Source organism: Magnolia sinica, chromosome 12 (genome assembly GCF_029962835.1).
Source record: "Magnolia sinica isolate HGM2019 chromosome 12, MsV1, whole genome shotgun sequence".
Taxonomy (NCBI): domain Eukaryota; kingdom Viridiplantae; phylum Streptophyta; class Magnoliopsida; order Magnoliales; family Magnoliaceae; genus Magnolia; species Magnolia sinica.
The window spans coordinates 14,405,253-14,467,119 of record NC_080584.1 but is presented as its reverse complement, the minus strand read 5'-3'; the positions used below and the strand labels follow the sequence as shown (position 1 = coordinate 14,467,119).

The window sequence follows — 61,867 nt, the reverse complement described above, 5'->3', positions numbered from 1 at the left end:
ATTCCAGGATCCACTGAGGTGGGTGGATCCCGTGTGGTGGGGCCCATCATAATGTATGTGCCTTAAATACTCACCAGCCATCCTCTTTACAATTTATTTTACAGCATGATCCAAAAAATGAAGCATATCCAAATCTTAGGTGGACCACACCACAGGAAACAGTGGTGATTGAATACCCACCATTAAAATCATCTTGGTGCCACCAGAATATTTATTTACCATCCAACCTGTTGATAATAAGGTCACAAAGACCTGGATGAAGGGACCACACAAATATAAGCTTGATTCAAACTTTTGTGGCCCACAACAAGTTTTTAATGGTGTGTACATACGAGATTTGGATCTTCTTTATTTTTTGGTTCATTCCCTAAAATGAGTCATAACAATGGATGGATGGCATGGATGTCAGTCACACAGATCACATAGGGCCCCATAGGGATCCACCCACCTCGGTAGATCCAGGGATCCATCAAAGCCATGCCCACCCAAAGGCCTAGGGACCAAACCCCATCCTTAAATTGGCCCATTGTTGTTCCTAGGGATAGTTGGACAGCCCAGATAGTTGAACAGGCTGTCCATTCGGTACAACACACATTTTGTGATCTCCAATGCAAAATTCACACCAATATAAAGATTCTAACTGTCCAATGCTCCATCGGTAGACTCTCAGGAGTTTCAACACCCGGTCAAGGGTTCGACTACCCATAGGTGGTGAAATCCCACTAAGGCGTGAGTGTGTCGGAGTGTGTGCATGTGTTAAAAAAAAAAAAAAAGTAAAAAAAAAAAATTTACTTTTAAAACTTGATGGGGATGACCTAAGAAAGCCTTCGGCCGGAACTTGCAGCGGGAAGCTAAGAGCCGACCGTAATGTTTGTGACAAATCCATCCCATCCAGCCATTTTTCCACGTAAGCTTATCTAAAACTAAAGTAAGTCGCATGACAGGAAAAAGTAGGTAGAGAAATTCTTACCATTGAAACTTTCCTAAGGTAACCGTCATGTTTATACGTCATCCATATCATTCGTAAGCTCGTTCTCATTAGGATGAATTGAAAACACAGAAATATCAACCTATCCAAATCTTCTATTGCCCCGTGTATGTTTCAACTGCCAACGTTCAATCTTTACTTTTTCCCATCATGTAACCCACTTGAGTTTTGGATCTGCCTCATTTTTCAGCCCACATCCTAACATGATTTGGCAAACAAAAAAATTATGGGTGAGGTGGATTTCTCACAAACATCACGTTGGGCCCCACCTAGCTTCCCATCACATGAAGCTCCTGCGCAAGTTGCGGGCAATTCATGTCTTATAAAATTAGACAATTTAAGCTCTAGCCATGACCGAGGAGTGTAGGGCCAAGGCTCCTCCTTCAATTTGAAATGGGCCTTCTCATGGATGGCTGAATCTTGTGGTTGGTATAATCATTGCAAATGGAATATAATGTTGACCTATTGGACTGTTTAAATCAAACTTTTAGGTTATCCAAGTACATTGACGTAGCTAGGAGCATCATAACCGGTAGTACTAAGTCATTATTTTATATAAGACTAATTAAATCAATCATCACATGGAGGGTCAAGATCAAGTGAAATAAGATTGCATGGATCCATGAGAGATTTTTTTTTAAAAAGGCATAACTTGCATTATAATTTGTAAAGTAATTATCAATGAGCTTTACGTCCTGGCCATAAGAAATTAGTCCTTGAATGTTTTTTTTTAATAGGTCATTTTATGATTAAAATTTGACTTTTGGGTGAAATTTTGTTATTTTTAGTAAATTATGATTTTTGCTATTTTTAATGTATTTTTTAGTTCGAAGAAGTTTAATCATTTTAAAAATCCTTGCTTGGGTTATTTGAAGAGTTTGAGCTATTTTAAAAGTCTTCTAAAATTATCAATTTAGAGCTTATATAAATCATCTAATTGCTTTGTAGGGAGACTTCATTCAATCTTTATTTATACTTTCTCAAAAATATTTTCTCTTATACAAACCTTTTACCATGTGGTTTAAGGTTTCAAGGTTTCTTGTAGATTCATTGTCTATGAAAGAGGAAGAATATTGTCTTTCCTACATCATTCTCTTTAAGTAGAAATGTTGAGAAATGCTCACCTACATCCTTATTTACTTTTTAACCAGTTGTCAATCTTTACCCTCTCATGTGATTGTGAAATCTGTTTGCCCCACTAAGAGAGTTACCTTATGTAAAGATAACCTCAATCCACCAATTAGATGGTCGAAGACCTATACTTCTCTATTTCATTGGCAGAGATCAATTTTCTATGGTATGGCCTACTTGGTAACTAAATACTTGTGTTTTGTACTAAGTGTAGGGTTGTACACAAGCAGAGTTAGCTCGGTTAGCTCGCCCGACTCGACTCGAAAAAGCTTGATTCAACTCGGTTTGAAGCTAAGTGCGAGCTGAGTTGAGCTGATTTTTTGAGCTCGAACAAATTTTGAACCAAGCTTGAGCTTGGCCGAGTTCGAGTTAACTCGAATCGAACCCAACTCGAATCGGACTCGGATCGAACCAGTTCGGTGACTCGGCTACTTTGGTATTGATGTTGCTCACCAACTGTTTGATGAAATGACCCAACCAAGTGTCGGTTGGTGGCAAGGAAGGTATGTATGTGAAACAAATAGCCTTTTATCTTGATTTTAATGTTGCATACGAGGTGTTTGATGAAATACCCATAAAAATTGCTGCTGCTGCCATTTTACAAATAGTGAGAATTTGAGATGCAGTCCATGTGTTTGTGAAAATGCCGCAGAGGCGAACTCGGCTCGAACTGACCCGAGCTACTAACCAAACCAAGACTAGCTGGCTAGTCAGGATCGAGGACCGAGATGAGCCGAGTTCGAGCTGGGGTCGGCAAGTGGCCGAGCCAAGCCGAGTCGAGCCACAGAGGCGAACTCGGCTCGAACTGACCCGAGCTACTAACCAAACTGAGCCTAGCTGGCTAGTCAGGCTCGAGGATCGAGATGAGCCAAGTTCGAACTGGGGTCAGCAAGTGGCCTAGCCAAGCCGAGTCGAGTTGCACCAAGCTCGACTCAGTTCAACTCGTGTACACCTCTAACCAAGTGCTGGGGCCTATTGGATAGAGGAGCTAATGCTCACATCATTTGGTAGAATTTATATGCTAGTTGGAAAGTAATTTATCATTTAACCTATTAGAAATTGGGCCAAAATGGTGTGGGTGTTTTTGTGTATTTCGATGTAACATCCAACCCATCCAATGGGCTTGCCCCACCATGAAAATGGCGCGGATTCATCCATTAATGTGCTACACCATATACTTAAAAAAATCACAAAATGCCTCAAAACTAACAAATTCAATTAAAGGGCTGGGCTTTTACACTAGATTGGGCTTATTTTGGGGGTTTCTATCATCATGGTGGGGCTCACTTAATGCACTGATTGGATGTTGGATGAAATATACACACCATGGTGGGTCTCATGGTATAGAAAACATAGTAAAAACACATATTTTCAAATAGTGGTGCACACCTATGGTCATATTGGGCTGATTTTTGTTGTCCCATCATCATGGTAGCCGCACTTAATTTAGGGTTGTAAGTTCAAAAAAAAAAAAATGCAAAAAGATATTTGAGAAAATCTTAAAGTATTAAAAAATTGATTTTACAATTGTATATATTTTGAGTATATTTAGAATGAGGTAGTTAAGGAGTTATAAAGAGAGTGGAGGTGAAAAGTAGAGTAGTTGAGATAGCTTTCAAAATTATTGTGAGATAACATTGGATGTATTGTAGGGGGGCAAAGAGAATGGAGATAGTTTCCAAAACTACCATGACATGAATGTAGTTTTCAAAATTACCATGACATGACCTTTTATGTCGCTATAAGCCATGTTCTCTATTGCTCTCCTTTAAACATGGTCGCAGAAGAAGACCAAGTTTGATTAAGATATCATGAAAAGCATTTCGAAACAGAGGCTTTTTGTAAATATCAACTAACTCTGACAAGATGTAACAAAACGAGTAACAAGCAGGCCCATGACAATTTTCTCTCTTACAAAGTGGTAGTCCAATTCAATATATATGCATAGTGCAAGCATGAAATACTAAATTAATTGACATGTAAAGAGTGTGGAGGTTGTCACACAACAAAATAGAAGTATATTGAAGAAAAATTCAATATTTTGAAAAATAAATGTTAGCCATGTAAGCTTTGTAGTAGTAGATGCCATGGCATGTATCTAGCTTTTGCACTTGGATGAGCCACCATTAGCTATTTTTTGGCACATGAGGAAATTAACTTGGTACCCAAAAAAGTACAATATTTAGTTTTAAATGCCCCGTGAAAGAGAAACTAACCCAATCAGCATTGGAGAAATAGTTAATGGTGATTTCATATGTTGACAAACAAAATTAACTAAGTAGGATAGATTGAGAGAATGTGAAAACTGGCATCAATAACCCTAGATAAATATTACAAAATTCACTTGACTACCTGAGAATGAGCAACTATAGGTGACTTCATATGTTGACAAACAACATTAACTAAGTAGGATAAATCAAGTTGGGTCGTGGTCAAATACTGTAAAGTATGGACAATGCTATGATAAAACTTTAGATCAAGAAAAGAGTCGGATAGATTAATAAAATAGAATTGCATAATTCGACTAGAAAAGAAAATACCACCATCAAAATAGTTGACCTCAATATTAAGAAAATAATGTAAGAGACGTAAATCTTTCATAATAAATTTTCGGCCTAATTAATCAATAAATCAATCCAAGTAACGAGATGAATCACCAGTAACAATAATGTCATCAACATATAATGATGATGATGATGATGCGCCAATACCAAAACAATAGATAAAAAGAGAAGAATCAACCATACTATAGAAAAATCCAATGGAGAGTAAATAATTGTTGAATCTACCGAATCAGGATTGTGATGCTTGCTTAAGACCATATAGAGACTTATGAAGTTGGCATATTTCAATAGGATATTTATCATTAATGAAACTAAGAGGTTTATCTATAAGTACATGTTCTTTAAGAAAACTATGCAAGAATGCATTCTTGACACCCAACTATTTAATAAGTCAACCATAAATAATGGAAACAATTAGAATGGTCTGAATTGTAGCTAGCTTAATCATATGACTAGATGTATTATTGATTAAGGTGCCTTCAATCTGGTGAAATTTAGGGTCTTCAATTAATTGACAACCTGGTTGATCGATCAAGAAAATCTTGAATAAATCACTTTAGTCTCTGGACAGTTTTGGACATTGTTTGATTAATCAAGTATCATGGCTCAATCGATCAAGATAATTCTAAAAACCAAGTCAGTTCTCTAGACACTTTTGAGCATTATTGATCGATCGAAAGAATCGAGTCGATTCGATCAAGGGTCCATCGTTCAGACTCGATCTATAGAAGGTTCAATCGATGGTGTGCGCAACTTTGCGTAAGTGTGCGAGTTTTGTTTCTAATTTTATAACTAGGCTATACAAAATTTTATTTTTGCGAAATTAGGGTTAAGCAAAACGTTGTGCTCGAGAAAAGTAGAGTTTTGAGAAGGAGAATTCATCTTGAGAAATGAGGGTTTCGAATATATAAGTTGTCCATCTCTTGTAATTCTCTTTTCATAGTGGATTATTTATCGCTTGATACCATAGTTTTTTTCTTACAAGAGTTTTTTCACGAAAAATCATTGAGTTCTCTATGTTTGCTTGAATTTTCATTTCTTTATTACGTATTTGATTTATTCTAAGGTTGCTTCCGCATATAACATGTGGTGAATGCGCATAACAAGTAGTATCAGAGCACGGGCTTTACGTTGGGAGTTTAGATTGAATCTAAGATATGGGTTCAAAGGGATCGAATGTAAAGCTCAAGATAGAGAAGTTTATGGGAAAAAAATAACTCCAAATTATAGAGATTGAAGATGAAAGCCCTCCTAATTCAGCAAGGAATGTCACGGGCTCTCATTGGTTGAATAAGACGTCCCGAAACTATTAAAGAAGGGGATTGGTATGACCTATATCAGAGGGCGATTAGCGCAATTCAATTGTACTTGACCGATGATGCCTTGTATAATGTTATTAGTGAAATGACTACCACAGACCTATGAATGAGGTTGGAGAGCATCTATATGATGAAGTCATTCTCTAATCACCTATATATGAAGAGACGGTTGTACACTCTGAAGATGGCGGAATGGTCAAATCTTTCTTAACATATCAGTATCTCTAACAAATTAGTTTGCAAACTGACAAGTATGGAGGTAAAGATCAATAAAAAAAGACAATGCCCTAGTATTATTAACATCATTTTGGATTCCTATGAGAATCTAATGGATACTCTATGACATGGTAAGGATACATTCGACCTCGATATTATTATCCTTGCTCTTTAGTTGAAGCAACAAAGAAGGACTAAGGTAGGGAAAGTACTTCTACAGAGGCACTAGTTGCAAGAGGGAGATCGTCTGAACGAGATAAGGAGAAGTTGCCATTGAGGTCTAAGTCGAAAGACAAAATGAATGTTAAAGTGTTGGAATTGTAGTTGGACATGACATATGAAGAATGACTGTACAAATCCCATCACTTAGAAATTTGAGAATTCAAATAATTCACCAAAAGAGGCTAATTTAGCAAAATCCAGCGAGGAGACAAGTGGCTGCGGTGTATTGTTTGTGTCCAAGGTTGGACACTTGTATAGCAAGTATATTTTGGATACGAGGGCATCATATCACATTCACAAGTGTTCTCATTAGAGTTTATTCACCACGTACAACAAGTATGATGGTGGCCTGGTTCTTATGGGCAACGATCATACCTGTAAGATAATTGGAATTAGATCAGTTCATATTCGAATGGTTGATGGGGTGAAGTGTATTATGACGGATGTTAGGCATGTTCCTGATGTAAAGAATAATCTAATATCTTTAGGAGCTCTTAAGAAACTCAAATGTAAATTTGTCGGCTATAAATGTGTCTTAAAAGTTTCGAAGGGGACACTCATAATTATAAAGACACAAAGAAGTAGAAACCTTTATAGGTTAATCGGAAGCACTGTATCAGGTGGAGTTGCAACATCTATAGCGGAATCCATGTCTACATGTATATGGCATGCGCAGCTAGGCCACATAAGTGAACACAATATGAAGGTACTACTCGATTGTGGTTTAATTCATACTTTTAAAATTTTGATTTAGATGAGTATGAGCATTACATATACGGTAAACAATTGAGATTGTCATTTAAAATTAGAAAACATGTAAGTGAAGGACAACATGACTATGTGTATTTTGATGTATAAGGGTCGTTGTCCGTTGTTTTTAAAGGAGAATCGTCATTCTTTGTAACATTTATTAACGAATACTCTAGAAAGGCGTGAGCCTTATTTTCTAAAACGCAAAGCCGATGTGTTTGCCTCTTTCAAGTCATAAAAGGTTATGGTTGAAAAACTATCAGGGCGGAAACTAAAAGTACTAAGGACCGATAACAACAAATAGTTTACTTCAAAAGAATTTAATTAATTTCATAAGAATGAGTGGATCGTGACACAGTTAACCATACATTAGATCAGAATGGTGTAGCGAAACATATGAATTAGACTTTTTTGGAAATATTCTAAAGTATACTAAGTAAGAGCTATGTGCTGAGGCCGTTAACACGACTTACTATTTAGTGAATCATTCCTTGTTTACACCAATTAATTGTAAATTTTCAAAAGAAATATGGAGTGGTCATAAAGTAGAATACTTATGGCTGTAGATATTTAGTTGTAATGCTTACTCTTATGTACCATCAGTTGAGAGAGATAAGCTAGACCAAAGGGTAAAAAAGTGTACCTTTTGTCGGCTATGGTGATGAAGTAAAAGGGTATAGATTGTATGACTGGGATTCACGAAAAAATATATTTTATCATGACATCAAACTCAATGAAGGTTCCTTGTATCGGAAGGATGAGCACAAAGAAACTAAAAATTGGTTATTGATGTTAAAATAGACAGATATGAAACACCTAAAGAAGATGAGCAGCGAGAATAGGTGCATAAAGAGGTGGTGACACCATCTGTTGAGAGAAATCCACTGAGAATTTATAAATTACTAATGAAATACATGGATGACTCAAATGTTACGTTTGCCCTCATTACGGATGAGGGAGATTCATCCACCTTTCAGGAAGTATTAAATGACTGAGATGCTGAGAAGTAAATGGCGACGATGCATAATGAGATGAAGTCTATATATAAGAATGAAACGTGGGAGTTGATGGAGCTTCCCATTGGGCAAAAAATGATTGAGTGCAAGTGGATCTTTCGGAAGAAACTGAATAGGTATAAGGTGAGACTAATTATGAAAGGATATGCTAAGAAAGAAGACGTCGACTTCAGTGAGATATTCATGGTAGTTGTGAAGCTGATATATATCAGATTCGTATTGGCGTTAGTTGCTCAATACAATATATAATTGGAACAGTTGAATGTGAAGATAATTTTTCTACATAGGGAACTAGAAGAGCAAATTTACATGAAGTGACTTGAAGGGTTCAAGGTACAGGGAGCATAAATAAAGTTTGTAGATTAAAGAGGTCGTTATATGACCTAAAACAGTCACCTAGGTGGTGGTATAAAAAGTTTGATTATTTCATGATGAGTCAGCGGTTTACTAGAAGTGAATTCGATCATTGTGTCTACTTCAGATCATTAAGTGATGAAGAATTTATAATTTAGGTATTGTATGTTGATGATATGCTTATCACCAGTCATAACATGCTTGAAATCAACATGTTGAAGGCTTACTTATCCAAGATATTTGAGATGAAAGATCTAGGGGCTGTAAAGAGAATTCTCAATATTGATATACACAGGGCTAGGGAAAGGAGCAGGTTATGATTGTCTCAAGATGAGTATCTTGAAAAGGTATTGGTCAAGTTCAGATTTGATGTGGCTAAACTAGTTAGTGCACCCAACGCTAATCACTTTCAGCTTTCTTTGAAACAAGGTCACATGCCCGATGAATAAAAACAATATATATCTCATGTGTCCTACTCAAGAGTGGTTGGTAGTCTGATGTATCTCATGGTTTGTACGAGACCTGATATTTCAAATTAGTGGATGTGGTGGATAGATACATGTTAAACCCAGTAAGTAACACTAGGAGACTGTGAAATGGCTACTTTGTTACATCTAAAGTATGACTGAATACATCTTATCATTCAAAAAATCTGAGGAGAAACCGATAGGCAATGTAAACACCGATTATGTTGGTAATGCAGATAACAGAATGTCAACTTTTGGTTACTCATTTGTGTTAGTGAGTGAAGGAATCAGTTAAATGTCAAAGCCTCAATCTATGGTTGCTTTTTTTACAACCGAAGTTGAGTATATGGCAGTGAAAAAAGTATTCAAGGAAGCGATTTGATTGAGAGGAATGGTGAATGAGCTAGGGCTTCAGCAGGAAGTCGTGCCTGTGCATTGTGACAGTGAAAGCGTGATAAATTTAGTAAAGAACTCGGTGTATCACTCCCGAACTAAACATATTGATGTGCATCATCACTTTATTTGATAGATACTAGAGGAAGGTGATGTTACTATTAAGAAGATTAACACTAGTGTAAATCCAGTCGACATGCTTACAAAGGTGGTTCCCATAGAGAAGTTTAGGTTTTGTTCAACTTCTCTGAGCTTGACAAAGGATGAATGAAGATAGAGTATGCATGTGAATCGATTGTGAAGCTATGTTGAAGATTAAAGATGGGGATAATAGCTTGGATTAGTGAATACTTTAGATTGAAGCTAGATAGAGATTGTCAATCAGGGTGCCTTCAATATGGTGAAATTTAGGGTCTTCGATTGATCAACAGCGTGGTCAATCGATTGAGAAAATTCTGAATAAATCAATTTAATCTACCGACAGTTTTGGACATGTTTGATTGATCGAACATCAGGGCTTGATTGATCGAGATAACTCGGAAAAACTAAGTTACGTCTTTAGACACTTTTGATCATTATTGATCAATCAATATAATCGAGTTGATTTGATCGAGGGTCCATCGATCAGACTTGATCAATCGAAGGTTTGATCGACAATGCGCACAACTTTGCGTAAGTGTGTGAGTTTTCTTTGTAATTCTGTAACTGAGCAATATAATATCTTGTTATTATAGGGTTAAGATTAAGAAAAATGTTGTGCTTGGGAGAACTAGGGTTTTAAGAAGGAAAATTCGTTTTCAAAGATGAGGGTTTCGAATATGTAAGTTAACCATCTCTTGTAATTCTCGTTTTATAGTGGATCGTTTGTCGTTGGGTACCGTGATTTTTTTTCGTAAGAGTTTTTCTACATAAAATTATTGTGTTATCTATGTTTGCTTGAATTTTTATTTCTTTGTTGCATGTTTGACTCATTCTAAGGTTGTTTCTGCGCTATCCTGTAAGGGCTACACACAACATGTATACAAAAATCTACACCTATAACTTATTAATATCCTTTTGCAATTGGATGAGACTTGAGTCATTCCAAATTTTCATATTATTTAAGTTTAGTTTTAAACAACCAACGACATCCAATCACATTCGTAGAGGGTTCATGTGGCACCATTTATCGAGTTTTATTAGTATCTAAAGCAAAAATCTCTTCTTGCATTACTCGAAACAACCCAGGGTGTGATTAGGCTGCCTTGGTTGATCCAACTCAGATAATTGCGGTGAAATTAACAAAATAAAGAAGGGGCGATCTAAGACTTTAGAATGCCTGATTAAATATTATATTGTACTAATGACCGAGTAGTGAAAATTTTAAATTCTTCACTACTGCATCAAATATAATACCATCTATAGAGCTTAGATGATACAATTCTTGTGGGTAGTGATTAGAATGGACTAATGTGGTTGGAGGTAAAGTTAGTATGACATCTGAATTAGATGTAGTTGACTGGGTTAAATTAATTTTGTTCAAGTGCTAAGAGGAAGCTTGTGGCTTAGATGTGTCGAACGGAACATTCAGAAGTGATCTAGACTGATTTAAAGTAGTTAAAATCTCAATATTTAGAGACACTATAGGATCTAAGGTTTAGTCGACTAAATACATATCTGTCCAATCTGAAAAGACAGAGAGCTCCCTATGTACCTATAAACCTCTAAAGAGTATATCAACTTAAGTAAATGAAAAAACTATTTCATAAAAAACTACGTGCTTAGAAATATCAACTCAATTAGTACTAGAATGTAAACAATGATAATCTTTATGATATAGATTGTAGCCCAAAAATACACAAGATAGAGATTTCATACTAAATTTATTAACACCATCATATTTTAACGAAGACAAACATAAAGATCTAAAAATTCGAAGGGTAGATAATTAGGGACTTGATTACAAAGTAACTCATAAGGTGATTTCATCCCAATGTTTGATAATACCTTAAAAAAAAAAAAAATAAATAAATAAATAAGAAGAAGAAGATTTCATTCAATTGGGAAGATGTACAAGTATCAGGAGGGCCACACAAAAAGCAGAAGGTCACCCCTATCCCGAAGGGGTCCTAAGTATCCCAAAAAAAAAAATCTACAAGCAAAACACGCCCAACCAGCATGCAGACGGGGAAGAGCTCAACTCGACGAAGCTGCACCGAAACAGAAATGGAAAGCTAAGGCTCCCTCAGGTAGCCTAAACCCACCCTATCCAAGAATAGAAGACCTTTGGTGGTGGGGGGAAGCAAGGCTACAGAGGGGTAGGACACGCTGTCCTAAGCTGCGCTGGCCCACCTGGCCAGGTTGTTTGCTACTGCGTTGGCCTCTCTGGGGGTGTAGGCGAAGGATATGTCCAAACGGTCCCTCAATGCCCTCACTCGCACAAACCAATAGTGTAAGGACCAAGAATGACACGCGTTATTAGAGAGGATCTGCACAATTGACTTGGAGTCGCACATCACTTCCACCTTAGAGAATCTCATCTTGACACATATGGTCATGCCCTCATAGATTAGTCGAAACTCGGCACGGGAGCTGAAGCCCGAGCCATAGCCAGAAGAGAAACCAAAGAGAACAAGCCCTCGGAGTCTCGCCCGACACCCCCACCCCCGGAACGGCCCGGGTTTCCCAAGGCCGAGTCATTGACGTTTAATTTGATCCACCCCATCTGGGGCCTCACCCATTTCACCACCAAGGGGTGTTTTGGTCTAGAGGCCGGACTGGTAATGCGGAGTTCAGCCAGCATGGAAGCAAGACAGCGAGACATCACCCTCGGAAAGGGAAGACGGTCTAACCCTCTCAATCCAGCGGTGGACCTAGAGGATAACCCTATAAGAGCTGAAGATTGATTATCATAGCAGGCTCTGTTTCTCTCTGCCCAGATTTTTCAGAAAATGAATGCGGGCATGAGGGCACTTAGGGTACGCAAACTGCTCCCCGAGTGTTACGTGGCCCACCAAAGAGTGGCCCTGGCAATAGCGGAAGATTGGGCCGAAGAGTGCACGATAAAAAATGGGTGGAAATGCTCCCAAATGTGAACCACGGAGTGGCCTGCTGAGAATAGATGGTCGATAGATTCTGAATCTGGCTGAAGAGGAGTAGGGCAGCACCAACACTTGGACGACACTGAACACCCTTCGATTGGGTTCTCTCATCCACCGGAACCACTTTATGGATAATCTTCTAAGAGAAGAGCGCCGGCTTTTCCAAAATCTCTGGATGCCACTCCCAATTAGCCCACCACACCTTTGGGCCTGCTGGACACAATAAATTCCAAGCCAAGCTAACCTGGAACTCGCCAGAAGAGGAGGGGACCCAAACACATTTGTCCACATCGGAAGAAGTGCAGAAGCCCTCATCAGCCACGTGGTCCATGACCACTTGGGGAAGCAAGGCATGGGCATCATCTTGATCAATCCAGCCGAGCGGGCCGATGAAGTCGCAGACCCTGAAGGGATGATGAGGAGGCGAGGCTTGGGACCATTCAGAAAGCGGACCAAGCCCTGACTAAAGATTGATCCAAAAATTTAGCTCACCCAGGCCCATGATCCAATGCGAGCTAGATAACACTTCTGGAAGGTAACCGCAAATCCGTTTCCAAGCAGGGGACACGTGAGGGGATCAGCTGGTCCCGCTAGGCTCAATGAGATCGTCTTGGTATTTAGCTTTGATGAAGTTTGCCCAGCCACTGTGATCTCCCCTGCAACCAACAATCCAGGCTAGCTTCATTTTGAAAGCACCCATGACACAGGCCAGATTCTTAATGCCAAGGCTACCTTCGTCCTTGGGACGAGACACGCGATCCCAACGAAACCAGTGGCATCGTCTGCGGTCCCCATCTTAGCCCCAAAAGAAGTTAGCGCATGTCCTGTCAAGGTCCTCGAGAAGCGATAGGGGGATGTCAGCAGTGACCATGATGTGGGTTGGGATACTCTGCAGCACGTGATGGATGAGGGTAGCTCGACCAGCCTGGGATAGAATCTTGGCCTTATAACCTGAAATACACTGTTGGAATTTTTTAACTAGTGGTTTGAAGTACCTCCTCAAGGATCGCCATTTGAAGATCGGGAGGCTTAGGCAAGTGAAAGGAACTGCACCCCGAGTGAAGCCGAAAGTGGAATGGGCAGCTTTGGCCATGGCTTCTAATTGGGATGAAGAGAGAATGAAGAAACTTTTTGTGGAGCTGATCTTCTGCCCAGAAGTAGACTAAAAAAGCTGGAGGAATGAGGCGATTTTCCTTTAGGTGGCCCTCTCACCATTAGCCAGTAGGAGCGTGTCATCAGCAAACAGTTGGTGGGAAATGAGCAGGCAGGATCGGTGCATGGAGAATGGGATGCAGTCGCCATTGATGAAAAGTTGCTGATAACCTCTACTTAGAACCTCTGATGCCACAATAAACAACCCCGGAGAGATCAGGTCACCCTACCGAAGACCTCTAGAAGAATGGAAGAAGCCTCTGAGTTCACCATTGATTAGAATTAAGAACCAAGAGTTGGCCCAGCGTTTCTCGACCAAATTTATCCAGCTAGGCCCGAAACCGAACCGATGAAGGACTGATTTGAGGAAATGCTAGCCTAATCTGTCATAAACTTTCTCCATATCAAGCTTGATGAGAATGTTGCCCCCTCTGACTTTCCTGTCGATATCCCTGAAAATCTCTTGTGCTAGAGCACAACTTTTAGCGATGGATCTCCCTTGTATGAAAGCTCCCTGCTCAGGAGAAATGATTTTTGGGAGGACTTTACTCAGCCTATCTGCAAGCAACTTAGAGAAAATTTTGTAAACACAGTTACATAAGCTAATGGGGCGAAAATCAGAAAAATTTTTTGGGTTAACAGCCTTAGGGATGAGGCAAATCAGAGTGACAGAAAAAACCCTAGGAAGGGGGGTCCCTCTAAAGAACGATAGGGCCGCCTGGACAATATCCTGCCCAATGATATCCCGACAACCTTGGAAGAAGGCACCGATGAAACCGTCTGAGCCCGGAGCATTGTCAGGCGGAAAGCTCCTGACAGCCGAGAGGACCTCATCAATGGATGGCTCACAGAGAAGCTCCCTATTATCATCAGTAGAGATAAGCGATGGGATGCAGCTGAGTAGATCCTCATGCGCAACAGTGGGTTCAACCCTCAAGAGAGAGGAGTAAAAATCAGTAGCAGCCCTTTTGATTGAATCATTGTCAGCTGCTTCCGAGCCATCTTCTAGCTCGATGCGATGAATCATAGATTTCCTAGCTCGGTCCGAAGCCAAATTGTGGAAGAAACGCGTGTTCTGGTCACCCTCTTTCAGCCAGTTACATTTGGATTTCTGTTTCTAGTAGATCTCCTCGCATAATTCCAGGAAGGCGAGGTTATCCTTGGCTGCATTTAGATGCTGCAGGTTCTCCTGGGAAGCTGAAACAAGGACTCATCCTCAGCCCTAGCAAGCACAGTCTCAACAACCTTAATTTTCTCGAAAATATTCCCGAAAACCTCTTTGTTCCACGTCCTTAACGCTGATTTCACGTTCTTCAGCTTGTTGTGCAGGGTGAAGAGCGGATCCCCCACTATATTTGCTTTCCATGAGGATGCAATAAGGTCGAGAAAAGAATCATGTTTCACCCGCATCGTTTGGAACCTGAAAGACCTCGGAGTTGGAGAGGAAGAGGCCGGGAAAGATATTAGCATCGGGGTGTGATCTGAATTCAGCCTGGGTAAGAGCTTGAGAGCTTGACCTGCAAAGCTGGGAACAAGTCTATCCAAGAAGAATTGCAACAGGCCCTGTCTAGCCTAGCTCCTAGCTCCTAGCTTGACTGCTCTGGTTGTTACACTAAGTGTATAAATTCCCCATGAAGTCGGCATTCGTCAGATTCGTCTTTTCCAGGCCCTCAGCAAATTCAGCAACGCTCTTAGAGTCGAAAGGGCCTGATCCTCTTCGCTCAGCTGAAGAAAGGACTGCATTGAAATCACCTGCAACTAGCCATGGCAAAGTGGAGCTCGATGCAATGCTAGTCAGCTGATCCCAGAGGAGTTGCGCGTCACTCTTGAGCACTTGGCGTAGATAACAGTTGATAGTATCTTGTTAATTAAATGATTGTCGTATGAAATGCCTCAACCCAATATTTTTTTGACACTGAAGATTGAAACAACATTGACAAATCAAATTCAACAATGTTCCTATGCTTCTTTTTGGCCACTCCATTTTGTTTAGGAGTATTGGGACAAGAAATCAATTTTATAATTCATTCATTACTTAAGTAAGTTAAAAATTTAGAACTATAAAACTCTCCATCTCTACTCTAAAAATTTTTAATATTTAAATCAAATCTTCAATCTACTATTTTTTAAAAAAAAAAATTAAATACAAAATAAAATTCATATTTTTTCTGTAAAAGATATATTAAGAAGAAACGATAGTAATCGTCAATAAAAACAACACAATAAGCAAACTGTTGGTTAAATAAAATTAATGAAGGGCCCTATAAATCGCAATGTACTTTAAAAAGTGGTTGAAGAAAAATATTATTATTGTTAATAAAAAAAAGGTTTACATCCTCTATCCAATCGACAACTATAATACAATGAACTGATTTATACCAGACATCAACATCAATCAATTCTTGAAAAAAAATAAAATTTTAACTACTTTGAGGTAGTGATGAACAAGCACTGGTATCGAAATAAAATTTTAACTACTTTGAGGTAGTGATGAACAAGCATTGGTATCGGATCTCCACTAATGTAGTCCGATTCTTAGTATAAAATGTGCCACTTTTTTATTCTTCATATTTTAAATACCTCATCTCTTATTCTTACTTTCCTATGTTCTCCATGCACTATTCTTTTCAATAACAAAGCCATTAGATGAGAAAGTAAAGTAGGAAAGGAAATCCTTTGTAAAATTACACATGGATAATAAAATTCTTTTCATTGTAGGGATTATATATATATATATATATATATTAATGTCTGCATCCCCCACATATGAAATAGGTAAATGTGACCTATCCTTAATCATAATATTGTTATTACCACAATGAGGCTACATACTATGAAGAGTTGCAGTGTTATTAGTCATATACGAAGAAGCACCTAAGTCAGCAAGCCATTTAGTATCATGTGGATATGTAATGATTACTAGAGCAAGAGCCTCAAGATGATAGACACCATCAATATGGTGCTAGTATCTTGGAGCAGTATGATTCTTATTTTCACAAATTTAGCATTTTTCTATATTGATCCTGTTGTAGTTACGACCAAATTACTGCTGTTGTCGGTTATGGTCATGCGATTAATAATCTTGCAGTTGTCTTTGGGGATTTAGGTTTTGTGCATGTTGATTGACTTGAATTTTTTGAATAAATCCATGCTTAGTAGAATTGAATTGGCTTTTTATTGTTGTCAATTTTCTAATTGTTTTGATCGAATCTATTGTTCATGTTGCCTCTCTGCTACACTACAAAGACCCACATTCTAATTTGGAAAAGAAAAATGATAAAGCTTATTTTTTATTTCATGACTTTGAAAATGATGAATAATATAAGCATATCATGAAATTAGGGGCTTCGACATTGAAGTGGTAAAACTCTCACATTACGGTTCTAAACCTTACAAAAGCTAAAAAACTTTAATATGAATTGTAACTAATTTTCCTATTGCACCCTGATTATAACATATGCACAATATTTGAAATATTGGTATCACTACAAGTATTGTTGTTAAGGATAAAAAAATAATATTGATATGGACAATAATATCCTCGATCTAGGAAAACACGCGGAAAATAATAAAATTTTTCAGTGGAACTTTAAAAGATGCCAATATATATATATATATATATATATATATATATATATAGAAATAAAAATTATAAAAAAAACATATATAATAAGTTTTCAACCAACGAGCCTAAAGCATGCCTTGTCATAAAACATCGTGGCAATCAACCTTATTCATCCATGCAACTATCACATGTATCTATTTAATAAGGACTTAGAAGTTGCGGTGATTGAACAACCATGATCGTCCAATTTGTTTTGAATTTATCCGGTTGATTAGTGACCGTTCTTTTTATTGGCTGCTAATCAATATATAGCCACGTGGCTTTGATCCTTTTGCTATTTGCCACATGACGTGACCTATCTACATGATAGCCCACTAGAACAACACTCTAGATCATAAAACCTATTACTCAATCGTAAACATGTCAGGGATGTCTTTATTCCCACTCAACTAAGAGTGCATAAATAAATCTGACCTTTGTCCATTTACACACGTGGGAATATGAAATACATGCACTTGTTTAGATCTTCTATCAGTTTAATAAACTCACATGGCCCGCATATTACAAAAGAAATGGACAGCTATAAGAAATGCTTTTAATCTAAACGGTATTCCCACGCAGTAAATTCTGTTACTTTATATTAAAGGGGGTGTTGATTAGCATCATTGTTATTTGATACTTTAATAAAGCATGACACTGTATACGTAGACACTCAAAAGTTTGTAACATCACCTTTAAATTTTCATGGGGCCCACATTGAAGTATGTATTACGTATCTACTCCGTCCATCCAATTTTTCAAATCATTTTAGGGCATTATTCAATAAATAAAACGGATCCAATTATCAAGTGGACCCTACCATAATAAACAGTGATGATTGACTGTCCTACTATTAAAAACTTCTTAGGGCCCACCGTAATGTTTACTTAGTGTTTATTTACCATCCAATCTGCTGAAAGGTCACGTAGCTTGGATGGAGGTAAAAAACAAGTATAAGCTTGATTTAAAACTTTTGACGCCCAATAATAGTCAATCACCACGGTTTCTTATGGTATGGTCCTCCTGATAATTGGATCTTCTTATTTTTTAGAATAATACCTTAAAATAATCTGAAAAACCGGATGGACGGACTAGATATATAATAAATACATCAAGGTGGGCCCACGGTAAGGTCCGCCCTGTCATGGGATCCTCCTCGCTTTCAAAGCTGTCCAATCATTTTGAAAGCTGATTTTAGTGCATGATAATTGGATCTTCTTAGTTTTTGAAATAATGCCTAGAATAATACGAAAAAACAGATGGACGGTGTAGGTACATAATACATACATCAAGGTGGGCCCACGGTAACCCCACGGTAAGGGCCGCACTGCAGTGGGATCCGCTCTCTCTGAAAGCTGTCTACTTCACGGCGGATAAGTATTTTTAAAATGGCGGTGAAGGGTCATCTGATTCTCGTCAGAGGGATAATATTATTTGAAAAGGTCTTAAGTACAAGCTCTTAGACCACAGGTAATGGTCCATCCAGTTGATAAATTTCAATATTTAATTTAAATACGATATCAAATCCGTCCAATTTATTAGTCCCGTCAAAATAATATTTTTGAAGAAAATCATCAAAATATATTTATGTAATGGACTAATATTTTATTTTTTATTTATCAATGGATGAAAATTATTTTCTATGGTGTGGTCCAGATAATGATTTCATGAGATTATTTAATTATAAAATGATTTCCATTTTTGGGAAAGTCTATTATTAGGGTTGGATTTTTCATTAAATTAATTATTTGGAAGTTATACGCTGGATGGACCATAACGTGAGGTCCAACCGGTTGAGCTTATACCTTCTCGTATCATTAATATCTCAATTTGATCTGACTGACAGATTCTCTTCCTTAAACCGTACAGTATGCTTCTCATGTCGGCTCCCGCAAAAATTGTATATACCTTTCATCAATCTGGCGATCAGGACCGTTCATATAGTGGAGCCCATGACGGATCGTAATCGTATAAGAAAACTCAGCCATTGATGAATTGAATTTCTCAATTTAAACTAAGATCCTTGCTGTTATTCCGTTATTAACCATCATTAAAAGGTCACTTTCAGTAAGCTAAAATCATCCAATTTGCAAAAGCTTTGCTATATGGCCCATCCACTGTGCCATGTGGGCCCACCAGGTGAACGGTCTGGATCGTCTAATTGACATGCCACGTGTTCAATTTTGAACGGTCTATAAGTTGCACAGTGCAGTTGCACCTATGATGTCTGTAGTGGGTCCCACCCTATGTATGATGGAAGTTACAAACGAAAAGTGGGGCGCTCCACTAGTCAGGTATCCCAAGCACGTACATTGAATGTGGACGATTGGCAAAAAGTTCTCGGTGGCTGAGACTTCTCTGACATCATGCCATCATTTCTACGAATGGATTTGACCCTTTGACCGTTGCATCCAGTTTTAGGGCAATCCATACCGTCCAAATCGTTGGCCCAAACGTGGATGGACTATATAAAAAGATCGAGCTGAGAAGATGATGGCAATGGCGTGATTTGACTTCAAGCTTGGTTTTAGCCATCCATTCATTATCCATTAATTTAATGGTTAGGATTTCTTAGTCTGTGTGATATTAGAGGCATGGTTCATCGATGATGTGTTACACAATCTGGACGGTCTGGATAGCCCTACATTAGTGCAGACGAGGCAGACATGGGATGATTTTGACGACCGATTGTGAATTGGACATGATTCGACCCCAACGAGCAAAGTAGATTGGATGGTGACCCGAACACCACCTAGCTAGGTGGTGTTGTGCGCTGTGGGCCCATAGTGATGTATATGTTTTATCTACGCCGTACATCCGTTTTGAAGGACCATTTTAGAGCTTGAATCTAAAAATGAAGAAGATCAAAATGATAAGTGGACCACACCACAGGAAAGAGTGTTGATTGAATGCCCACCGTTAAAAACTTCTCTGGGCAAAAGTTTTGGATCTAGCTGATGTTTGTGTTTTCTGTTCATCTAGGCCTACTTGACCTTATCAACGGATTAGATGGCAGATGAAAATTATTGTGGGCCTACGAAGGTTTCAACGGTAGATTCTTATCCCCACTGTTTTCAGTGGTGTGGTCCGCTTGAGCTGAATATCAGCTTTGTTTTTTTGTTTCATGCCCTAAAGTGATATGGAAAACATATGGACGGCGTGGATATAAAAAAAATATATCACAGTCGGCCCTGCAGCACCCAACACTACCTAGCTGGGTGGTGCTGGGTTCACCACCCAATCAGCTTCTCCAAACAAGACCCAACCGGGCCCAGCGTCTCCTCTATCTCTGGGCCAGGCTATGTATGTAGTGAGGCCCACTCGGATGACCCACCTGACACGTGTGGCCGACTATAGAGGCGCGTATGAGCTTTTGGCATTCTGCTGCAGTCAGCGTTCTTTGATTGCCGGCGTAGATCTCGTGATTCAATGAAGGCCCGGGCGGAAACACGTGTCAGAGATCTGGGTTCATGGCAGACGTGGCATTGATCTCGACCATTCATCAGGTAGTTTGCACTATGAACATGCGACACACCAGAAATCAGGGCAGTATTACTTATCATCTGAGCCACACATTTAAGTTAAACATGGACGGTTGTAGTCTTTTCTAACCGCCCATCTTTATATTTAAAAATTGACCCTCCTCATTAGCAGATCAATAATATTTTTTTCAGTTGGGATTTCCACTATGCATACTTCCTAATGAATGGGCTCGATCTCTGACACGTGCACCCCCAGCCAGGATCTCTACACGTGTTCTGCCCCCGCACATGAGGGCGTTTCTATGGAGTCACCACCCTATCTGATATATACACTGGAAGAGTACATAACAGTCATATCCATGCACTTACCCATGTCACATGTGTCACACATATAACAAAATCCAAGTCATCCATATAGTAGGACCCACCGTAGATTGAAGACATTCCTAAAATCATAGCAATTGGACAATCCTAGCCACTGATCAACTTGAATCCATTCAGAAACATCAGAAATTTTTTTCTTATGGACCATCGGAGTAATTTTGGTCATGACCCATCTAAACTAAGGCCCACGTTTTGCCGGGTGCGGATTAGTTAACCCATATCCACCGAGGTGGGTGGGAACCCTGATTGTGGGACCCACAGTGATGTATATGCCTTAAATCCACAGCGTCCAACCATTTCGAAAGCTCGTTTTAGTGCATGATCCAAAAAATGAAGCTGACTCAATTCTTAGGTGGACCACACCACATTAAACAGTATGATTAAATCCCCAGCATTAAAAACTTCAAGGAATCCACCGGAATGTTTACATGCCATCCAACTGTTGATAAGGTCACAAAAACCCAGATGAAGAGACCACACAAATATCATCTTGATCCAAAATTTTTGTAGCCCACAAGAAGTTTTTAATGGTCAATCACCACTGTTTCCTCTACATAGGTCCATCTGGGATTTGGAACTACTTCATTTTTTGGATCACACCTAAAATGAGCTTTCAATACGGATGGACGGCACGGATTAGTCACATAGATCACAGTGTGCCCCACAGTCAGGGTCCTACCCACGTCGATGGATCCGGGGTCTCACCGAATCCGCTCCCGGTTTTGCCGTGGTACACCATCTGTCGGACAGTGTACGTTGAAGAACATCCAACGGTCCTAGTTCAACAAACCAGTGTCCACGAATCATGGGTCAGGATTGCTTGACCAATCTGATCTGGGACTGACTTAGAGTCAGTGGATTCCATAGATAGTCGATTTGATTTGAGTTAATATCTGCCACGTGTACATTTCTGAGTGCCTGCGTATCAAGAGACCTTTCTGCCAGAGTGTAAAAAAAAACTCTCCTACAAAAGCGGCTCCCTCGGAAGCTTTACTGTCCACTCAACTGTCAGCAGCAGCAGCAATGGAGACAGCCTCTTTCTCTCTTCTCCACAGTCTTCCCATTTCCAGAACTGCAATTCCAGAAATTACCAAAATACCCCTCACTTCCACGCTCTTCTCTTCCACATTCTCATCCTCCTCTTCTTCCTCTCATCGGAATCCCATCTCTCCCAGCAGAAATCCACGACTCTCTCGATCTATCATCGCTTTCAATGCATCGGCTGGCGATGCAGATTCCATTACGTCGCAGGAACTTGCTCTTCTTCTTGAAGTAGAAGGGTGAGATTTTATTGTATATATATTTTTTTTGTAATCGTTTAAAGTAGAAAGAATCGGCTGTTGGGTATTTCTTTTCTTCGATTTTCATGCCTGTTTGATGCTGTTTTGTGGGGTTTTAGCTGAATTTTCTAACTTTTTGTGTGTGTGTATGTGTGTTTTTTTTTTTTTTTTATCTGCTTTTATTTTTGGTGGGTTTTCGTTGGATAGATATTTGAAGAATTGGGTTTTCTTTGATTCTTTATTTTATTCCAGATATTGCAAGCAATGTGTTGATGTTTACAAGAAGCAGAGTTATTTGATACTCTGGGTATTTGGTTTCTTCGATTTTCATGCCTGTTTGATGCTGTTTTGTGGGGTTTTAGCTGAATTTTCTTGCTGTTTGTGTGTTTTTTTTAAATGGATTTTATCTGCTTTTATTTTTGATGGGTTTTCATTGGACAGATGCTTGAAGATTTGGATTTTCTTTGATTCTTTTTTTTTTAATTCCAGATATTGCAAGCAATGTATTGATGTTTACAAGAAGCGGAGTTATTTGATACTCTGGACTGTACGAGGCCTGATACGCAGGCACTTGGAAATTTTACACGTCGCATACATTAACTCATATTAACTGACAAACTTGTGGAACCTGCTGTTTTTAGGGAGCGGATTAGGTGCGGTCCTTACCGTGGGGCCCACCTTGATGTATGTATTCTATATCCACGCCGTCCATCCAATTTGCGAGATGATTTTAGTGCATGAGACCAAAAATGAAGCAGCTCAAAATCTCTGGTGGACCATACTATAGGAACCAATGGAGATTGAACGCTCCACCATTAAAAACTTACTAGGGCCCACTGTAATGTTTCTGTGATGTTTATTTGCTATCCAACCTGTTGATAAGGTCACAAAAACCTTGATGAAGAGGAAAAAAAAAAAAACAAACATCAGCTTGGTACAAAACTTTTGTGGCCCACAATAAGTTTTTAATGGTCAATCACCACTGATGCCCATGGCATCTTCAACTTGAGATTTGGATCTGCTTCACGTTTGGGTTCATGCCCTAAAATGATCTGACAAAACGGATGGACAGTGTCGATATAGAATACATACATCAAGGTGGGCCCCATGGTAAGGGCTGCACAGTCTTGGGTGAGGCCGGGTCTGCACCTAATCCACTCCCCTGTTTTTAACTTACTGTCCCTAAATCAGATTGGTTGAACAATTCTAACCTGTGATTTGTGGACACTTATTTGTTGAATAACATCACAGGATATTTTTCATTATTAACCGTCCGATAAATGTCTACCAATCCGATAGTCAGATGATCAAGCGTCATTTCTGGTTCATGACACATCTAAATTGGGACCCATAATTTGGACAGTTTAATTTAAGTTACTTGTGTGCCACATATACAATTTCTAAGTAATTTCTAACGCCTGCGTATCATCTATTGTACTCTGCCATAGTATCAAAGTAGTTCTCTTGCAAGAAAGGCTGCGAGGAGTTTGTTTGATTCTGGAAGATTATGATGTTTGATACACATGCGCATTGCTAATTACACGTGGGGTACATGTAAGTCAGTCGTGCTGTCCAAATAACAAGCCCCACTGTAGATGTCGCATGGATCCAAAATCAGATTCGTTGGACAATCATATCCTATGATTGCTGTCAGTTAGGCAGTTAGGATTATCCGTCCAATGTGATTTTTGGGTTGTGGCCCATATACAGTGGAGTCAGCAAATTGGATGGTTTGGATTGAGGCATATGCACTGGCCTACATGCTGCTGAGGCACATCTACAAGGTCTATGTGAATGTGTATGGATCGTAATACTCTACCAGAGGAATAAGCACTGGCCTAGATGGAGGTAGCCCATCTCTAGCATCTTCGTCCTACATGTGCTACACATGTAGAGTCATTGAGATTATTGATATGGTGTGGGTCACTACATGCATGGGTGTAGGCTGAGAATTACTGTGATTGAACTATCGTGGCCAATTGTAGCAGTGCCTCTGACCAGAAAAATACTCAAGCAACTCTCTACAAGGAATGACTGAAAATTGTTCCAATTGGATGGCTAGGATTGTTGATTATAATTTCTTCTTCTTCCTCCTCCTTATATCTTCTTCTTTGTCAAAAAAAAAAAAAAAAAAAGAAAAGAAAAGAAAAGAAAAAAATTAAAATTAAAATTAAATAAAAATCTTTTGTCCTCTAGTTTTTGATATTTCCCTTTTGAATGTTGGCTTCCTACCAATAAGAGAGATCAAGATAAACTTATGTTGACAGTAAGTATGGTGGAGATGCTAGAAATGAGTGAGGAACCATGTCCTTTTGTGCTCTCTACTATTCATAATCATATCTTTTCCCTTTAATTAGTTAGCTTTATATTGAATAAATAAGATAAAGAGGAGAGCTTACCCTAAGAAGAGAACTAGATGTAGAGTTAAATGACATAATGCCCTTAATCGTTCAAAAAGCCTTTACTAATCAAACAAGCACCAAAACATCCTAAATATTTCCTAAAGTAAAGGAGGTTTTTGTATTATCAACAATTTGCATTGTTTGAAAGATTAGACCTTGCCGTGGTGTGCCGTAAAGGCCGTTACGTAAAGGTAACGGTGGCAACCGTCACACGTTACGGGGTCGTAACGGCCGTAACAACCGTTATGGAAAAAATGACCCGTAATTGCCGTTAACGGCATGTTACGTCCCCTATAAAGGCCATAATAGCCCGTAATGGTCTATTACGGGACATATATATATATATGTATGTATGTATGTTTTTTATACTTTTTAATTAACATTACGGGGCGGATATAGGTGTTTTTTTTGTTTTTTTTTTTTTTTTGGGGGGGGGGGGGGGGGATGTAACAAGACAACTGACGATGATCTGAAATAGGCACTGGGTCGAGGCGTTGTTGTTGATAGATGTCTTAAATCTGTAATTCATCGGTTTGTCGATGACAGATTCGATGCCATCGAGTATTTTCCAGATTTCCTCTGTTGGTTGCTGGACATATTGGTGTCATTTTTCGATGACATCGAATGTTGGTCGATGCCATCGAAGCTGGGTCAAGCAATCAAAGGTTTCTGGAAAATCCATGTTTTGTCTCTAGTATGATTTGGCGGTTTTTCAATGCCATTGAAGTGGCTTCGATGTCATCGAAGGGTGTTTGATGACATCGAACTATTTGAATTTGTTTCCAATTTCGTTTGACGTTCTTCCCAAGGCTACATATATGGGTGTAAACGGGATTGAGAGGTATCCTAGGGTTTCTAATTCGTCCAGAGGGTTTCAAGGGTGAGATTCAAGGTTGTTTGAATTGGGCAATCTCTCTCTTTGTAATTTCTACTTTCATAGTAATTATTTGTTGCTTTGTGCTGTGGTTTTTTCCCGCAAGGGTTTTTCCACGTTAAAATTGCCGTGTCCTTTTCGTGTTTGCTTGGTGCGATTAGATTACTCTCCTAGATTCATCTTTGTGTGCTTCCGCGGTTCCCCAACAGGCGCATACATGGTCACTATCCTTGAGATAGTTCACTCCCCTCGGTATGCCGAACAAGTGCAGAAGGTTGTCACCGCATTATCTTCTAGAATACAATGCCCCAGCAAATAGTTCTCTACAACGTGCACTGGCTGCGAGAATCCTAACACCAATGCAACACAACAGAAATACCTCCTTCCTTCTTTAAGCCCAAAAGAGAAAACCTGATTTGAAACAGGAAGAGGAAGAAAAAGGGAATTTTGATTTTCGATGTTGTAAAAACCCATGCCCTAATCCCATCCTTTATAAAATGTGATAAGTCCCGTTGAGAGAAATTGTCTCAACGTTCTTGATATGCCCGAGTTAGGAGGCACGTTTCACACTATGGAACAACCTTATCAAGGTGGGCCAGATCCAATGGATGCGATCAAAAAATAAAGGATTAAAAAAGAGTTTGTAAATCTGGGCAAAACCAAACCCATCAAGACTCAACTCAAGGAGGCCCATCCATGCCAATCGGAGTCCGATTCAAAAGGTCATAAGCAAATGAGGTCCAATTCAAAAGTTTATAAGCAAATATTATCCATTTCTTCAGTACCCATGTTTTGTTTAGTACACATGTTGCCAACATGATATGTGGATCAGCTTTACTTAGACAATGGGGACACCTGATGAGCAGCTTGGTTCTTGCACATTTGTGTCAGGTGGCCATGTTAACTGCTTGTCCATTGAAAGTGCACTTGTACTAAGCGGTTCCAAGACACTAGATCTACTAACAATGTTTGTGGGAACCAGAACCAGTTTATCATTCCTCAGCGGTATCTTAGTCTTGGATAACCTAGAGACTCAATGCTAAAAATATTAGATACTTTGTTATGTGTGATAAGATAACAAAATGTTATTTAGGTAGCATTTGCTTGTACTTATACCTCGTGCATTTTTTTTCTTCTTTTAGGGTACTTGTGGATGTCTATCGGTTAGGAAACCGTCAAGCATTCAATGCAGGTAAGGATTAATTTCTCTTTTAGTATGAAAAAAGTTTCATGTCCTTGCTTTCTGAGTGTGAGGAGTTGATTATGCCTGCCCTTTTGAGATGGGCTGTCGTAAATTTCATGTGTCACCCTCTTATAGGGACTTTGTAAACCCTATTAATATTGGAGGAATAAATTGAAGGGTTCTGATGCACCAGCTTTGTTGATCTTGGCAGTTGACATGATACATATGGGCTCCACATGGAGGGGGGATGCCCCAAAGATTTCCCAGATTGGAGGATCCCATCCCTATCCTTGGGTTACAAATAAAAATATTTAGACAATGAAAAAACAAGTAGGCCGGGAAAAAAGCCAGGAAGACGGACAGATGGGATCTTCTGATCTTGAAGGGAATTGGGGCAGAAGCCATCCACTGTGGGGCCAATTAGATCAATATAATATAGGCGCTTCACAACACTATTCACATATTTATGCACCAGGACCCAATATTTCTCTCACTGTTAAAAAGGCCTACTGAATATCTCACTCTTTTTGTGTTTTGTTCTGTTTTTTATGATGCTATCAGCATTTCAGAAGTTAGGGCTGGATTGTGCAAATTGGACAGATCCAATATATTTAGATCTTGCAAGGTATCTGCTAACTCAATTATCATGTCCTCTGCATCCTTCTTTTTTTTTTTTAAAAAAAAAAAAAAAAAAAAAAAAACCTGTTATCTAAATTGGAGGTGCTATCCTATCCTACATGGTGACATAATGGTAATGCTTCTTAATTCCCAATAAGTAATGAGGAATCACATGATCCTCAACCGTGGATATGCACAGCATTCTCAGGTTTTTGGTTTGTCCCACTCAGGTGCTCAGTGATCCAGGTTGATCTGATGGGCTCACCTTGTATAGCTCATGCCCCATAAAATCTCTTTGGTTTATCAATCCTACACTTCAATTTGTGGCCTGCAAACATATGGTTAAGGTAAGAAATACGGCAACAATCCACCTTCAACTGAAAATAGGCCAGAGGCAGGATGGCTAGGATCTTGCAATCTATAGATTCTTGCGACATGATACATCCACAACTTGGTCCTAGGTTCAACAGTTTCGATCATTGAAAACAATGGCCAACTCTTGCAAACTCACAACCTGAACCTATTACGCTTATCCTTAAGTCGTGGTTCACAAAATTCCTCATTCTAAATAAGGATGATTAGCTAGTGCTAGAGCATTGCCCCTTCCTGATTTATAGCTTCTACATTTGTATATAGTCAAGGTTCTCCATCTAGGAAAACTAATTGTGGAGGCAAAATGTCCAAGACCTACCAGCATTATATATAGTGGAGATATCAGGGCCAAAGGCTGTGGCAAATAACTTATATTTAATTATTTTGCAGGAAGGCTAGTGGTGATGAGAAAAGGATGCTGGTCATATTTTTTAACAGGGTACATACTCAGAAGAAGTTATACCTTCCATTACGTCAGGAATGTCAGTGTACACATCTCTCACTATCACAAGGCTGGGGGTGGTAATCTGACACATCTCTAAACAGGATTTGAAATGTGTTCCCGTCCTGTCCATGTCTTTGGACGGTGGATGAAGGTGCTCTTGGTGCACACCGAGGAAGGGAGGTACAGAGGGAGGGAGACTAGCATTTTTACACATGCATGTAGCACATGCTTTTGAACAATACACCAGTAACATGTGGCACATTTGCATGATTTTGAGTATCTAGTTGAAAGTGTTCCTGATTAGAAGGGCAACAATTTTTTCATACTGAAATGGTATTTATTGAGCATAAAAAAATAAGTAGGGTGCAAATAATTCCATCAAAATGGGACAACATTGAAAAATCATTTCATGTCATCAACTTCGAAAGGTTCGGTTACTAGCATAGCCACTGGCCTTCTACAGCTTGCTTGCTAGAAACCCACATTATTTCAAGGTCATCAGATAACATGTTTGTTTTGATGAATGTCTTCTATGAAGGACTTCCTCCATTTGTATTGTATCTTGTCATTAACTCTCCATCCAATGTTATTTCAATCCAAATCCCAAGTCCATTATTAAGTTGTAACGAAAACAACATAGCATTTGCACATTTGTTGAATGGTTCCCTTAATCATTGAATGCTTTCTTTAATTTTCATGTCCTCTTCATTTGTGCAGATTGGTTGGCCCACTTCATTGCCTACTAGTGAGAAAGAAAACTTCATGAAAAGTGTTCTACGAGAAAAGGTATTTATTTGCTAAAATGCATACTTTGCAAAGGTTCTAGTCTCATCACTTCTGTGAAGTACCTTAGAATCCAGATTTGGTTCATATCATGCTCTGGGGTTGAACCTGGTTGGCAAAATCCTTCATGACTTGTTGATTCAGTTAATAACAGAAAACTTTTTTTTTTTTTTTTTTAAAATTTAATTTTTTAATTTTTTAATTCTATTTTTTGAAAGATGATGCTTTATTAAACCAAAACCAAAAGGAGAACAAAGGGAAAAGGGAAACATAGAGAGAGAAAACAGAAAAAGCCAAAAACACCTAGGAAAATCCTACAGAAGCCCCGAGCTAGAATACAACAACAGAACAGTCCCCGGCTGAAACCCAAACATGCTCTACTTCAAGATGCCCAATCCCGAAACAGCGTAAAACTGTATTGAGAACCCCTGTGCTCATGATACCTTTGTTGCAAAAGCATCTATCGTTTCTTTCTCTCCAAAATGACCATAATAATGCCAAAAGAGCAAGTCTCCATCTTTTGCTTCCTAGCTTCCCTCCATCCATTGCATGCCACACGAGGAAGTGATCTTCTATGGAGCTAGGCATAACCCAAGAGATTTGAGGCTATTCCAAGGACCCTAGCCCATACATCAGCCGTGAACGGGCAATTAAGGAAAATGTGATCAATCAACTCTGCATTGCAATTGAAAACAAACCAAAAACAATGAAGGCTTTGGGGAGGATGATTCTCCTTTTCTTTTTCTGTGTTTGAGACAACCCTAAAGGGTTGAATATATAGGGTTTTACAATGACTATACAAGGTAAGATGATAAATACAAAATCTTCTATACAAGGAATGTGGCCTGTCTAACATCCCCCCTCAAACTAACGCTTGTCATCAACAAGTAATAGTTTGCTAACTTGAAATGAGTGTCGTGCTGAAGTGAGGGACTTCGTGAGAATGTCGGCAATCTGATCATGGGATGCGACATGTGGTAGCGAAATGATCCGAGACTGAAACTTCTTGCGGATGAAGTGACAGTCAACTTCAATATGCTTTGTCCGTTCATGAAAAACTGGATTTGAGGCAATCTGAATGGCACTCAGATTATCTACATGGAGTAGAGTGGGATCTTGTAGATGAACGCCCAAGGCAGAAAGAAGTCCACGGAACCAGATAATCTCACTACAAGCTGCTGACATTGCTCTATACTTGACTTCCGTGCTTGATTTGGAAACAGTGACCTGCTTCTTACACTTTCAAGAGAGGAGAGAAGTGCCGAGAAAAACACAGTAGCTAGTGGTAGATCTGCGTGTGAGAGTACAACTGGCCCAGTCAGCATCTGAATAAGCACGAAGATCCAGAGGGACCGTGGAGGAGAAGAACAGAGATCGATACAGAGTTCCACGTATATACCGTAAGATGCGTAATACTGCAGTCATATGAAGAGTTTGAGGAGCAGAAATAAATTGGCTGACAACTTGGATCGCGTCGGCAATATCAGGATGAGTCATTGTTAAGTAAACTAGACTCCCAACCAAACGGTGGTATAAGGTGGGATCCGCAAGGAGTTCATCATCGTCACGGCCATATTGAACGTTAAATTCAAAGGGAGTTTGAACTGTCTTCTGATCAGTTAAGGAGGCCAAGGCGAGAAGATCCTTGGTATATTTATGCTGGCTGACCAGGATTCCACGTATAGAACGCGGAAATTCAAGTCCCAGAAAGTATGTCAGATGACCCAGGTCCTTCATCTTGAAGGATGACTTCAGAATTTCCTTTAAAGCCAAGATGCCAATATCATCGCTACCAGTCAGAAGTAGGTCATCAACATATATGAGAACAATGACGATTCCATGCTCAGAGATGCGCAAGAATAATGATGGATTATGACCACTTTGAGTAAAGTCAGCTCCTGGAACAACATCATGAAAATGTTGGAACCATGCCAGAGGGGCTTGTTTGAGACCGTATAGAGCTTTCTTCAGGCGACAGACTTTATTGGCAGGGATTAAAGATTCAGGAGGAGGTTTCAAATAAACTGTTTCTTGGAGGTATCCATAAAGAAAAGCATATTTCACGTCCATCTGAATGAGTGGCCAAGAGCGAATTGGTGATACTGTCAGAAGAGTGCGAACGGTTTTCATCTTGGCCACAGGAGCGAATGTCTCATCATAATCAATTCTGTGTTCCTGTTTATATCCCTGAGCGACAAGTCGAGCTTTGTATCAATCCAATGATCCGTCAGACTTGAGCTTCACAAAATAAATCCATTTACTGCCAATTAATTGTTGGTCAGTAGGTCGAGTAACAATGTCCCTTGTATGGTTATCATTCAATGTTGCAAGTTCTTCTGCTATAGCCTTCTTCCAACAATCATGACTGGTTGCCTGATGGTATGAAGTAGGAATAGATACAGTATCTAGGGTAGTATTCATAGCAGACATAGAGTATATCAAACGATCAGGCTGTCGATGTACATGAGTGGAACGACGTACCAAGATAGGATCCGGATCGGTTACGGGTACAGTAGGGAGAGTTGTTGGTGATGGATCTGTATGTGGTCATCGTGAATAAACCTGCAATGGACAATGAGGGGTACTCAAGGTAATCAGAATGTCAGGAAAAATAGTAAGACCAGGAGAGTCTGGTGTGGGCGAAGGAGGAATAGATGAATGGAAGGCAATATGCTCAAGAAAAACAACATGACGTGATACCCGTACACGACGAGAGACCGGATCATGGCAACGAAAACCCTTCTGAGTTTCTTCAAATCCCAAGTACATACATTTGACTAATTTTGGAAAAAGTTTGTTACGTTTCTGAACTTTGTCACTCACCCTATTACCTTTTTGAACTTTGTCACTCACCCTAGAAACAGGGGGAATGGGAATCCGAAGACCCTACTCAGTAATAAGGTGGAATAGGATGAAATAATCCTCATCCTTATTGCCAAAAACCACTCCCAACAATTTACCCACATGACGGACTGCTTCCCTAACCCATCTCTTCTTTTTCACTATCTTAACTAAAGCCTCTAGCTGGCTTTGTGAGACGACAAAAGGGGATCCAAATCCCTGCCTATATCCTTCTTTCTCATTACCCAAGGATGTCCTTAAAGGAGACACCGTTAGAGCTTCCGTTAGAATATTCCTTTCCAACATCGCTACCAACCCCTTCTCCACCCCTGAGAGAGAAAAATGGAAATTTAGACTTACCGCCTCAGTCCAATAAGGAATTAGAGCCCATTGATTAGCATTTGCAATAGAATGATTGCTATCTTCTGAGAAATCTACAGAAGAGGGAGAAGGAAACCACAATGGACAGGAGGGCATGGTGTGCCATAAAAGCCATTACATAAAGGTAATAGTGGCCACCGTTACACGTTACAGAGTCGTATGGGCTATAATGGAAAAAATGACCCGTAAACGCCCCCCATAAAGGTCGTAATGGCCCCGTAACAGTCCATTATGGGGCTGATACAGGTTCTTCGAGTTGTTTTTTTTAATTTTTCCTTTTTAAATAAAAGAAAAGAGATCGTAACGGCCGTTACGGGGGCTGTAATAGCCATTACTACTTGTATCATAAAGGTAATGGTGGTGATCGTTATGGCCACCGTTACCGTTATGGAATACCTTGCCGGAGGGGGCTTCTTTCAAAGGGCAGTTTTTGATGGCATACCTTGGAGCTGGGGAGGAGCTTCCATAGAACTGAAGGGGGAGCAATCTCTGATCTGTGAATAGGTGACAATTAATACCAATGGGCGATGGAATTGGTCTTCTGACAGATCTTCCTCATTAGACTCTTCTATGGATAACGAAGGCTGAAGTGGAGGGATTCCATTATGAGAGTTAGGAAGACTCTCAACTTTGCAGCTATCTTCCGCGGCGAGTAGAGAAAAGGGACAAACTCCTGAGCAATTAGGGGCTACTTCCATTTCCAGGAAAGGGTAGATGTCTTAAGCATATATGTTTCCAGGGGATGAGGAAGGAGGGAGTATGGCGATTCCTCTCTCTTCTTCACCTGCTCCAAGCACGTTTCCTCTTTGAGCCTGAGGAATCGTCCTTTTGGAGTCTTGTGTGAAGGAAAGTTTGCCACATCACCCATCGAAAGAAAAATCTCTGACTAAAGCTATACTGAAATGAGTGCAAGTCACCACTTCCACTAGGATTCAATAGAGTCGACATGGGTGAGTCCAAGGAATAGATTTTCCATGTTTTAATCACAATTGCTTTGATTCTCAAGTATGTAATCTGGTTTTTGATAAAACAGATTAGCAAATTTACTTTCCATCTTCCCAAAATTCATTGATTGTAATCAACCTATGCAATGGACTATTAGGTAGCGCTTGATTGTAGTCAACCTATGTAATAGTCTATTACATTGCACCTATGGGAGTTTTATTCTATCATTGTTGGTCCCCTGCCCGGACAAAGGAGGAAGATTGCATCAAGTTGGAAGCCAGCGTCAAACTTATGCCATCACTTCCAACGTGAATCCGAACAATATGACATTCCAAAGATAGAGTGGAATGATAAAGAAGGATTTTTGTGGCCAATCTCAATTAGTTGGGATAAGGCTTAGATGATGATGGTGACTTTCTGTCTTCCTAAAAAATTTCAAGTGCCATTTTTCAATCCTTGGACAAACCATATAAATCGTCATCGCTTACTCCCAAGAAATTGAGCAATTTTATGAATAATGAAGATCTATTGGGGAATGAGGAGTGGTACAGAAAAAGAGCATTTAGTCCCCCTGAAAGTTGCTTCATTAGTTTAGCTTCTTGTTAGGGGCAGAATTTTCACTGTTGACAGCCTGCAAAAAAGAGGGATGGTTCTCCCAACGTCTGCCTGCTCTTTTTGGAAAACACAGAATCAGTAAATCACCTTTCCTCCACCGCCCCTTTGCCCACAGGATGTGGTCATGCATTCTAGCTCTTTTCTGCACCTCCTGGGTTATGCCTTTTGCTGTCGAGGATCTTCTCTTTGCTTGACATAGGGGAGATGCTGGAAAGGACCACAAAACATTGGAAAGAGTGGAACAATCGTTGCTTCCAGAATTCCTCCTCTTCTATTTTTCGAGTGGTTGTCTTCATCTCCTCCTCTTCTATCTCTCGAGTGGCTGTCTTAATAAAAAAGGAGGTTGCAGAATGGTTGTCTTGTCTCTCGATTTCTAACCTTTGTACTTTATCTTCCTCTTTGGGTTGTAGCAGGCATTGCCTGTTTCTTTGCCTTTGCCTTGTTTTTGTTTTCTTTGGAGTTGTGGCAGGTCTTGCCCATTCTCTCTTTTCTTTTGGTGTTCCTCTTTTAATAAAATTTGATAATCTTTAAAAAAAAAAAAAAGAAGAAGAAGAAGAAAGAGAAAAGGAAAAGAGCATTTAGTCCCCGACCTTTAAAAAAATTTCATTTCCTATATCTTTTGGTGCCTTTTCATTGTGATGTTTCCTTAGTCGATCTTTTTGATGAATTTTTGCTTGTCTTGGATAGATAGTTTTCAGTGGCCCATTGTCCTCTATCAATTTATTCTCTCAAGCCTATCAACAATCCAGCGGTCAATTTTACCTGCATAATCATAGAAGTGCTTTTTTCTTTTAATGTTTAATGATGCTTAAAGTTCACAGATTGTTTAGGCGAAACTATTGAACAACTGATTAGTTTGCTGGCAGCAAAAAGCTTTGGATGAGTTTGTGATGACACAGAGCTTTTCATTACGGCCTGGAGTTGAAAAGTGAGTATCCTCCTTACTTATGATCCCATCTTGCTGTGATAAGTATACTTTATTGGATTACATGATATTCTTGTATGAATTCACCTTAGTGTAGCTTTCTGAACTTTATATTTTCAAGAACACCAGTGATTCCAGTGCCTGTGGGCAAAGTCTCGCTGCACACACACTGAGACAACTGCCCGCGTCTGCATGTACACACCCGCACACACACATAGATACATGCAAGCACATGCATGCACATGTACAATGCGCACATGCCCACACAGACGTACTGGAATGTTTGCAGTTCTGGGTCTTGTTTGATTTAATAGCTTTTTATAGAATGAATGGTCCCAACTACGGTTATGTCAAGAGTTAGAGATTCCACCAAAGGTCAGATAAGGTTCTTTTTGTGGACTTCAAAATTTTCCTACAACTCTTTTCTGGCTTCTTGAATGAGAAAGGGGCCTCTTTTTGTTTTTTGTGTTTGTTTTTTGCCTTTTGTTTCTGGAAAATATAGGCTTCTCATAACAAATCAGTACCTGGGAGGTAGAACTTAGAAGAGATCCATGACCTTTGAATTTCTCCCATGATCTCCTTTCACCATATTGATAGTGAGGCTAATGAATTAATGGCTTTGCTAACGTCCCCACCTTCATGGGGATGTTAGCATCCTCCCCAAATCTTTTTAATGAGACGTGAGACACCCAATTGTCAAGCTGACCTGCTTACACTTTCATGCAACTGGGGACAAGCCATGGTGCAAAAATCATGCCTGTCGGATGATCCTAGGCATCCGGTTAATAGCATGGAAAATGCATAGTCAAGATTTAGTGGATAAACAATAGGTCCAACCATCATCTTGAACCATCTATCCATTAGATCCCACTTTGTATTGCTTATGATTCCAAAGTAGCATATCTGTTTGATGATTATAACCATTTGTTCTATGGCTCATAAAAAAAGCAAATGGTTGTAACAATTTGGCCACATTCATATGGTTAGGATCTTTTGATTGGTGCTATTCTTGCACCATGGCTTGCTCCCAATGGTACTATTGAATGAATGGTCTAAATTGATGATTGGGCATCCCATGTGTCATTAAAAAGGTTTGAGGATGTTGCTAACATCCCCATTAAGGTGGGAACGGACGATAGCAAAACCCATAATTAATTTGAGCTGATATTTAGTTTAGGAAGTTGGTGTTATGGCCAACTGAACATTCTTCAAAAAACACAATCACCTTTTTCTCATTGTTCAACTGTTCTCCAAACCATAGCACCTATCAATAAGCAAACTTATCATTTGTAAAGAATGAGAGAATCCAAGACTCTGGAATCTCAGTTTCTTAGCTACAATTCTTGTTGTTTTCTCATTATCAATATTTTAGTCTCATATTTGGTGCCTTCTGTTTGCAGTTTTATTGATGATGCATGCAGTGAAGGTATACCTGTTGTTTTACTCACTGCCTACAGTAGAAACGGGGATAAAATGGCCAGGTTCGTTTTGGCATATTTGATTTTTATTCCAAAATATGTTGAATACTTGCCTCAGTTTAGCATCCAATTCAGTGTAATAAAGTTATGCTTTCAAAGGGCTCTTTGAAATTCATTCTGGAAGCCATATTTTAAAATGATTCAGACACAAGTATTCAGGTACCTAGAGGGCCTTTGAAGCAGAATGGGAAATCCCTGTTTGAGACTTCATTATTCCGGGTCTTTCATCATCCAGTTTTTTTGGCCGTCCACCCTAATCAAATCTACCGTCCTCATCAGGGCTGGGTCTAGATCTCAGGAAACATGACCGGACCATCTCAGTAGGTTCTCTATCTCGGGATACTCTGAGCTGCTTAAGAGGCTTAATTATTAGCCTTTTCTTAGTGAATTGTAGATTTTGTAATGCGCCACTGTGTTTCAATGGTGGATCTTCATTTATGGGGCATAGATCTTAAGCTATGGATGGCCTTTCAATGTTTCAAGTCTTCATCAAGTATCTAGGGCATCGTATTCCAAATCGGTTACGTAACGGCCGTTACGTAACGGTAACGGTCGTAACTATTACGCGTTACGGGGTCGAAACGGCTGTTACAGAAAAACGTGCCGTAACGGCCCCGTATTGGTCCCGTAACGGCCCCGTAACGGTCCAGGAAGCACATTTTTCAAAAAATAAAAAATGGCCGTAACGGCCGATACGGGGGCTGTAACGGCCGATACGGCCCGTATCATAATGGTAATGGTGGTGGCCGTTACGGCCACCGTTACCGTTACGGAACACCTTGAACTAGGGTGATAAGTGTGGGGGATGTGGGGAGTGGGAAAATGTATTGGGGCCTTAGTTGCATGATGCTTCTGACTATGTGGTGCTCCCACTTCAAATTGCACTTCCACTCCCGCTCGTGCTTCCCAGCTGTTTATACTTGCTAATATTTTGAAATAGACGCTTCCTTGCACTCAAATCTGTTGCTGCTTCGCTCCACACTTTGTGCAACTATTGTTGATGAGGCTTGTCCTCAGTTTTTATTTCCCTTTTTCAGGGGAGGGGGTTGTTTACCAAGAGAGAGGGAGCGGGAGCAGGAGTGGCAATGAAATGAAAGGACATTAGGTGGCGTTCTGTTTTTGACTCTGTGTCCATGCACATCTGGATTCCTGACCCATCATCATCTTCATGATGATGGTTCTCAGAGGACATGAAAGGACATGTCAGGCACTAGTAGCCAAATGGCACGAATATAGGTGTGACAAAGCATGGAAATGTGGGCCCAAATTTGGTGGGGTAATGGTATTTCTTATGGCCAGGGGACATTGATCCTCTCATTCAGGCCTCCTCATATAGCAATTTTTAGTTATTGTCCAAGGGAATTAAGGTCAACATGGTCTGACATGGAGTAACATACAAGGTCATCTGGTTGTTTGATGATGAATGCTTTGGCAGGAGCTCAGTGAAATTGGAACGAGGCATGTTCAATAGTCATCATCTTACAGCATTAAATACCGCTTGCAGCTAATGGGTGCTGTGACATGCCAGGGGGGTGGTTCCAATCTGACTGTGTCGTGTTTTGTACAAATCAGTCAAGAGGTTTAAGCGGAGCAGAAAAAGGTCATGGTATCTTTATATAGAGCCTGGCTTAATGCTTGCCTTTCCAACCTGCTGAGGCATCCCTCCATTGATAGGGGTCAGGGGCAGGCATCAGATGTTCAAAATTTCTTCCTAATCCCATGGGTGCTTTAGCACGGGGAGCAGGCAAGACAGTTGGGGACCTGGTTTGACGAACGCGGAATTGTTTCTGAGGTGATTCTTCCCCAGCTAGAGAAAAAGCTGGAGGGCTGTGGAAAAGGAGTTGACTAGGTAATGTACAAACCCATGAAACCAATAAACTTCATCTTCTGAAAGTAGACCTTGGGAAGCAAACGACTAAGAACAAGAACTATGAGAGAAGTCCTACTGAGCATCAAGTTGGTGCGGATGCATATATTTGCTTCACGACATGGCTTCAGCTGGATACCAATTCCCTGCTTAATGGAGTATGTGGCCCACCCTACTCTTGTACTTGAGTGTGTCAGAAAATGAATTACTGACCATCTGCTACTGTATCCCATGCACGATGTGTCAGTAGTCAGCATACATGGAAACTTACCTCCCAAATGCACACTGGCAGGATGTTGGTGTCTTTCTTTCTTTCCTTTTCATTTTTTATTGGTTAGATTTGGTGTCTATTCCTCGTGCATTTATACTCAGGCCACTTTGAACATGAAATATTCAGTTTCTCCTTTAATAAGCCCCTCTTTTATTGGTTTCATTTTATGATTACTTAGGTGAAAGGCAATGCATTCTGCTAGATGCCAATGATGATCCTATGTGTGTATCATGAAGATTGTTGTTATTTCTAATCATGTTTTTGTTTTATTTTGTTTCATGTTCACTGATCTTGCATTTGCTGTATGGTAATGTTATATTGGTATTGTTTGTCGGGCCTTCCATCTATAACCCGATATATTTTTTGTTTACCAGTTAATCCTCAATGACTTATATAAAGAAAGAGGCCCATTTCATAGTCCTCACAAATTGCAGTTCTCAAGGATTAACAGCCCCCTATTGGCTGCAGAAATAGGGGGCCTTGGACTTGTCATTTTCCATGGTTGGGCCCCCTGCTTCCTACGAACTGGGCTGCAGTCCTTGAAGGTGAACATTTTGCAAGGAGTACCCAGACTTTTTTACCTCAAGGGCCTGTTTGACAAGCAGGAATCAGTGGAAAAGAAAGTAATTCATAATAATTATTTGATGATGATTTTGCAAGGTACTATTGAGAAAGGGTTTCCATTTTAAGTGTTATGTTTGATTTGTGGAAATCTCCAATTCATATCGTCACCTTGAATCTTGTGCTTGAAAATTATAAAAGTGGAAAAGTGTAATAATTACATCATAGAATCAATGGTTTTCTTTGCAAATCAAATGGTGGAAAACATCATATCAAAGGAAATGTGCTTCTTTCCTTCTTTTTTTTTCCCCCCATGAATTCCCAACTTATCAAACAGGCCCTAAAAGAAATGCTAGAGTTAACTTCTTTCTCGAGAGTATGTATCTATTCACCCATGCAAGCGATCAGCTTTTCCAAATGGTTGGTTCAGATCCACCATGTATTGGGGCATTCTTAGGGGTTGGTGCATACTATAACATTCGATCTCCATTTCTATTAATTACTATGTAATCTTCCTTGCAAAACATGACGAAAACCAACTATCTTATGTATCCTTTTGTTCTTGTAGGGCTGTCATTGAAAAGCTTGGTCATGAAAGAATTTCTAAAATAAAAATAGTGGGGAAGGAGGAAATGGAAGGAAGCTTTTATGGTCAACTTGTACTTGGTAAAGGAGTTTCTTCTAGTTTGGATGAACAGCTAGCTAAAGAGGCAAGAAAAGCAGGTGAATTTCAACAGTGACTTTGTAGATTCTCCACCTTCCATTTGATGTTAATGTTAGAGCTAGACTAGTTTGCATTTCCACCATTTCTGAAGTGATGATGATTGCTTAATTGGTGACACATGGGATGCATGTAGATGAGTGTCCATATAGACCATTCAAGTTGCAGACTCCAATATGGATGAAGCATATTCCAATTTTTGCAATTAACTATGAACTAAACCATTTAATTGGTGACCATTATATGGATGATTAAAAAGAAAATGGTCAGTGGTCCAAATTCAATGGTTGATATCAGATGGCTTTTGGGTGTTCCACAACTACATGGTTCCCATCAGTCCTCACTCCTCACACATTCTCTAGACTCTCTACTCTCTTACAGCTTACAAGGCTAGGAGGCTCTCCTATAAGGGCTAAAAATTATTTTAAAAAATCCCTGCGCTTGTAATATTTTTACATAATTTTTTTTTCTATTTTTCCTTTTCCCCCTTCTTATTAAAAAAGAAGAAGACTGCATATACTCTTTGACAACATTGTTTCTTGCCTAAGTCCTATAATTGCTCTTTGGACCAGCTTCTGTCGAGAAGCAAAGGATAGCTGAGGAGGTTGCGTCATTGCTAAAACTGAGTGTTGATATTGACACCATCCCCTCTGAAAGGTCAGTTAAGAAATTTCATTTAAAAAATAAAATAAAATGCCCTATAGTCAAAATTATAGTTGGATTTGTTTATTGAACATATTTCTTAAGAGGATTTATAAAGTGCTGATGCATCAGAACTTGAAAGTGTCCAGATGCACCAGTCTGTACAATGGAGCTCATTATTTGATGATCTAGACCATTGAGCATATGGGGCCTACCTTGGATGTGGGACTTTTGAAACCCATAGTAGATGTTTCTTACCCTTCGACAATTGACCTAGAAATAGGTGGTTGAGAGAAAAATGTGGCAAGGGTCCAGAAAAAAAACAGCTGAATAGTCAACAGCTAGAATCTTCTAATCAGGAAGAGTTGTTGGCCATTCCCCATTTGTTGTGGATCCCAGAAGATCAAAGGTCTCAATCAACGAACCAGAGGTCCTGACTAGTACAAATGGGTGCATGAAAACTCCATAACCAAGCGTGATATGAAAGACACTGATGGGGACATCACACGCACATGCATGCCCCCCCACCCTATGCATGTATTCAAGGAAGAAGGCCCCACTATTGATCTGGATCGATCATGACATCTATGAAGGACTTCTTAGTTAGGGGTTTGTGTTATGGATCATTGGAGTAGACCCAATCATCATGTAGATCCCACCATTGGATCTCATGGTTGTGGCTCACTACTCTAGATGATTTAGGACTTTAAGTTTTGGTTATTATCGTTATTAGAAACATCATGAACGGTTTTGATTGCGTTGATTAGTTGTTACTTCGTCTCTAAGTATTAGTGTGCGCACATGGCGCAATTTTTGGGATTTAGGATTTTCTTATAAATAGGCAACCCCATGTAGGTTTTTTTTTTCATTGAAGTTTATGAATAAAATTCTGCGTTTTTTCTTCTCAATCCCTTTGAGTTGAAGAAGCTAATTGGGTGTGAAACCCTCCCTTCCTCGAAGGGTTAACTACCGTGGTGCGGAGCTACAACTATCCCAAATCATCCCAATTTCTTTCACCCCACATCCACCATCTTCCACAGCCCTCCCTTATTCAGATTTATCATTTTTTGTGCCCAAGTTCTCCACTATAGCAGATTTCCAGATTCTGGCCCACCAGAGGGGCTGAAACTTCGGCGGAGCACCACGCACACACTGGAAGGCGGATCGTTGCGAAACTTGGTGTAAGAGTGGGCCTCCCCTGGCCGACCACACCCAAGGAGTCCTTTTTCAATTTCGTGGGCCTCACACACGTGCGGCCTGACAACCACGCACGTGCGTCCAGGTGGGCCTACTGTCCACACACAAGATCCTTCTCAGGTTCTTCTCTCTTCTCTCTTGCCTTAAATCCCAAACCCTAACCTTAGAAAATCCCAAATCCTAAGTATTATCAACTTTTGCAAACTCTAAGTTTTTCCCCTATTTGAAACATTGTGAATCTCTTGAATTGGGGAACAGTCCTTTGCAGGATTGGATGAATCTACACTCCATTGGATATTGTTTGGTTTATAATTCTACTTGATCTAGCCCTAAACGTGTGTAGGCTTGGACCCCCGTAGATTCCCCCTGTTGAATGTTTGAATGTATGTGGGATGTGATTTTTTTTTTAATTTTTTAATTTTTTTAATTTTAAATTTTTTTTTTTTTTTTTTTTATTTTTTATTTTTTTTGTGATTGTTTAGAAATTAGTATGATCTAAAGCTTGAAATCTTGTACCTCTTTAGTTTGTTTATATCTATTTTGCATAAAGTCTTATCATATGTGGCTGTTTAGGACCCATCATTCACAACATGGACTGGTGAATTTTCTGTTGTCAGAAAATCCCCAATTTTCATGGCTGAATTTTCTGTTAACAAACTATTTAAGCAATTATGTTGCTGGAATTTTAGTAGCGTTGTGTAGTTTCCCTCATATAGAGTCCTATAGGATCATTTAGTCTCATTTAGACGCATATAGTTGTATTAGAGGGTCTTTGAGTTGAGTGAGTAGTTGTATGCCTACACGTACTGGTCGTGGTTTTGGCTTGCACCCTACACTAAACATGGAGCAATTGCAAAAGTCGATGGACAATATAACCCGGCAGTTTGAGTCTTTGGGTAGGCGTTTGGAACAACGTATCGACCAACGCTTTGAATAACTTAATGTGTGCGTTACCCAACTAGAGACCTCCGCCCGAGCAAACCTAATCATTGGGGAAGATGCCTAATCTCAAGCAAGTGGTTAGGAGGATAGACAAAGTAATGGAGGTGGCCAAGGAATTGGTCATGGGCACGCACCTGTGCACCCACCCCGCGAGGGGCATTATGATCACTATAACCCAGATGCGCGACTCCTCCAAGGAGTTAGAGTAGAGGCCCCTACATTTGATGGTCACTTGGACGCTAAAGCTTTTTTAGATTGGTTGATGGATATGGACTACGATTTTGAGTGGTACGGCATTTCGGATGCTCATCGAGTTCGATTTGTTAAGATGAAGCTTGTGGGCCAAGCAAAGAGGTTTGGGCTATTGTGGAGCAAAAGAAAGAAAGGTCGAGGGAGCCCCCAATAGTCCATTGGGGAGAAATGAAAGAAACTCTTAAGGAAAAGTACCTCCCTTTCTCCTATCACTTGAGGTTGGTTGAAGAATGGCAGTCTTTTCGATAAGGTTTTATGAGTGTGGCTAAATACATTGAGAAGTTCGAAGAGTACTTGAGTCGGTGTGAAGTTGATGAGGATCCCGCACTCCCCCTTGCTCGATTTAAGACGAGCCTCCATTCTGACATTAGGAGAGAGTTGCTCTCCAAGGACATAGACACTCTTGAACAAATGTATCAAGTAGTGTTGGAGGTCAAGCAATACCTCAAAACACCCGTGGAAATGTGGTTTGAGCCTCGCGATTCTAGCACTAAGGCCAACGCTTTTGGGGTTAAGCCCAGCACTGGATATCAATACAAGCCTTCCAGTAGTGTTCAATCTGGGCCCAAGGATGATAAGGGTAAAAGAGTTGTTGGGTCTAGCTGGCACAAAAGTGATGCGACTAGGTATTTTAGATGTCAGGAGTTTGGTTACTTTGCCCACCAGTGTGGCACTGGCACAAGAGAGGGTACCAAGGTATTGTTCCTTATTGATGGGCAAATAGAAGTAGTGCACCCAGAAAGTGACGATGAGGAGGAACAATATAAGCCAGCAGAAACCCCTAGTGATGAGGAAGAGGGAGCGCAAGAGTCTGCGAACCTTGCAGTTGTGCTTTGTGCTTTTACACAAGCAAAGAATACCGACGATTGGCGCCACAATACGGCTCTCTATACTCATGTAAAATGTGGTGATAAGAGCTGCACGATTGGCGCCACAACATGGCCCTCTAAAGGAGTTGTCGGGTCTAACTCGCGCAAAAGTGATGTGACTAGGTATTTTAGATATCAGGGGTTTGGTCACTTTGCCCACCAGTGTGGCACGAGAGAGGGCACCAAAGTGTTCCTTATTGATGGGCAAGTAGAAGTAGTGCACCTAGAAAGTGACAGTGAGGAGGAAGAATATGAGTCAGCAGAAACCCCTAGTGATGAGGAAGAGGGAGCGCAAGAGTTTACGACCCTTACAGTTGTGCATTGCACCTTTGCACAAGTAAAGAATACCGACAATTGGCGCCACAACACGGTCCTCTATACTCACACAAAATGTGGTGATAAGAGCTGCAAGATGATCGTGGATAGTGGTAGTTGTACCAACGTGGCATCAATTGGCACTGTGAGCCATTTAGGCTTGAAGCTTGAAGCCCATCCTCAACCCTATAGAGTGTCTTAGGTTGATGAAACTTCTAGTCCAGTCTTGCACCGTTGTCTTGTTCCCATTCAGTTTGGATTATATAAAGCCACACTTTGGTGTGACGTTATTCCTAGGAAGCCTATTGATCTTGTCCCTATGTCCGTCCCATAGGTCATCAGTCTGCAGAGTCTTTTGCACATCACATTCATTCATTGCATCAAGAAATCAGGCGAAAGATCAATACTAGTAATAAACAACACAAAATTTCTACGTACCAACATAAACAATTCAAGGAATTCAATGTAGGGGACTCTGTGATGGTCCGCATCAGGCCAGAGCGGTACTCTCAGGGAGCCATTCGTAAATTACACGCGCGTAGCGCTGGACCATTCAAAATTATAAAACGAAACGGTCTCAATGCGTGTGGTAGATCTTCCACCTTCCATGAGAATTAGTTCTACATTCAATGTGGAGGATCTAGTTGCATTTCAGGGGACCACTGATATATTGTCCAGCCTTTCATCGAACTATCCTGATTCACCAGACCATTCCCTTGATCTATGACCTCTTCTTGACCCATCTTCCCAGCCTCTACCTTCCATACCTACCATTCACACACCCAGAGAGGAGATAAATGATATTTTGGACCATCAGATGGTATCGACATTGGATGGCGGGTTTCAAAAGTTCGTGGTGAAGTGGAAATCACGCCCTGCTTCAGACGGTACATGACTCACTGAGGAGGAACTTCAAAGACTTGATCCTGATATTTTGGAGCGGTTCAGGAGTTTTGTTTCGCCAGTGGCGAAACCTTCGCAGCCAAGGAGAGTTGATGGGGACATCACGCGCACATGATTGCCCCCCACCCTACACACGTACTCAATGAGGAGGAAGGCTCCACTATTGATCTGGATCGATAACAATATCTATGGAGGATCTCTTAGTTAGGGGGTTGTGCTATGGATCATTGGAGTGGATCCGATCATCATGTGGATCCCACCATTGGATCTCATATGATCGTAGCCCACTACCTTAAATGATATAGGACTTTAAGTTTTGGTTATTATCGTTATTAGAAACATCATAAACGGTTTTGATTGCGTTGATTAGTTGTTATTTTTGTTACTTCGTCTCTAAGTATTAGTGTGTGCACATGGTGCGACTTTTGGGGTTAGGGTTTTCTTATAAATAGGCAACCCCATGTAGGTTTTTTTTTTTTCATTGAAGTTTATGAATAAAATTCTGCGTTTTCTTTCTCTATCCCTCTGAGTTGAAGAAGCTAATTGGGTACGAAACCCTCCCTTCCTCCAAGGGCTAACTACCGTGGTGCGAAGCTAAAACTATCCCAAATCATCCCAATCTCTTCCACCCCACATCCACCATCTTCCACAGCCCTCCCTTCTTCAGATTTATCCTTTTTTGTGCCCAAGTTCTCAACTACAGCAGATTTTCAGATTTTGGCCGACCAGAGGAGCTAAAACTTCGGTGGAGCACCATGCACACACCGGAAGGCAGATCATCGCGAAACTTGGTGTGAGAGTGGGCCTCCCCTGGCCGACCACACACAAGGAGTCCTTTTTCACTTTCGTGGGCCCCACATACGTGCAGCTAGACAGCCACGCACGTGCGTCCAGGTGGCCCTGCTGTCTGCACGTAGGATCCTTCTCAGGTTCTCTATCCTCTCTTCCCTTAAATCCCTAACCTTAGAAAATCCCAGATCCTAAATATTTTCAACTTTTGCAAACCCTAGGTTTTTCCCCTATTTGAAACATGGTGAATCTCTTGAATTGGGGAACAGTCCTTTGCAGGATTGGATGAATCTACACTCCATTAGGTATTGTTTGGTTAATAATTCTACTTGATCCAGCACTAAACGTATGTAGGCTTGGACCCCCATAGATTCCCCTTGTTGAATGTTTGAACGTATGTGAGATGTGATTTTTTTATTTTATTATTATTATTTTTTTGTGTGATTGTTTAGAAATTGGTATGATCTAAAGCTCGAAATCTTGCACCTCATATTTAATTTCATGTCCTGCATCAGATACCAACTGCTTTCGACTTCGTTACTACTTCACACCTATTATAACAAAGAAAAGGTAGAATAAATAATGCTGGGAAACATTCTACTCAATCGAGGCGAAGAGACTGGATATAAGAGAAGAATCTTGGACTCATAACTTGAATTTATAACAATCGATGAGGGAACAACAAGAAAGAAACAATCTTCTTTGTGTTATAAAAAAAGAAAAAAGAAAAAAAAAGAAGAGAGACTTTTATTTTCAATTCTCAACTGCTCTTGTTGTGGTCCAAATTCATGCTCTTCTTAATAGCATAGTTTCATTAATTTCCTTGTTTTATTAAGTACATGATCTGATATTATTGTGGTTTAGTGAAGTTGACAAACCTTTTTTGTGTGGGCATATGCAAAGAAGGGGGCTCTTATGTGTGAGCAAAGAAACCGCTTTTCTTCCCTTTTCTTTTAGCAAATTTTTGCATAAGAGTGGCCATTGGCCTTCAATGGAAGTAGATGTTTGACCTATATCCCCTTCACTCCAATAGTAATGCTGATTGCTGGTCTTCTACATAGGTTGCCTATTCTATCTGGAAACACATGATTCCTACATGCTTCGGGTCCTGAAGTAGTTTATTCTATGCATTTTTCTGTTGCTTCCCAGTTCCAATATCCGAGGTTATGTATAGCTTGACAGTCGACGACATGACATGATTTTGGTAAATGTATGCTTTGCATGATAACAATGCAGTTTTTTTTTTTTCCTATTCTTTGCTCAGTGTCCATCTCTACTGTATACAACACCAATAGTTTATTTATTTATTTATTTTTATTTTTACATTTTGTCCTTGCAATTAGTCTTCACAACATTGGTTAAGAGAGGGTAAATTCATCATAAAATTATAGCTGCTTGGCAGGGAACATTTGATATTTTTCTGCATAGGAGTGGCATAGATTGCATCCGCTGCCTTTCACATTCTTTTAATGAGCTCTCTGATAGAGGCTTTGTGGGGCCCAACCTGACGACTGGGTAACATCCACTCCATTCATCTGTTGCCTTGGCTCATGTTGGGGGCATCAGCCCAAAAATTAGGCAGATTGAGGACTAGAGTGGACCATAGAAAGGGAGAAAGGGAAAAGTGAGGATATAGGAGACTTTGATAGAGGCTTTGTGGGGCCCAACCTGACGACTGGGTAACATCCACTCCATTCATCTGTTGCCTTGGCTCATGTTGGGCATCAGCCCAAAAATTAGGCAGATTGAGGACTAGAGTGGACCATAGAAAGGGAAAAGTGAGGATATGGGTCACGCACCACTTGCTGCACTTGCTGCACCTCTCCTTTTTATTTTTGCTATGCCCTCCAAATTTCTTTGCCTTTCTTTGTATCCCCTCACTCCACATTCATTGACATGCCATGCCATAGTGATAAAAATGATAACAATGCTCATATGATATGTCGAAGCTGGGATCAAACTTGTACAACATGGTTGCAACGTGAGCTGGCACCAGTTAACTACCGTCTCATCCTAGTTAAGAATGTGACAAAGAATTTTCCATTTATACTATTCAATAGTTATATATTATACTATTGAATACTATGGTGAAAAAATCAAATGGAATTTCTTGTTTCATGTTGATAATTTTTTTTGTCATTTTAAATTAAATCAAAGGCAGGGATGGAGTTTTTACACTTATGTTTCTTATTTTATTGAAGCTAGTTTAGATAAATTATCAATAAAGAAAAGCAGCTCAGCTACCTGCTGTCTAACTTAATGGGGACTGTTGGCAGCTTTTCCGAACCATCAGTTATTTGTATGTGTGACCCACCTGTTGAGTTGGTCAACCTTATCTAGAGCCAAGTCATATACATGGTGGGACCCATCTGGTGCACATCTTGGATGTCCCATACGTGTCAATGTTGAGGTGCACATGATCCCTTCACACATTAATGTTTGAATATATTTAACAGTTGCAACAATTTGTTACAGACCACTCAACACCCTAACAAATTCTTTTTTTTTTTTTTTTAAATTGTTCTCCAACTAACACTTGCATAAAGATTGGAATCTAATGCGTAGCAATATCCAGCTTGGAAAAGATTGTGGCAACATTGCGTGCTGGTGCGGAGTATGTGGGACTGCCTGTGCAAAACTGCATTCTCATTGCAGGTAGTCAGCCTGGATTGCTTGGAGCTGAGTGTATAGGCATGCCGTGTGTGGTCCTTCGGAACAGGTAAGTGCCTTGGTCCTTTTTCTTCTCTTTTATCTCCATATTTCCATGCCATTTTCTGAAACTTGTTTTCAGTTGTACCAGTCGTTCACATGCAATGTTTTTACTTGGAACTTCCTCTGAGGTTGAGCTCTGTTGGGCCCCGCCGTGATGTGTCGGACATCCACATCATGCATTTGGTAGGTCCCCTTGTGCCTAAAACACCTAAACCACTTGGTGGGGCCCACCTGAGTTTTTGATAGGTTGAAACTTAGTGTGACCCCTCATCCAACTGGGACACACACAATGGATGGCTGGATGTTTGAACCACATCTCAGTGAGCCCTATAAACGACCGTGAAGGTTTCAATGGGTGGGTATCTACTCTCACCTATTCTCTGTAGTGTTACCCGCCCAAGTCATTGATTGGCCTAATTTTTAGGCCCGTGGCCCATCATGGAAGGGTGCATCTGATTGATGGGGTGGATGCCTGACATAGATCACAGTGAGGCCCACAGAGCTTGATTTTTCATAAGGAGTTCTGTTGTTTGGCTTGCAGTGCAGTTTTTCCATGGAGTCATGTGAAGGTGTAAATATCAACGGTCAAACAGTCTCCTAATTTCCATTGTGCCCCTTAGAAATTGATTTGATGTCCTTTCTTGGCAACATTGGATGTCCACACATTTTTCAGAGAATCATCGAAATGGAAAATGGAAATGGAAATCGTAATCAATTTTGGGCTGAAGGATCCCTTATCCTTTACCCAACTTGGGTATCTAATATTCTGAAGGATCCAAGTATCAATGGTTGGTTGCCTGCGACCATAGTTATGGGTTCAAGCATCCATTGTGGTGTGAGTGTGCGGGCATGTGTAGGGTGTGTGAGTGCATGTGATATTAAAAAAAAAGAGGGTATCAGTGGTTGAAATTGTTGCATTTAATAGTTTTGGGCTGTTGAAGGTGGATACTAGATCCCAATATCCTGTTGTATGAACCTCATCCACACTGATAAATATTATATAAATCATTACACGAGCAATGCAATTTTCATGTGAAGAGAGATTGAAGATGCATTTGTAAACCGAGAGGAGCTGAAAGCTTTTGTGTATTTGAGACAACCCAAAGGGGTTGAATATATAGAGATTACAGCATCTATACAAGGAAAGAAATAAAATCAGAATCATCTACCTATGGAAACCAACTATATAAGGTATGCTAGCTATACAAGGTATATTTCAGTCTGTCTAACATCCCCCCTCAAACTAATGCGGGTCATCGACAAGTAATAGTTTGCCAACAAGAAATGAGTGACGTGCAGAAGTTAGGGACTTGGTGAGAATGTCTGCAATCTGATCATGGGATGCAACATGTGGTAGAGAAATGAGCCCAGACTGAAATTTCTCACGGATAAAGTGACGGTCAACTTCAATATGCTTCGTCCGTTCATGAAAAACCGAGTTAGAAGCAATTTGAATGGCACTGAGATTATCAACATGGGGTGGAGTAGGATTCTGCACAGGAATGCCTAAGTCGGAAAGAAGTCCACATAACGAAACAAGCTCACTACACGCAGCAGACATCGCCCGATACTCAGCTTTTGTGCTTGATTTGGAAACAGTGGCCTACTTTTTACACTTCCGAGAAAAACACAGTAGCCAGTGGTAGATATTCGTGTGAGAGCGCAACCAGCCCAATTAGCATCCGAATAAGCACGAAGGTCCAGAGTCGCCGTGGAGGAGAAGAACAGTGATTGATCTAGAGTTCCACGTAGGTACCGTATGATGCATAGCACCGCAGTCATATGAAGAGTCCGAGGAGCATAAACAAACTGACTGACGACTTGGACAGCATAGGCAATATCAGGACGAGTCATAGTTAAGTTAACCAGACTCCCAACCAAACGTCGGTATAAGTCGGGCTGTGCAAGTAGATCACCATCGTCGCGGCCATAATGAATGTTAAGTTTTAAGGGAGTCTGAACTGTTTTCTGATTTGTTAATGATGCCAAAGCGAGAAGATCCTTGGCATATTTACGTTGGTTGACTAGGATCCCACGTTTAGAACGTGAAATTTCAAGCCCAAGAAAGTATGTGAGATGGCCGAGGTCTTTCATCTTGAAGGAGGATTGCAGAACTTCCTTTAAAGCCAAGATGCCAGTAGCATCGCTACCAGTCAGTAGGAGGTCGTCAACATAGACCAGAACAATGACAATTCGGTGAGCAGTGATGCGCAAAAATAAGGATGGGTCATGACCACTTTGAGTAAAGCTAGCACCCGTAACAACATCGTGAAAGCGTTGGAACCATGCCCGAGGTGCCTGTTTGAGGCCGTACAGGGCTTTCTTTAGGCGACATACCTTATTGTCAAGGATTAAGGAGGCAGGAGGAGGTTTCAAATACACGGTTTCTTGGAGATCTCCATGAAGAAAGGCATTTTTCACATCCATCTGAGCGAGTGGCCATGAGCGAACAGAAGATATAGCCAGAAGAGTACGAACAGTTTTCATCTTGGCCACGGGAGCGAAAGTCTCATCATAATCAATTCTGTATTCCTGTTTGTATCCCTGAGCGACAAGTCGAGCCTTGTATCGATCCAATGATCCATCAGACTTGAGTTTGACCGAATAAATCCATTTGCTACCAATTAGCTGTTGAGGGTCAAATATTGCATATCAGACCCATTTATTACATAGATTTACACACATGATACCGCTTAATGGCCTGATTAATCGTGTTTATAATGCAGAGTGTATGTACGAGCCTAGAAACGGTATCCAGAGTAGCATTTATGGCAGACATAGAGCATATCAACCGATCAGGCGCTCGATGTTCACGAGCGGAACGACGGATCGAGGAAAGTTTGGGATCAGCAACGGGTACAGTAGTTTCGGGTTGAGTAATAGGTGGTGGATCTGTACGTGGTCGACGTGAGTAAACCTGCAACAGACGAGGGAGAGTACTTGAGGCAAACGGAATTTCAGGAAAGGTAGTTAGACCAGGAGAGTTTGGAGTGTGCAGAGGAGGAATGGATGAATGAAAAACAATGTGCTCAAGAAAGACAACATGTCGTGAAACCCGAACACGATGAGAAACCGGATCATAACATCGAAAACCCTTCTGAGTTTCCTCAAATCCCAAGTACATACATTTGATTGATTTTGGATATAGTTTGTTACGTTCACGTGATGCCAGGTGAACATAACATATACAACCAAAAACACGAAATGTGGAATATGTAGGAGGTAAGCCGGTGAGAACAGAGTAAGGAGATTTACTGTTCAGAACTTTGGTTGGCATCCGGTTAATTAAGTAGACGGAATGTAACATTGCTTCTGCCCAGAAAGAACGAGGAACACTCATAGCTGTCATCAGGGTGTTGGCAGTTTCAACAATATGACGATTTTTTCTTTCAGCCACCCCATTCTGTTGTGGAGTATCAAAACAGGTGGTTTGATGAATAATCTCATGCCCTTGAAGAAATGTACGAAAATCAGTTGAGAGATATTCCCCCCCTGAGTCAGAGCGGAGAGTTTGAACTGAAACCCGAAATTGAGTCTCCACCATAGAGTGAAATAACTTGAATTTTTCAAAAACCTGTGACTTCGATTGCAGAAAGTAAATCCAAGTGTAATGTGTGAAATCATCAATGAAAATAACATAGTATCGTAACCTAGAGAGAGACATAATTGGTTAAGGACCCCAAACATCTGTATGCACAAGTTCAAACATAGAAGATGATTTTGTAGTACTTAGGGAAAATGGAACACACTTACTTTTTGAAAGATAACAGGAAGAACAAGAATAATCCAAATCATTTTTATTAAGAGAAATATTCCCTAACATGCCAGACGAAATTAACTGAAGTAACCGATCGGAATGTGGATGACTCAGGCGAAAGTGTCATAGTCGACAATTTATTTGCCGAAGAAATATCTGATGAAGAAGGAGAAAAGAAACAACGAGCCGGAGTGACAGATGGATCAAAATCCAGCACGTACAGACGACCATGCCGCGTACCCCTCCCAAGTACCTTTCCCATCGCCAGATCCTGCACAAAACAACAGTTGAGAAGAAATATGACTAAGCAGTTATTTGATGTGAGTTGACCAACTGAAATTAAATTGAAGGAGAGGTTAGGGACATGAAACACATCACGAAGGGTGAACTGGCGATGAGCAGAAGGAGAGAAAGTCAATGATCCAACAGACTGAATAGGTAGTCTAGTGCCATCTGTAGTAGAAATAGCCTGATTGTCGGTATAGGGACGAATGTCACGAAGATGGGATACAGCACTGGTCATATGATTGGAAGTACCCGAATCGAAGAACCATGTAGAAGATGGGGATATACCTGACATACCGGCCGCAGAAAGGGCCTGAACGATTTGCTAGAGCATCGCAGGAGTCAACGGAGATGAAAGACCTTCAGCAGAAACAGTAGATGTAGAATCACTAACAGTCGGCTCGGAAGAAAAAGTAGCAACAGTAGCAGAAATAGCACGACCACGGCCACAACCACGACCACCACGTCCACGGCCGGAAGAAGATACATATGCACGTGTACGGCAATCTTGAATACCATGACCAGTTCGTTGACAATAAGCGCACCATTCTTTGCATTGAGCGACAACATGACCCACCTTGTTGCAGCCGCGACAAGTTAAAGGAGAAGAGCCACGTGTTGGTGTAGTGGTGGACACAACAAGCACCATATCAGATGATCCCGGAGTCGAGGAAGGAAGTGATAGAACTTTCAGTCGTTGTTCCTCAGCCAATAGATCATTAATAACCGAATTCAGTGATGGAGTAGGGCTACGGTTCAAGAGAGCAGCCCGATAATGCTCGAATTCCGGACGCAGTTTCATAAGAAATTGGCGAACTTGCGCACTCTCGCGCATAGTTTGGAAAATCCTAAAGTCATTAGGAAATATTGGATCCATCAAGGCCATCTCAGTCCAAATGGTGACAATTTTAGAATAAAATGATTGAATACTGTCGTCATCCTGAATAAGGTTAACGAGATCCTGTTCTAGACAATATGACCGGGCCGTATTACTTTGTTGATAAATTGTTTGAAGATGCTCCCACATTGCCTTAGCCGTGCGATGAGGTGTGAGGCCAACAACAATGGACCAATCGACCGAATCGAGAATCCAGGTAATAATCCGTCCATTGTTCATTTCCCAATCAGCCAATTTATCGGCATCCGTGGAAGTGAGAATAGTAACAGATCCATCAATTAGTCCCTACGAACCACGACCCTTGAGGAAGTTCTAAAAATGGATGGCCCATAGCGAATAGTTGGTACCATCAAAACTACACCTTGAGGCCTCTGTACGTGATGAGTTCTTGTCCATTGATCGGAATTAATATAAAGCACGCAAAGAGTTGCAGTAGAAGAATGTTTTAGGTGTACCGTACAGCAGGAGATACCCAACGGGTAGCAGTAGCTGGATCTGGCGGAATAGGAACAGCAACAGGAGCTCTGGATCTGGAAAATGTAGATCTGGATCTGGCGGAATCGCAACAGCAATAGTGGATTTGGATCTGGATAAGCGAGATCCGGCGACGCAGCAGCAACAGCAACAGATCGGGCGACGCTGGACGAGCAGAGGGGCGATCGGACGTGAAGGGGTGGTCGGACGGGCAGGGGGTGGTCGGATCTTCAACAGGGGACGGTTGGACGCGCAGGGGGTGGTCGGATCTTTAACAGGGGACGGTCGGACGAGCAGGGGGCGGTCGGATCTGCAACAGGGGGCAGTCGGACGAGCAAGAAGTGGCCGGATCTGCAACCGGGGGCAGTCGGAAGAGCATGGGGTAGTCGGTTGTGCAACAGGGGGGCGCGGGACGAGCAACAGAGGGCGTTGGACGAGCAGAGGGATGATCGGACGACGCAGGGGTGGTCGGATCTGACAGGTGGTGCCGGATTTGGATCAGTGATGCTCTGATACCATGTAAACCGAGAGGAGCTGAAAGCTTTTGTGTATTTGAGACAACCCAAAGGGGTTGAATATATAGAGATTACAGCATCTATACAAGGAAAGAAATAAAATCAGAATCTACCTATGGAAACCAACTATATAAGGTATGCTAGCTATACAAGGTATATTTCAGTCTGTCTGACAGCATTTGTGGTACACGTGCCAATGTCACACATGCAAGAGATCTACGCCATGTTGGAAAAGTAACAATCTAGACACAGAGGATAGAGGAAAAAGATAATGAGACAATCGGATCTATCGGCTTCAAGGATTGACTTGAATAGTCAATTTCTCAAGACAGATTTGCTGCCCTTTTTATGGTAGTTCTAGCAAGTGCAAACGAAGAAAATCTGCAAATTGTCTTAGGGATACAATGAACTCTCAATCCGAATTTCAACATGAAAATTTGCACATTTTAATGTTAAACAAATCTCTAGTTTTGACACTGATATGCCTTAAAAAGGTTCTGAATAAACACAACAAGAGATCATATTCGAGAGAACTTCACAATGGATGATATATCTGAAAATGGAGAGAATGTAATAATGTTTCTGGATTATCGTATTCAGGATTTATAGCAATTGAATGGTTATGGAGTTCTTCATGAAGAGATACCAATGTGCCTCTTCAAGACATCCACACCCATTCGCAACAAACAATATTCTTCCATGAAAGGACATGACCATTTGTCCTATGGAAGTTATTTCTATTCCTTTTAAACAGAAAAAGTCATCCAACAGTATAATATTGTTTCCACATGAGCGACACGTGGCATGTGCGCCACACGTACAATCATGTCACAGTTACTCTCAATCAACACAAAGGTAATAAAACTTTAGGGTAGACCCTAGTTCAATTTTAGTTGCACCATGGCCCAAAAAATTTGAACCTTGTGCCAAAAAGATTAAAGCTCCCAAGCAACCCTACAGCCCACATTGCACACGCGGATGGTGCGATCCTTGAGGAGATTTGAACCTTGGTTGCAGAAGCAAAAACCCCTTCTCTTACCGACTAGCTATACATATTATTTATAGAAAGTTTAAATAATTAATATATTTATTTACTTTTTAGAAATAACTTTTATTTTTGAAATTTATTTTTATTACAAAAAGACAACAGGTCACTCATCAGGTGGGCGAAGCATGTTCTTCAAATGTAGATCATTGATCTTTCTTTTTCTTTTTCTTTTATCCAACAGTTGATTTTTCTCACACAAATTTGGTTTGCCTGATTAGTGGGCCAGACTTTTTTATGCTCCAAAAGGCATGTTCGTCGCAAGAAACCTAGTGGGTGTCCCAGATCTCCCACACTTGCCATATTTGCAACTGTGTTCACGGATTACTTCTTCAATCTTTCCCCTTACTTTCACAACCAGATGCTTGATCAAATTACAAACCACCCCATAAATTCTCATTCATAGTGACAAATCTCGTTATTGGCAATTTCTCGGCCCAGAAAGTTCTCAAGAGATTTTCAAATTTTGATGTATTTCTTGGGATATTATTGGGAAAATCTCATTGAAGGTAAAACTATTTATTTAATAACAAAATCCTGAATGTTTTTACTATTTTTTCGAGTTAATATTGCGATAAAATGTGATATTTTAAGATCTTCCAAGTTTTGAAAATCTTGCTATAATGCCAATCTTTTAGTGTATTTTTCGCAAGATTTTCAAAATCTTAGTGATACAAGTCACACTGCTTATAGTATGCTTCTTTTGCTGTACTCCCAATAATGGGTAACTCCACTGAGTTGCTCACTATCATTATTGTAGAAGCGACTCACCTACATACCAAGTCACCAATTCAAACGGGAAGAATCGTGGGCCCCGTGAGGATGGTGCTTGGTTCGAAATTCTCACTGATCCATCGATCCCAACTAGGTGAACAAAGACGTTGAATTCACAGTTAAACAGGATAACGGTTATCTATCAAATTCAGTGGGTGAAATCAGGTGGTTAAGATTCAAATCAGTGTGATTTCGGGGCCCCGCTCCACCCACAATGGGGCCCAAATTTTGGTAAAACAGTCAATTCCACCCCCTTTTGCATTTGCTCTAAGAAAACTCTTTTTGTAAATGCTATATTTCTTGGATTTTGTTCTAAATAGTTTATTTGGTGTGGATTATAGCTTCACGGCTAGAGCAGAGTTTCCTTCAGCTAATGCTGTCATGGATGGATTTGGAGGAGCAGACCTCACAATCTCTAAACTACAACGGAAGCGATGGTCATGAAATCTCATTAAACAAAAAAAAAAAAAAGTATGAATGATGATATGTTGCATATTTAGAGAAATTTTGTTACTTTGGTTTGTTTAATCATTTGGACCTTCTTCCAATCCATAAACACGAGATTAGTTATAGGATCCTCGCCATTTCGTAATTCAGATGTTTTGGATGGTTGTACATTGTTTCTATGGTGTGGTTCACCAAAAGATTGGATCGGCCTAACGTTGGGTGATCCTGCTGGAGGAGTTGGATGCCATACACCATGGTGGGCCACCCATGCTGATACTTGCATGAAATTCTCATCTACAACAGTTGTACATAGTTTAATCTAATTGTCCTTCCACGCCTGTTGTTACTCGCCCAGACTGTTCATCTAGTAGACCAAATGTGGCAAATGGGCTAAGCTAGCGAGTCCAGACCCAAGCGTGGGCTCACATCTGTTGGCCTAGCTGAATTGACAGTCCTGGGCTTACTATTTGGATAGCAGGCCCCACTGTGCACCATCTCACAACTGACTATCAGTAACCATGATCCATATTTCAACACCATGGTATGAACCAGCGAGGACCTCTACTTTAGTAGGACTCTTCTTGGCCCACCTACAGTGGGGACTACTAGATTATGGTCAAAATCTAACTATGATTTTTCATACTCAAAAGTGAAATTATTTTTTGACTATTTATATTCACAGTTTCTTGATTTTGGAGTGGAGGTTTGAAAATTCTCTAGTATGCATATGATGTACAAAACCCCATTTGCTAAGTGGGCCGAGCGAGTGGCCTAAGTGGAAGATTTTTAACTATTTGGGCCAGGCTTTTGGGCGAGGCGCAGCACATTGACAACCTTAGAGAGTATGTGGTTTGAAAGATGTAGCAAAGAAGGTAGGAGAAGCAATGTTTTTGTACAAAGCAGCTCTTTTAGCACAAGGCGTCACTTTGTAAATTACCTAAATGACTTTTGTCTTAATTTAAACTCCATTAGGGGTAGCCCTGAAGCTTTGCAGGCTCACTCCACTTTCGAGGGCAGTTTGGGCCAAGCGAAGTAGTCTGTTGGGCTTGGGTTCGGAAATGTGGCCTGTGTAGTCGACTCGAAGAAAGTCACTAGCTTGCAAAGTGTTAAAAAAAGAAAAAATAAAGTAAGACCTGGGTTTTAAACCCATGACTTCAAGCAGTATGGCTGTCAACGGGCTGGGCCTGGGGTTGGCTTTAGCCTGGATTTTGAACTGTTTTGGGCTTGGACCGGGTAGCCTGAGCCCGACCCATTGACAGCCCTGTCAAGCAGTGGCTGTAATGCCTCTAACCAATAAGCGATGCACCATGTATCTGCAAGACCTAGTAGTAGAGCTCGGCATTGAGTCGAGTTGGACCATGTTAGGCCTGACCTGACTCGACTTGATTTTGAAATAGACCGGACCCGAACTTGACCCAACTCGGTATCGAGTCTAGGACGCCTGACCCGATCGGAGTATGGGTCTGGCCTGGACTAATCTGGACCAAGTCCAACTCTATCACAGGTAGAGTCGGGTCCGGTACAACGGGTATCCACGGGCTGAAATCACAACTCAGAACCTAGGTGCACTTGCTGGAATTGCAGCCTCTCCATCAGCTACATGGCATCTCAAGATCTGAAATGCCAAAATTGGGATTTTTTATTTTTTCTGAGTCGGGTTTCGAATCGAGTCGAGTTAGTACCGAGTTGGATTTCGGGTTGAGTTGAGTCGAATTACTGGGTGACCCGAACTTGGATTAGATGAAGTCTACTTGGTTCGGATCGACTGGCCCACTCAGTTCGGGTCAATTGGGACGAGATGAGTCTGCCGAGCCGAGTTGTCCCGTGCCCAGCTCTACTTACTAGTATTATTTATTTATTTTTAGATGTATAACTATTTAAAGTCTTTGTAAATAATATTACTTTGTATTCTACTTGAGAGCATAGTTTAAAAACTCAAAAGCTCTACCCGAGTCAATGTCTAGTTGGGTCGGGTTGACCTGAAGACTCGGATGTCTTTACTCAACTCAATATTTGCTAATTAAAGAGTTTTGCTAATGACCCCACTTTCATGGGACCATTATCACCGTTCCAAACATTTAAAACAGCACACGGGGTGACCGATCATTGATCCGAACCATTCATTTATTCATAGAACTAGCAACAAACCATGCATATCAGATGATTCTAACTCTTTCAATTGGGCCAATTTTTTACAAATTGTCCATTGTTTATACAAGCTATAAATCTCTTAGTTAAAATCATCGAATCAAAGTGTTATTTTAGAATTATAAGAAATATAAAGTGGGATCAGACCTATTATTTCTCCCAGCAATCCCGACTGGCATGATTTTTGCACCATAGCTTGCTTATAATTACATGAATGAACGACAGTTCCTAGAGAGAGAGAGAGAGAGAGAGAGAGAGAGAGAGAGCTCAAGCCAGTTTAGTTGTACACCAACTAGTTAGCATTATAATTACATGAATGAACGACAGTTCCTAGAGAGAGAGAGAGAGAGAGAGAGAGAGAGAGCTCAAGCCAGTTTAGTTGTACACCAACTAGTTAGCATGTGAGGCCAACCATGATGTTTGTATGACATCTCGCCATTAAATAAGGTGTCCCATCGTGAAAATGGGATGCCCCAAAATTCAGGTCAATCCAACCATTAGATATGCCCACATGAATGTGGAGTTTGGAGTTTTTGGGGGTGGTGGCTCAACGTTTACGATAGTGAGGCCCACTAGATAGTTGCATTGACCTGATTTTGGGAGCATCTCATTTTCATGGTGGGACAACCTTGTTGGATAGGCAACACTATGATGAGCCCCACATGCCAACTAGTTGGATGTCCAACGAGTTGTGCATGTGCATGTGATGTGTGTGCATATATGCCAACTAGTCGTACGTCCAACTAATTAGTGTTTGGTCCCACCATGATATTAGTATGACAACTTACACGAGGTTGTCCCACTATGAAAATGGGATGCCCCAAAAACCAAGTCAATCCGACTATAAAAATGGTATACTCAAACGAGGTCGTTAGGGATGCCCCACGTGAATGTGAAGTTTTTTGTATGATTGTTCATGATTTTCTATGGTGTGCCCCAGTTGATAGTAGGATGACCTGATTTTTAGGGCATCCCATTTTCATGATGGGACAACCTTGCTGAGGCTAGGCAAGATGTCACACGAACACCATGGCGGGCCCCACATGCCAACTAGTTGGAAGTAGAACTTGTGCGTGACCATTTCTCACACGTGGATACACGTGCACTTGCACATGAGTAGGAATTAAATTTATACATGAAGTAATAATAAAAATTTCTCAGTGATGAGAAGATTATTACAACATAATAATGGAATAGTTTGTGCTAATTCTAGTTTGAATATGAACAGTAATGAGTGGATGAAATGGTTAGGTCTAGATTTATATCATTCTCCTTAAGAGTCTTATGGCTCATCATATCTACATTGTGCTTTCTAGACTGTGGTGGACCTTCTTCACTTGTATCAATTTCAACGGTTGATGATGATTCTCCCTTGTTTGCACTTCTTCTCACCTCTGAAGTAGTGATGGATAGTGATAGCTCACAACTATTATGACAGGGCCCACCAGCCGTTTGTTTGTTGGGCATCCCATCAAGAGAGCATAGTTGGCGAAGCTGCAAGAGAGAGACAGAAATCAGAATGTTGGGTCAGGTAGGAAAGAATTAAGGTGGGCCATGCCCATGCCAGGGAAATCAACGTTGTCCGTTGACGTTTTTCCTCACAGTGGATGGGGCATATCCCATAAATTACACTTTTCAGATTTATCCTGACCGTCAGATTTCAGTATTGAATTTGAGACGTAACGAGTTTTCTCTAGCCGTAGATTTGATGACCAGTGAATAGGCAAACAGGATCATCCCGTTGGCGTGATTTTTGGGGTATGCCCTATCCATAGTGGGAGGACAGGATTAAAACAATCTGCACTGGTATATGTTAGGAAACCTATGTAATTTGGACTTTTAAAAGTCCATGCCATGTTTAGTTGGATTAGTTGCATGCTAGCGTACGTAATATCTTTTGGTTTTGGTTTGATAGACTGTAGGTTATCCATTGAATGGATGCCATGCACTTCATAATAGACAAGACAAGAGATGAGTTTTAATTTTAGAGAAGCTTGTCTTGTGGGAAAAACCTATACATAATTAATGCAAGCAAAGTAAAACCACATAAAAAAAGAAAAAAAGTGCCAAAGCAAAACTCAAAAACTAAAGTGAAAAATAGAGGTTCATGTGATTTGACAATATACCTATATTCACCGGATAACAATTTGGATTTTTTTTCCCCCACTAATTTAGAGAAATCAAGAGTAAAAGGTTCTTTCTCCAATTTTTCAATTTACAATCCTCACTAACGAATCACTCATAAAGATGATACATCTCTCTCTCTCTCTACATATATTCTTTTTTATAGAAAACATATACAAGAGAGCACACATGTCAAAAGCCTATGATAACTAAGCTTTACAGTACAGCATTTCCTATTTGAAAACATCCACCAATTCAATAGCTTGTTCAATCTTCCAATCCTTGATCTCTATTTTAAGCTTTATCAAAGGGGGCCATCAAGTGGTCCAAGCATTGGGTTCAAAGGATCATCAGTTTACATGCATAAACAATCAGTGCGAATGTGTGCAACATCAAACAATTGTTTTTATTTAAAACATATATCGCCAGTGTATAGCATGTGAGACAATGCATGTGGAGCAGGGACGAGATAAGAGAAAAGGAAGAGGGACTCAGGTGAGAGAAAACAAGGTGAGAGATTTGGTGGGATATATGAGGCTACATGCAAGTGCATGCTAAATAGAGGTAAGAGAATAATTGACAATCCATCCTCAATCTTTCCTTTGCTGTGGCTCACTTGAATTCTCAATCTACCTAATTTCTTGACTGGTATATAAATAGATGTCACATAGTCATCAAGATGGGTTCTACAAAACCTTTATCGCATGATCTTCTTAATTTGATGCTTTATGCAGGCTACATGCAGAGTAGAGGAGTAGAGTCCATGTGGACTATAATATTAAAACAATTAAGAAAGTCAGTTTAATCAAAGTCATTCATGATGCTTTGTATGGTAAAATCTGAACCATCATTTACTGAACAGCTACATTTTAAATGATAGTTTTACTTTTTTTTGTAACCAAAGTTTTAAAAACTAATTGCTAAGGCAAAAATGTTTAAAACTATTGGCACTATATATAGTACAAATTATTCTTGAAATGACATACCATTATACATTGAGGTTGGTGAGCATGACAATCGGACTGTTAATCTAGTTTCAGATTTTACCATACAAAGCATCATGATATAGATTTTCGAACTACAGGCCTACCAAGA

General features: G+C 40.3%; 2 protein-coding genes across 7 annotated transcripts in view; one reads left to right on the top strand and one right to left on the bottom strand.

Moving 5' to 3' along the window:
- The first annotated feature begins 22,117 nt into the window (after window positions 1–22,117).
- LOC131220965 (CBBY-like protein) lies at window positions 22,118–56,668 on the top strand. 5 transcript variants are annotated; one of them, XM_058215996.1, is made up of 11 exons: window positions 22,118–22,402; window positions 26,821–26,870; window positions 27,423–27,486; window positions 28,242–28,290; window positions 29,014–29,082; window positions 34,728–34,789; window positions 36,187–36,267; window positions 39,532–39,686; window positions 40,257–40,341; window positions 48,169–48,312; window positions 56,395–56,668. In XM_058215996.1, the coding sequence occupies exons 1-11, from the start codon at window positions 22,146–22,148 to the stop codon at window positions 56,495–56,497; spliced, it is 1,119 nt and encodes a 372-aa protein (XP_058071979.1). In that variant the 5' UTR covers window positions 22,118–22,145; the 3' UTR covers window positions 56,498–56,668. The 5 variants fall into 5 exon arrangements, with proteins under 5 accessions (XP_058071979.1, XP_058071980.1, XP_058071981.1 ...); XM_058215997.1 differs by lacking the exon at window positions 56,395–56,668 and adding an exon at window positions 48,847–49,325; XM_058215998.1 differs by lacking the exon at window positions 40,257–40,341.
- A 3,095-nt stretch (window positions 56,669–59,763) lies between these two features.
- Window positions 59,764–61,867, bottom strand: part of LOC131220964 (myb family transcription factor MPH1-like) — a 10,517-nt gene continuing 8,413 nt past the window's right edge. For both annotated transcript variants that reach the window (XM_058215993.1, XM_058215994.1), the window contains one exon: window positions 59,764–60,142. In XM_058215993.1, the coding sequence (XP_058071976.1) occupies window positions 59,858–60,142 (285 nt within the window). In that variant the 3' untranslated portion in view covers window positions 59,764–59,857. The remainder of the gene's footprint in view (window positions 60,143–61,867) is intronic.

Excerpts from the sequence above, each read along its gene's own strand:
- LOC131220965 (XM_058215996.1), top strand. The coding sequence starts at position 22,146 with ATGGAGACAGCCTCTTTCTCTCTTCTCCACAGTCTTCCCATTTCCAGA. Across the intron at positions 28,291-29,013 it reads TGGTCATATTTTTTAACAGG|ATTGGTTGGCCCACTTCATT; the intron begins GTACATACTCAG and ends TCATTTGTGCAG. Across the intron at positions 34,790-36,186 it reads TTACGGCCTGGAGTTGAAAA|TTTTATTGATGATGCATGCA; the intron begins GTGAGTATCCTC and ends TTCTGTTTGCAG.